Source organism: Salmo trutta, chromosome 37 (genome assembly GCF_901001165.1).
Source record: "Salmo trutta chromosome 37, fSalTru1.1, whole genome shotgun sequence".
Taxonomy (NCBI): domain Eukaryota; kingdom Metazoa; phylum Chordata; class Actinopteri; order Salmoniformes; family Salmonidae; genus Salmo; species Salmo trutta.
The window spans coordinates 18,611,170-18,666,846 of record NC_042993.1 but is presented as its reverse complement, the minus strand read 5'-3'; the positions used below and the strand labels follow the sequence as shown (position 1 = coordinate 18,666,846).

Sequence of the window (55,677 nt, the reverse complement as noted above, 5' to 3'; positions counted from 1 at the left end):
AGAGTGCATGAGAGGAAATTACCGTGACTCACCGGTCATGTGGAATTTTAATACGGTCATGACTCATGACTGCCGGTAATATGGTGACCACAATAGCCCTGCATTGCTCTTCCTTTTTCAAAGGAGCACTGAAGCTCAATATTTAAAGTGGAGCTGACAGCGTTTTAGCAACATGAAATCGTATTAAAATCTATTCATATACACCCACAGGAAGAACATGACACATTTTCTTTTCTGACAATCGAGCGACTTTAGATCTTTAGAATGCATTCGCCAAAAGCCTCAAAATACACCTGAAATTAATTATGCAAATATGTGAATAGCACGTGAGTCCTCTTACATTTGGGAACTTTACAGTTCTATTGATCAAACAACCTTGAAAAGGTAGGCAATCTCTCCCTCACTTGCCTATGCATATCAACAACAACAAGATTAACAACTAATGCTAGCCAGAGCGAGATGAGCTAAAATCTAACGAGGGAACATTAGATAAACCCTCTCAGCTAGTTGGCCGTCAAAATTGCAGTAGTAGCATGCTTGTCCTTCTACAGCTTGCCTGCCAATGCGTGCTTGTCCAAACCCACGTTTTGACAACTGAGTGGGAACTTGTCTGCCTGGCCGCCCATTTGATCGACACCAAATATATTTGATTGACAACTAAGAGATATGCGAACTGTGGATAACAAAACAGTCGTTCAAGTTCAGCATATCTAGCTAGCAAAACTATTCACATTTCTTGCTAATGACACCTTAATCTCTAGCTGTAGCCACTGAAAAACGATGTGAGGGGAAAAAGCCAGTCACTCACCCACTCCACCAATGACATGACATCCTCCCAGCAGCTAGCTAGTTAATGTTAGGCCTCGTGTTTTTAGCGTGCTAAATAAATATCTAGCGACATAAATAGATACTGTTGCTCAGTTAAAGTTCATATAAGGAAATCAGTCAATTGAAATAAATGCATTAGGCCCCAATCTATGGATTTCACATGACTGGGCAATGGCACAGCCATGGGTGGGCCTGGGAGGGCATAGGCCCACCTACATTGGAGCCCACCCACTGGGAGCCAGGCCCAGCCAATCAGAATGAGTTTTCCCCACAGATGGGCTTTATTACAGATAGAAATACTCCTCAGATAGAAATACTCCTTGCACTGCATGGATCACCGGTGCACTCAAAATGTATTGTAGTTGAATAGCCACCATAGGCTACTGCTCAAATGTTGCTATAATAGGCCTACATGTTTCTCCTTTGCATGGTGTTTTGTTGCAGGTTTAGTTTTTTGGTTATTCATTGTCAAGCTTTAAAAACCAAAGCAAGAGTGCAACATTTGAGTAGCCTAGCTAGGACTGTGGCATGTGTCTATACACTTTCCCTCTGCTGCACTGTAAATGGGACACACGAAAGCAATTGAAGTTGAATTCACCGATGCGAGTGCATCAAGCTGTAATTTTATAAAGTAGATAACTCAACTGTTGACTAATTTATACTCATTTGTGTGTCCTATTCGGCCCGCAGGTCTTGTGTTTGACACAAGTGCGCTAGCCTATCAGCCATGTTATGACTGACTTGTGATCATGACTGACTTGTTGACATTCCCAGCCTTAGTTACAGTCATCCATTTTTGTTCAAAATATTGAGTGATTGAAACTGAAACAGTGCATCCCGAATGGGTAGAGGAAGCAAGCAGTATACCAGGCCAGCTGTGATTTACAACTTGATAGCAAGATTTTATGGACTACCAAGAAATGTATTGATGAATTATATTAATCATGCTGCATTGAACTGCTTCCTTTTATTCTGCCAACGGTAGTACTTTACTTTACACCCAGCATCATAATGGTCATAACCATGTCATAATATGGTAATAAAACTGCCATGACCCATATATCTACACCTATTGTGACATAGATTACATTATTTTATGGCTGGTTATGAAACCTAAATAAATGTGTTTTTGCCCTGCCAAGATGTTTCCTTTCATTTGAAAGTCCTTTGAAAGTCTGTTGTTGTTGTTCAATCACATTCACATCATATTTGAAATAACTGGCAGAAAATACACTTTATGACACTGTCATGAAGCATTATGACCATCCAGTGTCACTTTACTTGGACTAAGAAAATACACTGACACTTTCAAGAAGCATTATGACCATCATAATCATATAAGCCAGATAGCCCTATCACATGCATGCCAGTATGTCAGTCACCAGTCAAAAAAAGGGTGTCTTGTCCTGCCCCTGCATTCATACCAATCATCAGCAACAGAGCATTGGGGGTAGGTGCATGTCTGACATCAATGTGTGCGCAATTACAATGATAATTTAATATGGTCAATTTCAGAAAATGTTATTTAACATAAACACACTGTTGGCAAGTAGGCTTAAAAAAGGTAGTGGTGCCATGCAGTGGTTCCCAAACTTTTTATAGTCCTGTACCCCTTTAAACATTCAACCAGCTGCGTACCCCCTCTAGCACCAGGGTCAGCGCACTCTCAAATGCTGTTTTTTGCCATCATTGTAAGCCTGCCACACAGACACTATACGATACATTTATTAAACATAAGAATGAGTGTGAGTTGTTGTCACAACCCGGCTTGTAGGAAGTAGGACAAAGGGCTCTTGTAGGACCAGGACACAAATATTAATATAATAATAATAATATTCAATAATTTTGCTCTTTATTTAGCCAGCTTACATATAAAACCTTATATGTTCATCAAAAATGGTGAATAACTCACCACAGATTAATGAGAAGGGTGTGCTTGACAGGATGCACATAACTCTGCCGAGGATCCACTCTCACATAGGTACGTGGTTGCAAAGGGCATCAGTGTCTTAACAGCGTGATTTGCCAAGGCAGGATACTCTGAGCTCAGCCCAATCCAGAAATCTGGCAGTGGCTTCTGATTAAATGATATTTTCACAGAACCGCTTGATGCAATTTTGATGAGGCTCTCTTGTTCAGATATCAATAAGTGGACTGGAGGCAGGGCATGAAAGGGATAACGAATCCAGTTGTTTGTGTCATTCGTTTCGGGAAAGTACCTGCGTAATTGCGCACCCAACTCACTCAGGTGCTTCGCTATATCACATTTGACATTGTCCGTAAGCTTGAGTTCATTTAAACACAAAAATCATTCAATGATGGAAAGACCTGTGTGTTGTCCTTGTTAATGCAGACAGAGAAGAGCTCCAACTTCTTAATCATAGCCTCAATTTTGTCCTGCACATTGAATATAGTTGCGGAGAGTCCCTGTAATCCTAGATTCAGATCATTCAGGCAAGAAAACACATCGCCCACATAGGCCAGTCATGTGAGAAACTCGTCATCATGCAAGCGATCAGACAAGTGAAAATTATGGTCAGTAAAGAAAACTATAAGTTTGTCTCTCAATTAAAAACAAACGTGCCAATACTTTGCCCCTTGATAACCAACGCACTTCTGGATGTTGTAAAAGCGTTACATGGTCGCTGCCCATATCATTGCATAACGCAGAAAATACACGACAGTTCAGGGGCCTTGCTTTAACAAAGTTAACCATTTTCACTGTAGTGTCCAAAACGTCTTTCAAGCTGTCAGGCATTCCCTTGGCAACAAGAGCCTCTCGGTGGATGCTGCAGTGTACCCAAGTGGCGTCGGGAGCAACTGCTTGCACACGCATGTTACCACTCCACTATGTCTCCCTGTCATGGCTTTTGCGCCATCAGTACAGATATCAAAACGTCTTGACCACCACCATTTCATGTCACAAAGCTGTCCAGTACTTTAAAAATATCCTCTCCTGTTGTCCTGGTTTCCAGTGGTTTGCAGAAGAGGATGTCTTCCTTAATTGACCCCCCATAAATGTAAAGGACATAAACCAGGAGCTGTGCCAGGTCCGCCACGTCTGTTGACTCATCCAGCTGTAACTCACAGAATTCACTGGCTTGTATGCGAAGCAGTAATTGTTTCAAAACGTCTCCTGCCATGTCACTGATGCGTCGTGAAACAGTGTTGTTTGATGAAGTCATTGTCTGTATAATTTTTTGGCCTTTTGCCCCAGCATTGCCCCAGCCATATCCGATGCAGCAGGAAGAATTAAGTCCTCCACAATAGTATAGGGCTTGCCTGTCCTAGCTACTCGGTAGATACTCGGTAGATAGCTACTCATAAGACGCTTCTAGCCCCTTCTTATTAATGGTATCTGTTGCTTTTATACATGTCTTACTACTCGAAAGTCATCTTAATTCTCGCTCAAAAAACTCCTGTAGCTTATTTTTGAAATTGGCATGTTTTGTTTATAAATGTTTGCGCAAGAGTGAAGGTTTCATCGAGTTGTGAGATAGTACTTTTGTGTTGTTAACACAAAAATCAAATCAAACTTTATTTGTCACAAGCGCTGAATACAACAAGAGTAGACCTTACCGTGAAATGCTTACATACAAGCCCTGAAACCAACAGTGCAGTTCAAGAAGAGTTAAGAAAATATTTACCAAATAAACTAAAGTAAAAAATAACACAATAACGAGGCTATATACAGGGGTACCGGTACCAAGTGAGTGTGCGGGGGTAAAAGTTAGAGGTAAATTGTACATGTAGGTAGGGGTGAAGTGACTATGCATAGATAATAAACAGCGAGTAGCAGCAGTGTACAAAACAAATGGAGGGGGGGGTATAAATGGACTGTTTGAAAATGTGAAGATTTTTTACATGTGAATCACATTTTTATTTGGCGGATCCCTGACGGCATTGCGCCTACCCCTGTTTGGGAATGCCTGGTGTAATGGAATGTTTTGCCTTGTGTGGTAGGTTTTGTGGGTTTAGACACATATGTAGATGTCATAACCAGCCATAAATTAATGCAATATATGTCACAACAGGTCTAAATATGTGTCATGACAGTATTATGACCATGTTATGTCAGCTGTTATGGCATATTATGACATGGTTATGACCGTTCAAGCAATGTGTTAACCTGCCATCCTGTACATCATGGAATGTTTTGTCAAATAAAACAAATGTTTAAAACCTCTCATGAATTTGGTTATGAAGCATAAACTGTAAGTTTGATATTTTTGATGTATACTTTATTTATGTACATTACATGTAACAATGAGTAAACTTTCTCCATGTAAAGTCTTACAGTAAAGATTCAGTAAAGTTTCTAACAGTCTCATAGATACAGTCTGTTTGTCTGCTTTTCCCCCTAATTCGTTTTCTGTTTGTGGGACTTTGACATTTCTTCAGGGTTACTGGCATCCCTCCCTCCTTCAGATGGATTTTCTTCACACCCCATCACTTTTTCCCCAAATATGAGAGCCACTTTCATTTGGGGAAAGAAAGCGCACTATTCATTTCACCAATCTCACTTTCTCTCAGTCCCTCTCTCCCCATCACACACACACACACACACACACACACACACACACACACACACACACACACACACACACACACACACACACACACACACACACACACACACACACACACACACACACACACACACGCACACACACCTGCTGTTTCTCACTCCCCAAGACTGTGGTCCTGCATTCTCCTTCTATATTAGACTTTGTTTTGTCTCCCTAGCCTCCCATGATCCATGACTGCAGGAGAAGAGAGGGATAATGCAGAAAAAAAGTTATTCTTTATTAAGTCATTCTGCGTGTATCTCTGGTATGTGTATAAGCCTATATGAGTGAGTGCGTGCATGTGTGTGTTTTCTGTGCATGTTCTGTGTGTGTGTGTGTGTGTGTGTGTGTGTGTGTGTGTGTGTCTAGTTGCGTGTGTATGTGAGTATGCGCAGAAGTGAGCGTGTGTGTGTGTGTTCATTTGTGATGATTAAGTTTCAGCATTGAGCTGCCCAGTGGACACTAGAAAACAAACTCCCATTTCTCCTCTTGTTCCATCTGCTCTCCAGACCTTTTTATTATTACTGTAAACTATAAACTTTGTCTCTGTTCTGAGTTTAAGCCATAATGTGTTTGAGAACGTGGTACAGTGCCGTGAAAAAGTATTTGCCCCCTTTCTGATTTTCTCTATTTTTGATACTGAATGTTATCAGATCTTCAACCAAAACCTGATATTAGATAAAGGGAACCTGAGTTTACAAATAAAATAAGTGTCATTTTTTGGGTTATTTATTTATTTAACAAATTTATGCAACACCCAATTCCCCTGTGTGAAAAAGTAATTGCCCCCTTACACTCAATAACGGTTTGTGCCACCATTAGCTGCAATGACTGCAACCAAATGCTTCCTGTAGTTGTGGATCAGTCTCTCACATCGCTGTGGAGGAATTTTGGCCCACTCTTACATTGCAACTGCTTTAACTCAGCGACATTAGTGGGTTTTCAAGCATGAACTGCTCATTTCAAGTGCTGAAACAACATCTCAATTGGGATTAGGTGTGGACTTTGACTAGGCCCTTTCAAAACTTCAAATGTGTTGCTTTTTAACCATTTTCATGTAGACTTGATTGTGTGTTTTGGATCATTGTCTTGCAGCATTACGCAACTGTGTTTCAGTTTCAGCTCACAGACGGATGGCCTGATACAGAACAGAATTCAACGTTCCCTCTATGAAGGCAAGTCATCCAGGTCCTGAGGCAGCAAAGCATCCTCAAACCATCACACTACCACCACCATGCTTGATTGTTGGTCTGAGGATCTTACTGTGGAATGCAGTGTTTGGTTTTCGCCAGACAAAATTAGACCCATCTCGTCCAATATTAGTTTTGCATTCAGTATGCAAAACTTGAGAAAATTAGAAGGGGGCAAATACTTTTTAACAGCACTGTATATCATGGATAATACATTATTATAAGCAGAGGTGTAATGCGCCCCAAAAATCTGAGGGGGAACAAAGTATGTAAGGATGGCTGGTAGTTGTAGAATTTAGCATTTTTCAAACAATAGCTTTCTCCTGCAATCTAGAGTCATAATCATTATGCTTATTTCCATGTCAAATATATGTCTATTTTTCTGCATATCTAAGCAAACCTCTGGAGCTATCTTTATTCTCCTGCCTGTGCTTATTTTTTAAAGAAACTAAATAATCTTCTCTGCATCTCTGCTAAAATCTGGATAAAAGATTGAAAGGAATGTGAGTCTTATTTAGTACATTTAGTTACTGCCTGCTTTTCTAAAGTCTACCAACCTTGCCAGCAGACATGCCAGCTAAGATAGATAGACAAGCTAGATTATCTAACTTGATCTTTGTAGCTAGTTATGACGTTGGAAGATTGGGAACCGATCTGGACTAGTTAATTCCAACTTCATAAAATTGCTAGGTGGCTAGTAGTATTACAGCGGAACAACATTAACAACAATTTATTTAAAAAAATATACTGCTCAAAAAAATAAAGGGAACACTAAAATAACACATCCTAGATCTGAATGAATGAAATAATCTTATTAAATACTTTTTTCTTTACATAGTTGAATGTGCTGACAACAAAATCAAAAACAAAAATATCAATGGAAATCCAATTTATCAACCCATGGAGGTCTGGATTTGGAGTCACACTCAAAATTAAAGTGGAAAACCACACTACAGGCTGATCCAACTTTGATGTAATGTCCTTAAAACAAGTCAAAATGAGGCTCAGTAGTGTGTGTGGCCTCCACGTGCCTGTATGACCTCCCTACAACGCCTGGGCATGCTCCTGATGAGGTGGCGGATGGTCTCCTGAGGGATCTCCTCCCAGACTTGGACTAAAGCATCCATCCACCAACGCCACATTGCACCACAGACTGTCCAGGAGTTGGCGGATGGAGCGAGACATGATGTCCCAGATGTGCTCAATTGGATTCAGGTCTGGGGAACGGGCGGGCCAGTCCATAGCATCAATGCCTTCCTCTTGCAGGAACTGCTGACACACTCCAGCCACATGAGGTCTAGCATTGTCTTGCATTAGGAGGAACCCAGGGCCAACCGCACCAGCATATGGTCTCACAAGGGGTCTGAGGATCTCATCTCGGTACCTAATGGCAGTCAGGCTACCTCTGGTGAGCACATGGAGGGCTGTGCGGCCCCCAAAGAAATGCCACCCCACACCATGACTGACCCACCGCCAAACCGGTCATGCTGGAGGATGTTGCAGGCAGCAGAACGTTCTCCACGGCGTCTCCAGACTCTGTCACGTCTGTCACATGTGCTCAGTATGAACCTGCTTTCATCTGTGAAGAGCACAGGGCGCCAGTGGCGAATTTGCCAATCTTGGTGTTCTCTGGCAAATGCCAAACGTCCTGCATGGTGTTGGGCTGTAAGCACAACCCCCACCTGTGGACGTCGGGCCCTCATACCACCCTCATGGAGTCTGTTTCTGACCGTTTGAGCAGACACATGCACATTTGTGGCCTGCTGGAGGTCATTTTGCAGGGCTCTGGCAGTGCTCCTCCTGCTCCTCCTTGCACAAAGGTGGAGGTAGCGGTCCTGCTGCTGGGTTGTTGCCCTCCTACGGCCTCCTCCACGTCTCCTGATGTACTGGCCTGTCTCCTGGTAGCGCCTCCATCCTCTGGACACTACGCTGACAGACACAGCAAACCTTCTTGCCACAGCTCGCATTGATGTGCCACCCTGGATGAGCTGCACTACCTGAGCCACTTGTGTGGGTTGTAGACTCCGTCTCATGCTACCACTAGAGTGAAAGCACCGCCAGCATTCAAAAGTGACCAAAACATCAGCCAGGAAGCATAGGAACTGAGAAGTGGTCTGTGGTCCCCACCTGCAGAACCACTCCTTTATTGGGGGTGTCTTGTAATTGCCTATAATTTCCACCTGTTGTCTATTCCATTTGCACAACAGCATGTGAAATTTATTGCCAATCAGTGTTGCTTCCTAAGTGGACAGTTTGATTTCACAGAAGTGTGATTGACTTAGAGTTACATTGTGTTTGAGCAGTGTATATTAAACAGGACAAATCCTGTGCCCCCTATGGGCATGACACCTCTGATTATAAGGCAAGATGTTAGGCTGTGACTACATTCATGATACACCATGGCCATATCACACTCTCCCTTTTATAAAACAGATCAGTCAACGTTTCTCACAAAGAAAGACAATAAGATGTATAGCTGTCTGTCTATGGTAGAGGTTCCTACATAGAGGAGTGGGTGGTATGATCCAAAACCAACACACACCCACTCATCTCTGTAAGGTGGATCTGACACTGACAGCTTAATACAGGAGGACAAAGAGAGAGGGCTGGCTCGAATATGAAATGGGATGGACTCATGAGTAATGTGTGTGTGTGTGTGTGTGTGTGTGTGTGTGTGTGTGTGTGTGTGTGTGTGTGTGTGTGTGTGTGTGTGTGTGTGTGTTGAATGGGAGTTACCTGGCACTGTCTCTCCATTTGTCAGCGCATGACGGCAGCATTGTTTGTGCGTGTTTGTATATATATATATGTGTGTGTGTGTGTGTGTGTGTGTGTGTGTGTGTGTGTTTGTGAATGAGAGCTGCTGACATGCTGCTAACCGCTCTCCCCAGTCCAGCATTTTCCCGGACAGTCTCCTGTCTCGCCACAACAGTGCTCCTCAGCATGGCACACACACAAACACACACACCCTCTGAATCCGGTAGCCTGAATTGACCTCGGGGAGATGCAAAGTAAGAGAGTCTAGACATATTTCATCAGGAAAAGGAAACTGCACTATGGGTTCAAATATGTCCTCTATATTTTAGGTGTGGTTTTGTGTCAATATCCAATTACAATGTTTGCAAGAGAAAGAGCTTGACACCTCCGATACACTGTAGGACACACACTTACACCTGTCCTTAAAATACTGCGTAAACATTCTGGGCTGTTTTCTGCAATTAATTGAATTGAGGCTAAAGAGAAAGAAACAAAGGAAGAAACAAAGAAGGACAGAAAGTCCCACAGATGGGTGACATATTCCATTAAAAAGCCAATCTCTACAAAGAAAATATCAACTCAGGATTCATGTTAGGAGGCATGCAGCGACCAGTGATAGATTGTGCTCTGAACAGGCTATCAAAACATAATACATAATCAATAAGAAACAATCAGTAAATACAGTATATATAGATATTTATTTTATTAGGCAAGTCAGTTAAGAACAAATTCTTATTTGCAATGACATCCTAGGAACAGTGGGTTAACTGCCTTGTTCAGGGGCAGAACGACATATTTTTACCTTGTCAGCTCAGGGATTTGATCTAGCAACCTTTCAGTTACTGGCCCAATTCTCTAACCACTAGGCTACCTGCCGCCCCAATCTATAAACCACTAGCACAGACGCCCACTGTAATCATCTGATTTATCTCCCTTATCCTCCTCCTGACTAATTTCATCCTCTTTTTGAAGAGTGTGTGTGTGTTATAGATGTGTGTGTGAGGGTAATTTAATTACAGCAGGTTACTGCCAGGGGTTAATGTCCTACATGCACTCTGCTCCTCTCCAAAAGCTAAATTGCTTAAAGCACATTAGGAACTTTAAACAGACTTTTAAAACTGTGCTCGTGTGTGTGTGTGTAACTGCACTGGCCTATTAAGACGATACATTCTGCTGCTTAGAGTCAGCCAGCTCTCACCAGACAAACCATCATCTCTCTAGCTCCCTCTTTCTTACTCTCTCGCACTGTCTCTCATGCTCTCTGCCTCACAATCTCAGTCTTTCACACATCTCTCTCGCTTTCTCTGACTGAATCTCTCCATCACTTCCCTCCCTCCCTCTCTCACATAGATACAGATGTAGTATCTTAATTTGAGCCAGTTTGCTACAGCAGGAAAATAATCTGCAGCAACAGGAAATATTAATTATTTTGTGGATTATAATTAAATGCCAATTTTTGTTGGGGTTGACACATTTTTCATAAGGGTAAATCGAGTTGGAAATTTCTAAGTGGAAATTATAAACGTCAGCAACATTTTTAAACCTCAAATACACCCAGTAGCATGTATTCATGAACACCAAGGGAAGCCAGGCTTCCCCCAAAAACGTACCAATACATTTTTTTAATAACATAAAATAATTTATCCTTCGTCTCTCTGTGTTTCAGAATTTTTTCTTCAATTCGCAAGTGGCTGAATGGATCTCACAGGAGAAAGCATCCGAGTGAGCGAAACAGCACCCCTCTGTCTCTCTACATGTAGGCCATCTATCTGATGCTGTCTGGTCCAAACGAGTATAACATTGTTGCCACCCATAGCATTGAAGGCAAGGGAAGCCAGCAAGCATCTGGCCTCCCTTGACAAAAAAAAGTTTAAAAAAATTTGCCAATCAGCGTTGAGCTAAATTGAGCAAGCTCAACTGTGATTCGTCCTGGCGCACCAAAAAAAAAGTGTTAAGGGAAACCAGCTTGGATTTGGCATCACTCCTATCAAATCCCATTGAGAGCATACATCATTGACAGACAACTTGATTTGTTACATCTGGTTGTGTTGTTGTCCTCCAGTGGCTAGCTAGCCAGCTAGCTAAAATTGTCCCTTTCCGAAATTAGCCATGGATGGAGATAAGGATTAGGACTTGTGGTTTTACTTAATTCTCCATACTGGTCAATGATTATAACGGCGATCCGGATCCAACCATTAATTCATACATTGTTGTGCCCCTGGCCTGAGAGGATGGAAGTTCAATATGTAGCTTGATGTAGAAGACTAATGTTAACTAGCTAATGTTGTCCATGAATGGAAGTTAGGCTAGCGAGCAAGCATTTTAGCCAGGTAGCCTAGGACAACAAAAAAATAAAAGCATGTAGTGTACGACAGAGTGATAGACCGTTCTGCCAGCATGAAAGAGAGGAGAATAGCATCGGTGTTTCTCTACAAGTCGGTGAGTCAACATGTTTTTCTACTAGCACGAACGCGCACACACACACACACACACACACACACACACACAAAAATCAGAACCATGGACAGCCACATCATATTTAGTTTACGTTGATTGGACTAAATTGTTTTTGGTATCTTTTAGTTGTCACTGTATTAGACTAATCAAAGGTGATTTGATGATGTTGAAATGGTGCTGGAATAGCGGAGGCAGCTCCTGTTATCTTTACGACTTCCGGTAACTCTCCGTGGTTCTAAATCAATAGTTTTTTAGTGGTCCAAAAATGTCGGAAACATTAACTTGCTTGACCATACTGTAGGTCATGTTACTGTTTGTTACATGCAATATGTTTTGTGGACTTCACTGGACAGAGGTTGCTATCTGGTTTTGTGATAAAACAAAGGTGTGGTTGAATTTATTATTCTTATTGTCTCAGCCTTTAGGCCTATATATCACGGTCGCAAGGCATATGAATTAACAGGTTATAGAGCAAACAAAGCAATTATTGCAACACATAGGTTGCAATGGCATTTTTTGGGGGGGGGGGGGTGTTTGGCTTCCCCAGTGATTTTACCCACACACCACTACTGAATACACTCTAAGTTTTGAATTTGCTGCATTGCATTGACAGGTGCTTACCTCCTATTAACCCTGCTAGATGTACTGACTGAATACTTCCATCCTCTGTGGAACATTATATGTGGTTTTACCTGATGACATCACAAAGGCCAGCTAAATTCTTACTGAACTGTAGAGTTCTGAAACAAAACATTGGGAATTTACTGGGTCAAAATAAACTCCCTCCTCCTTCTGCTGTAAATTTAATTCCTGGTAATAAGGTCTCTTTTATCTTCGTATCCCCCCCCACACACAATACTTTGTAATGAGGATGAGATTGAACTGCAACAGTTATCAAAAAGTCCTCAACTTCTGCTTATAACCGATGGAGAATAACAATAGACACAAGCTATCCAAGTTATTTCACATTTTGAGTACTTTTTAATATCTCCATAGTTAACTCCATAATGTTGCATCAATGTTAACGGCCTGAGAAACACATGACCGGAGAACAGAGTGGAGAGGACAACGTGGTGAACGTGGACAGAGACTGGGAGAGAGAGAAGAAGAGAGGAAAGATAGATCGATAGAGAAGTGGGAGAAAGATAGAGAGAGGAGGGATATAAATGGTTGGAACAGACAGAGGGAGAGAGAGCGAAAGAGAGCCACAACTCACAGGTCGCAGTACCAACCTTTGACAGCAGAGATATATCTGCATGGATAAATGTCTCTGAAACTAAATATTATTTTCTGCTAAAATCTGGGTAAAAGATTGAAAGAAATGTGGGTCTTATTCAGTACATTTCTTTTATTGCCTGCTTTTCTAAAGTCTACCAACCTTGCCAGCAGACATGCCAGCTAAGATAGATAGACAAGCTAGATACTCTAACTTGATCTTGGTAGCTGAGGTTGTGTTGCTATTGTGTTACTATTGTGTTATAGTCTCCTACATTATTTTAACATTTCTACAAACTTCGAAGTGTCTTCTTTCAAATGGTACCAATTATAAGCATGTCCTGGCTACAGGGCCTGAGCAACAGGCAGTTTACTTTGGGCACGTCAGTCAGGCGGAAATTGAGAAAAAAGGACCCTAGCCTGAAGAAGTTTTAAATGTAGGTCCTGAATTAAAGGTTTAAAGACTTCTATTCCGGACATTAAAATCAGGTTCATTTTCGGTTCTGAATGAAAATTGAAACTACGTATTTTCCGGACGTTGAAAATACGTATTTTCTGGATGTTAAAATCAGCTTCATGTATAGTCGCCTATGTTTGGACCAAATCAAGGCCGGTCCAGACTGGACTAAATCTGAACCAAACATATACGATGATTGGACCGGACCAAAAAATCTATTCTCCGTGGATGTTGAAATCAAGGCCGGTCTGGACTGCACCAAAAAAAAGCTGGTCAGGACAGGACCAAAAAAAGACGTCAGTGTCTGTCCGTGCTTACTAGGGTGTAGCCTATCATGTTGGCCTGCAACGTAATTTTTTGAATGCCAATCCATGTGTTATGCCTACCATTTGTAAAACAGGACATTGCATTATTAGTCCTGACTCCTGTGAATTTGGCTATTTAAGCTCTGAATATCAGCTACCCAACTTTATCAGGAGTTACACTCCTGGACAGCAGTTGTGAGTAGCCTGATTATCCATTCCAGAAATTCCATTTTACTTTGACATGTTCTGTTTTTAGGATATGTTTGTTAACACGTCAGCAATTTTCTTGTTGATTGGGCGCCATTTAGGCTAAGCTATTTGATCGGAGAAACCTGCATTGTCATACATTTTATCTCCAGCCTGTAGGCTACAGAAAAGGGCACATACTCTTTCTGCCATATACTATATCTGCTACATGATTTATGTTAGATTATTTTTTGGACTGAACGTTGGTGGAGCGTGGCAGTGATGCGTCTCTTCAACAGAGGCGCGCTGGGAATGTACATGCAAAATATTTTGCGCCCCTGCCTTTGACAAAGTGGGCACTGCTTATCACGGGACGCCATCAGCGCTCACCTAAAAAGTCCATATACTGGTTGAGGGAAATTGTTATTGTTTTTGGGCAGAATTATGTGACGTTTTATGCTGCTCTCTTCAATCTGTCACCATAGGCAGCCGCCTAATCCTGCCTAATGAGTGGGCTGGCCTTGCGACGCACTCACTCCTTATCTCTGTGAGGTGAGGTGGATCTGACACTGACAGCTTAATACAGGTGGACAAAGAGAGGGCTAGTTCAAATGGGATATGAACTCATGAGTAATGTGTGTGTGTGTGTGTGTGTGTGTGTGTGTGTGTGTGTGTGTGTGTGTGTGTGTGTGTGTGTGTGTGTGTGTGTGTGAGTTCGTGCGCGTGTGTGTGTGACGCATCTGTACACACACTCCCATTGATAAAGACCAGCCTTTGTCATATAGACCTCATAAACCATTGTAAGCTCCTAACTGTCTGTGTAAAAGGATTTCCTACTTAACACTGTCTGCGACCATTCATACTTTAGGGTGCATCTCTGCGGTCTAAAGTGGCCTTCCTTTTCTGGTCTCATCTCCTTCATGAATACACACAGAATAAGGTCACCAGTTTCACATGAGTGCATAAGAAGGCTGGAGAAGAGGAGATGCAATCCATCTAAGTGTTGGTATGAGATGTGGTCTAACTCATTTGACAAAGAGCATGTCCTCCCATATTACTTAAACACAGCATCAGTCCAAAATCCCCACATACCTCTTCTTTCAGCTTAAGTTCCAGTTTAGGCTTCATGTCTGTGCCAACAGCTCTATCTAGTGGGGAAGACAAAAAAAACAAGTCTCAACTTTTATTTTACACTAATTACTGTGCTACTATTATTACTGTTAATGTGACACACTGTGTTTAATGCAGTGTGAGCTATGTCAGTTATTTGTATACAGTCTATGTGTAGCTGCAGCCTGTTTTTAATTGTGGCCTATGACTCCCGATGGGCGCAGCGGTCTAAGGCACTGCGTCGCAGTGCTAGTAGGCCTCACTACAGACCCAGGTTCGATCCTGGGCTGTATCACAACCGTCTGGGATCGGCAGTCCCATAGTGCGGCGCACAATTGTCTGGGTTGGCTAGTTAAATAAAGATAAAATAATGGCAGGCTTCGATGTAGCTGAGGAACGGATCCGTTCTCTTATATCGAGACGAAATTGAGTTTTGATCAATGACGTGTATAAACCCTGGATGACTGACAGGGGGCGCTGTATTGAACCCTGCGCGCAGCCATCTTGGCACTCCTCCTCAATTGTAAAATATATTTTGGAAGCTATAGAAATGCATAAATTCGTTTTGACGTGTTTATTTCATTACAGACACCTTAATGCATACTTTTTAAATTGTATTATGTGAGCTAAACATAAAAAAAATTGAAAAACATTTTCCTTAAAGTATTTTTTTGTGACTGTGTCCCCACTACAACAACCAAAAATATTTAAATATATGTCATTTTGTCCTTGAAACATTTATACTGCCACAAAATTAAGGAAATTAGAAGGGGGATTTCAGGCAGAGGCCATTTTCTTGCCGTATCATGACGTCTGACGAGTATACACTTGCAGGGCAAGGGGCGAGGGAGGAAGGAATGATTTTTAAATGGACCACCCTTGGCTGGAAATTCGTCACTCGTTCAAATTAATTAGCTAACTAACGTTAGCCTGCATAGCTGGAACTTCTGAAGAAGGGAAATGTTTTATTTCTACAATTTCCAAAAGATAACCAAACAAAAACATATTTACTTTTTACGTAGTAGCAAAATGTCTAACTTATTTGCATTTGTTTTTACTTACACTTGTATGTTGACTTAACTTAAAAACAACATCAATGGTTTTCGCTGACTTTTCTTAGCGGATGTACAATCGTCACGAATTGAATTATGGGGACTTTCAGGCCCCGGAGTGAACATAATTGTACACTCGCAAAGCCAACTGAAAACGAGGGCTAGGGGGATTCCTCCAAGGGCATAAGGCGAGGGTAAGTGGACGAGGGTGTGTCTTTTCAGTGTTTGGACCACAGTCATTGGCTTGCTAAACTCATGTAATGGAAACATAGCTGAGGTCCAAACACTTTACCTCCCTGGGCAAGGTGGGATGTTTGCGTCCCACCTAGTCAACAGCCAGTGGAATCGTGTGGCGCGAAATACAAATACCTCATAAATGCTATAACTTCAATTTCTCAAACATATGACTATTTTACACCATTTTAAAGATAAGACTCTCGTTAATCTAACTACTCTGTCCGATTTCAAAAAGGCTTTACAGCGAAAACAAAACATTAGATTATGTCAGGAGAGTACCCTGCCAAAAATAATCACACAGCCATTTTCAAAGCATGCATATATGTCACAAAAACCAAAACCACAGCTAAATGCAGCACTAACCTTTGATGATCTTCATCAGATGACACTCCTAGGACATTATGTTATACAATACATGCATGTTTTGTTCAATCAAGTTCATATTTATATCAAAAAACAGCTTTTACATTAGCATGTGATGTTCAGAACTAGCAACTACCATACACACCGCAAACTTCCGGTGAATTTATTTAATTACTCACAATTAATGTTCACAAAATACATAACAATTATTTTAAGAATTATAGATACAGAACTCCTTTATGCAATCGCGGTGTCAGATTTTAAAATAGCTTTTCGGCAAAAGCACATTTTGCAATATTCTGAGTAGATAGCCCGGCCATCACGGCTAGCTAATTTGACACCCACCAAGTTTGGCCCTCACCAAACTCAGATTTACTATTAGAAAAATTTGATTACCTTTGCTGTTCTTCGTCAGAATGCACTCCCAGGACTTCTACTTCAACAACAAATGTTGTTTTGGTTCGAAATAATCCATAGTTATATTGAAATAGCTCCGTTTTGTTCGTGCGTTGAGGTCAGTATCCGAAGGGTGACGCGCGGGCACATTTCGTGACAAAAAAATTCTAAATATTTCATTACCGTACTTCGAAGCATGTCAAACGCTGTTTAAAATAAATTTTTATGCGATTTTTCTCGTAAAATAGCGCTAATATTCCAACCGGGCGACGTTGTATTCGTTCAAAGAGAGAAAGAAAAAAATGGAGTCCTCTCGTGCACGCCCGCTCCAGTGTCAGTGTTCCCTTCCTGACCACTCACAAAAACTTTTGTGCTTTTTGGTCTGAAAAGGTCTAAAAATTTATTTTTTTAAATCGGCGTCCAAAAATACCGATTTTCAATTGTTATGAAAACTTGAAATAGGCCCTAATTAATCGGCCATTCCGATTAATCGGCCGACCTCTAGTACAGACTCAGTGAGCATAGCCTTGCTATTGAGAAAGGCCGCCGTAGGCAGACCTGGCTCTCAAGAGAAGACAGGCTAAGTGTACACTTCCCACAAAATGAGGTGGAAACTGAGCAGCACCTCCTGCAAAATGTATGACCATATTAGAGACACATATTTCCCTCAGATTACACAGATCCACAAAGAATTAGAAAACAAACCCATTTTGATAAACTCCCATATCTACTGTGTGAAATACCAGTGTGCCATCACAGCAGCAAGATTTGTGACCTGTTGCCACAAGAAAAGGACAACCAGTTAAGAACAAATGCCATTGTAAATACAACCCATATTTATGTTTATTTATTTTCCATTTTGTACTTTAACTATTTGCTACAAAACTGTATATAGACATATGACATTTGAAATGCCTTTATTCTTTTGGAACTTCTGGGAATGTAATGTTTACTGTTAATTTGTATTGTTTATTATCTATTTCACTTGCTTTGGCAATGTTAACATATGTTTCCCATGCCACTAAAGCTCTTAAATTGAATTGATATTGGCAATGAATGGATGAACGTATAACGCCACACACAGCAGACTGTCGACCAATGGCGTTCACGTTGTCATGCTGCTTCACGCAATCCCTTCTCAACGTCAGGGTATGCGTCGAGAAACATGCCTATTTTCCTCGAAAGTACGTAATGTCACGATTCCAAAGCTATATAATATTACAGATAGTAAATTACGTATCTCACATCTTGGAAAACATTCGTAATTCTGTACTTCTTGTTGACGAAATTCATGCTAATGTTGAGTTTTTGAGCTAGTTCTCAATTGACTCCCATTCACTCCTTAAAGGAGAGCTCTCCTTAGCCCAGAACCACCCACAATGCACCATGCGGCTCATTGACATGGGATGGGGCAAGTTTTCAATGAGAGTTTCCCATCTCCTCAAAAGTATCTCTGGCTGAGCTAGAGCGAAACAAAAAATAAAAGTGAAACTACAATGTTGAAGCCCAGAGGGGGAGAGGACAGATACAAGAAGATTTCGGCAACAAAGCTCCTTCAAAAACAGGACTGGTGAGCTTAATCTTATTAATGTATATAATACTAGCAAATCCGTTATTATTATGGGACACTTTGAATAGTCTAGATGAGAACAGTTAAATTAGCTGCTGTTTGAAAGTTTTAATACTGTAACGGCGTTGGTAGTCGTGGTGTGAGGAATGAGGCGCAGGAAGCAACAAGCACAGGGAGTGTTGTTTTTTTAATAACACTTTGAGAGAAAAAACTAAGTTCCCAAACACAGGGGAATAAATATAAGGTATGACAATGCCAAGCCGACACGAACTAGACAGTCGAATACAACAATTAATCCCGCACGACAAGGAGCGGGCCAGCTAAACTAAATAGCCCCTCTAATGGCTAATTGACCACAGGTGTCTAAAATAAAAGCAAAAGGGAATCGGTGGCAGCTAATAGGTCGGTGACGACGACCGCCGAGCGCCACCCGAGCAGGAGGGGGCGCCACCGTCGGTGGGAATCGTGACAAATACAATTGTATTGAACGTTTCCAAGATGGCGTAGCAGTCAGACGTCTTTGTCCTGTCGTGTCCCTTGTACATATCTTTTTACATCTTTTTCTTCGCATCTTTTAAAAATATTTTCCTAAACCTCAATTTCTAAATACTCTCCTGCAACCCGCCTCACCCAATGTGGCGTGGATCTGTTTTTTTCTTTTTTCTTTTTTTTTCTAAAGTATTTCTATTTACTTCGGATCTGGAATCCCTCAACTGAAGCTAGTCAGCTAACTACCTACCAGCTATCAGTCAGCAAACCATTGCTAGCGGTCATCAGCTAACCTTTAGCTCGGAAAGCTCTCGCCAGTTCGAACAACGTGACACAAACCAGAGCATAACGGACCTATTATTATTATTATTATTATTATTATTTTATATATATTTTTTCCCCATATCCCGGATTCCTACTGCAAACCAGAGCATAACGGACCTATTATTTTTATTATTATTTTATATATATTTTTTCCCCATATCCCGGATTCCTACTGCAAACTCTCATTTTCATCTGGATCTTCGCAACTAGCTAACCGCAATCCCGGGTGACTACTCCTGGCTAGCATTTCCATACCGGAGCAAGCAGCAATTAGCCTGAAGCTAGCTCGGCCAGGGCTCCTGTGCTACCACCGAAGCCCACTAATGGGCTACAATATCCGGACCCCTTCTACTGCCGGTACGGGGTACGGAACCACGCCAATCCTCTACGACTGGAATACCGACATAATCTGCCCGAGGATTCCAACAGGCCCCTCAGGCGCGATGTCCACTGAAGGCCCATTCTGCTAACCGGCCTGCTAGCTATCTAGAGCTACTTGGAACCCTACTAATTCCACGACTGGTCTATCAACGTCACCGCACGAAGAGGCAAAAACAGACTTACCTCCATCGCGACGTCCCCCAAAGGCTAGCTTGCTAGCCCCGGTCTGCTAACTGCTAGCTTGCCTGCCTCGGTCTGCTAACTGCTAGCTCCGGTCTGCCAACTGCTTGCTTGCCAGCCCCGGTCTGCTAACTGCTAGCTTGCCATCCCGGTCGGCTAATTGCTAGCTTGTTTAGCTCCGGCCTACTAACTGTTAGCATCGGCCTGCTAACTGTCTGAATCGCCGTGTCCCCAGTCAGCCCAACCAATCACTGGATCCATATGTTCACTTGGCTACGCATGCCTCTCTCTAATATCAAAATGCCTCGTCCATTACGGTCCTGGTTAGTGATTACTGTCTTATTTCACTGTAGAGCCTCTAGCCCTGCTCAATATGCCTTAACCAACCATGTTGTTCCACCTCCTACATATGCGATGACATCACCTGGTTTAAACGTCTCTAGAGACGATATCTCTCTCATCATTACTCAATGCCTAGGTTTACCTCCAATGTACTCACATCCTACCTTACCTTTGTCTGTACACTATGCCTTGAATCTATGCTATTGTGCCCAGAAACCTGCTCCTTTTACTCTCTGTTCCGAACGTGCTAGACGGCCAGTTCTGTTCCTCTGGTGATGTGGAGATTAATCCAGGTCCTGCAGTGCCTAGCTCCACTCCCCAGGTGCTCTCATTTGTTGACTTCTGTAAGCCTTGGTTTCATGCATGTTAACATTAGAAGCCTACTCCCTAAGTTTGTTTTACTCACTGCTTTAGCACACACTGCCAACCCAGATGTCTTAGCCGTGTCTGAATCCTGGCTTAGGAAAACCACCAAAAACCCTGAAATCTCCATCGCTAACTAGTAACATTTTCCGCCAAGATAGAACTGCCAAAGCGGGCGGTGTTGCAATCTACTGCAAAGATAGCCTGCAGAGTTCTGTATTACTATCCAAGTCTGTACCCAAACAATTTGAGCTTCTACTTCTAAAAATTCACCTTTCCAGAAACAAGTCTCTCACTGTTACCACTTGCCATAGAGCTCCCTCTGCCCCCAGCTGTGCCCTCGATACCATATGTGAATTGATTGCCCCCATCTATCTTCTGAGCTCGTGCTACTAGGTGACCTAAACTGGGACATGCTTAACACCCCGGCCATCCTACAATCTAAGCTTGATGCCCTCAATCTCATACAAATTATCAGTGAACCTACCAGGTACAACCCCAAATCCGTAAACACGGGTACCCTCATAGATGTCATCCTAACTCACCCTCCAAATACACCTCTGCTGTTTTCAATCAAGATCTCAGCGATCACTGCCTCATTGCTTGCATCTGTAATGGGTCTGTGACCCACCCCTCATCACTGTCAAACGCTCCCTAAAACACTTCTGCGTGCAGGCCTTTCTAATCGACCTGGCCGGGGTATCCTGGAATGACATTGACCTCATCCCGTCAGTAGATGATGTCTGGCTATTCTTTAAAAGTGCCTTCCTCACCATCTTAAATAAGCATGCCCCGCTCAAAAAATGTAGAACTAGGAATAGATATAGTCCTTGGTTCACTCCAGACCTGTCTGCCCTTGACCAGCACAAAAACATCCTGTGGCGTTCTGCCTTAGCATCGAATAGCCCCCGTGATATGCAACTTTTCAGGGAAGTTAGGAACAAATATACACAGGCAGTTAGAAAAGCTAAGGCGAGCTTTTTCAAACAGAAATTTGCATCCTGTAGTACTAACTCTAAAAAGTTCTGGGACACTAAAGTCCATGGAGAATAAGAGCATCTCCTCCCAGCTGCTCACTGCTCTGAGGCTAGGAAACACTGTTCCCACCGATAAATCCACTATAATTGAGAATTTCAATAAGCATTTCTCTACGGCTGGCCATGCTTTCCACCTGGCTACCCTTACCCCGGTCAACTGCCCGGCACCCTCCACAGCAACCCACCAAAGCCCCCACCATTTCTCCTTCACCCAAATCCAGATAGCTGATGTTCTGAAAGAGCTGCAAAATCTGGACCCATACAAATCAGCCGGGCTAGACAATCTGGACCCTCTCTTTCTAAAATGATCTGCTGAAATTTTTGCACCCTATTACTAACCTGTTCAACCTCTCTTTCGTATCGTCTGAGATTCCCAAAGATTGGAAAGCTGCCGCGGTCATCCCCCTCTTCAAAGGGGGTGACACTCTAGACCCAAACTGCTACAGACCTATATCTATCCTACCCTGTCTTTCGAAGGTCTTCGAAAGCCAAGTTAACAAACCGATTACCGGCCATTTTGAATCCCACCGTACCTTCTCCGCTATGTAATCTGGTTTTAGAGCTGGTCATGGGTGCACCTCAGCCACACTCAAGGTCCTAAACGACATCATAACCGCCATCGATAAGAGACATTACTGTGCAGCTGTATTCATCGACCTGGCCAAGGCTTTTGATTTTTCATCAATATTTTTCATAGCTGTCTATTTACTACCACAAACCGATGCTGGCACTAAGATCGCACTCAATGAGCTGTATAAAGCCATAAGAAAACAGGAAAACCATAATCCAGAGGCGGCACTCCTAGTGGCTGGGGACTTTAATGCAGGGAAAATTAAATCAGTTTTACCAGAATGTTAAATGTGCAACCAGAGGCAAAAAAAACTCTAGACCACTTTTACTCCACACTCAAAGACCCGCACAAAGCTCTCCCTCGCCCTCCATTTGGCAAATCTGACCATAATTCTATCCTCCTGATTCCCGCATACAAGCAAAAACTAAAGCAGGAAGCACTAATGACTCGTCAGATGAAACAGATTCTAAGATACAGGACTGTTTTGCTAGGACAAACTGGAATATGTTTAGGAATTCTTCCAATGGCATTGAGGAGTACACCACATCAGTCACTGGCTTCATCAATAAGTGCATCGATGACGTCTTCCCCACAGTGACTGTACGTACATACCCCAACCAGAAGCCATGGATTACAGGCAACATCCACACTGAGCTAAAGGGTAGAGCTGCAAGGAGCGGGACTCTAACCCGGAAGCTTATAAGAAATCCCACTATGCCCTCCAACGAACCATCAAACAGGCAAAGCATCAATACAGGACTAAGATTGAATCGTACTACACCGGCTCCGACATGTGGCAGGGCTCGCAAACTATTACAGACTACAAAGGGAAACACATCCACGAGCTGCCCAGTGACACAAGCCTACTAGACGAGCTAAATTACTTCTATGCTCGCTTCGAGGCAAGCAACACTGAAGCATGCATGAGAGCATCAGCTGTTCCGGACAACTGTGATCACGCTGTCTGTAGCCGATGTAAGACCTTTAAACAGGTCAACATTCACAACGCTGCAGGGCCAGACAGATTACCAGAATGTGTACTCCGAGCTTGAGCTGACCAACTGGTTAGTGTCTTCACTGACATTTTCAATCTGTCCCTGAGTCTGTAATACCAACATGTTTCAAGCAGACCACCATAGTCCCTGTGCCCAGTAACACTAAGGTAACCTGCCTAAATTACTACCGACCCATAGCACTCACGTCTGTAGCCATGAAGTGCTTTGAAAAGCTGGTCATGGCTCACATCAACAACATTATCCCAGAAACCCTAGACCCACTCCAATGTGCATACCGCCCCAACGGATCCACAGATGATGCAATCTCTATTGCACCCCACACTGCCCTTTCCCACCTGGACAAAAGGAACACTTATGTGAGAATGCTATTCATTGATTTTAACTCAGCGTTCAACACCATAGTGCCCTCAAAGCTCATCACTAAGCTAAGGACCCTGGGACTAAACACCTCCCTCTGCAACTGGATCCTGGACTTCCTGACAGGCCATCCCCAGGTGGTAAGGATAGGTAACAACACATCTGCCACGCTGATCCTCAACACGGGGGCCCCTCAGCGGTGCATCTCCAACACCATCATTAAGTTTTCCGACAACACAACAGTGACCACCGACAACCATGAGACAGCCTATAGGGAGGAGGCCAGAGACCTGGTCTTGTGGTGCCAGGATAACAACCTCTCCCTCAATGTGATCAAGACAAAGGAGCTGATTGTGGACTACAGGAAAAGGAGGACCGAGCACGTCCCCATTCTCATCGATGGGGCTGTAGTGGAGCAGGTTGAGTGCTTCCTTGGTGTCCACATCACCAACAAACTATCATGGTCCAAACACACCAAGACAGTCGTGAAGAGGGCACGACAAAGCCTATTCCCCCTCAGGAGACTGAAAAGATTTGGTATGGGTCCTCAGATCCTCAAACTTATACAGCTGCACCATTGAGAGCATCCTGACTGGTTGCATCACTGCCTGGTATAGCAACTGCTCGGCCTCCGACCGCAAGGCACTACAGAGGGTAGTGCTTACGGCCCAGTACATCACTGGGGCCCAGTACATCACTGGGGCCCAGCTTCCTGCTATCCAGGACCTCTATACCAGGCGGTGTCAGAGGAAGGCCCTAAAAATTGTCAAAGACTCCAGCCACCCTAGTCATAGACTGTTTTCTCTGCTACCGCACGCAAGTCGTACCGGAGAGCCAAGTCCAGGTCCAAAAGGCTTCCTGACAACTTCTACCCCCAAGCCATAAGACTCCTGAACAGCAAATCAAATGGCTACCCAGACTATTTGCATTGTCCCCCCACCCCCTTTTTTACACTGCTGCTACTTTCTGTTTGTTATGATCTATGCATAGTCACTTAAACTCAACCTACATTTACATATTACCTCATTTACCTCGACTAACCTGTGCCCCTGCACATTAACTCTGTACCGGTACCACCTGTATATAGCCTCGCTACTGTTATTTTACTCTAGCTCTTAAATTATTTGTTATTTTTATTTTAGTTTTTACTTATCTATTTTTACACTTATTTTTCTTAACTGCATTGTTGGTTAAGGGCTTGTAAGTAAGCATTTCACAGGTCTACACCTGTTGTATTCGGAGCATGTGACAAATACAATTTGATTTGAAATCAACCTAAAAACTGTGATCTAACCCACCATTTGTGAATGCGTTGACTAAATTAAATTGTGAAAGGCTAGAAATCACCAGCAACACACATTATGAGATTGTAAATGATACACTAAGCATGAATTTCCACTTTAATATTCTACCAATTGGATTATGGTATTTTAACATTATGATTCTCATATATTATAGTTGATGGCTCTTTCATTATACTTGTGTCATGACATTGATGATTATAGCACATTTCCTGTAAAATACATAGGACTACATGTAAAATGCACATGAATGGGTACTTTGAGTAAAGGAAATTGTGGCTTTGACTTGCAAACATTGTTGTGCAAATCTCTCTTCACCCACCATCAACACCTACATCTCAGCAATCCTCATCCATGCCATTGACCTTATGATTTTGTCTGTTTTCTATAATCATTCTCAGCAAATAAACGAGGTAAAATTAGAACGCTCCCCCCACCCCATTATTTTCCTTTTTGAAATGTTTAATTAGCCTACAAATTGTCAGTGCCTTATTTTCATGTACAGGACTGTACCTAGAATACAAGGGTTGGATTTGCACTAAACTATTTCATGTCAGAAAAATCATGTTGAAAATCTGGTTTACGGTTAGCCTCATATACATTATCTCCTTGTATAATTTTTTTATTGAGAACATATAGCTAGCTCATCAATATGCAAATTATGTGAGTTTAGCTATTCTCTGCTTCAGATGTACAATGACAAGGAGCACATTGACTGCACATGCCCATTAGACCAGTAATTCCATCATACTGTAGGCCTATGGCTGCATTGGTGATGCATGCCATTATGATAAGCTGCAAAATGGGTTCACTTCAGCTGATATCCTTAGAAAGAGTGACAATCAAATAAAACAGATTGGAGAGCTCACAACTGGACAAAAGGTCATGTTCATTTGAGAAAGCAACACAGAAACACAGACAAATTAGAAACAGATCCCCTGTTTTCAATTGTGATTTGATTAATTAACATTGACACTAGTTGATCTTGAATAATGTTAACACAAATGTTAACACTTAAAACAAGCTTAAACACTTCACATCAATGAATCAACATTGGAGGAATCAACATATAATTTCAAAATGTACTAATAGTCCAACTTGTTACTAAATGTTAGACATCTTCGTAATTAGGCTATTATTAATAAAGCATAATTTCGGGTGAACAAAGTCCATACCAAAGGTGGCCAACCTTGCACCACTCCCTGATCTACTGGGTGAGCATGCTTCCATTCCAGCCCAGCAATAATACACATTATTATCAACTCATTAGGTTTGATAAATTAAATCAGATGTGTTAGTGCTGGGCTAGAACAGAAGCCTGCACCTCCAGGATTAGGATTGCCCTGCTACATTTGTAATATGTTTGTAGCCTACATTGTGTGACTTAACTGTATTGTTATATACAACATTTGCTAACATAAGTACACATACAACCCATGACATACAAGGATGTGCCAGCAGTCTCTTAGGACATTCACTAGGACCTCTTCATCTGCAGACAGCTCTCCATATCTGAGGACAGACAGCACAAAGGAACAGGCTTCATTTTATTACAATTAGACAGCCCTGACTTATCTCTCTGTCTGGCTACATAGTTTTCCTCTCTAGGGACTAGAACTGGAGAATCTTTCCATGTCATCCCATGACCTGCCCTAACTAACAAGCACACAAACTCCCTTTTCTGACAGTGCGCAATTGGCCCAGTGTCGTCCGGGTTAGGATTTGGCCAGAGTAAGTCATCATTGTAAATAAGAATTTGTTCTTAACTGACTTGACCAGTTAAATACCAAAAATGTAAAAACGCTTCTCGAGTTGCACAGTGGTCACTAGAGATCCTGGTTCGAGTCCAGGCTCTGTCGCAGCCGGCCGCGACCGGGAGACCCATGGGGCGGCGGCACAATTGGCCCAGCGTCGTCCGGGTTAGGGGAGGGATTGGCCAGCAGGGATGTTCCTGTCCCATCGCACACTAGCGACTCCTGTGGCGGTCCGGGCGCAATGCATGGTGACACGGTCGCCAGGTGTACGGTGTTTCCCCCAACACATATTGGTGCGGCTGGCTTCCAGGTTAAGCGGGCATTGTGTCAAGAAGCAGTGCGGCTTGGCTGGGTTGTGTTTCGGAGGACGCATGGCTCTCGACCTTCGCCTCTCCCGAGTCCGTACGGGAGTTGCAGTGATGGGACAAGACTGTAACTACCAATTGGGGAGAAAAAGGGGTAAAACAAATGTATAAACAAAAACAGCTGGAGCTGTTATTTACAAATGTATTTTGGTTTTTGATTTAGAATTATAGATAGGCCTAAATCAAGCTGATGATTTTTCACTTAGCTATAGTATGTAAAGTTGGCTAGCTAGCTAGCGGCTCATTAGCCTACACACAGTGGCCTGCTGTAGCTAGCTAGCTAATAATACATCGTATTTACTTACATACTTAAATAGGTTCACGCCAACTCCCATGAAGTGGTCAATCATTTGGAGCAAAGCATTGTCAAGCGGAGGCACCGCCTCTGGTCGAAATGTACCGAGCTTGCCAGATCAGGATCTTGCAAGCTCCGTACGTACGAGGCAAATTCCTATTCAAGCCCACAGTATTTTGTTGTAGACAAAATCCTTTCGCTTTCAGAATTGTCTGAGGTTTTGTCTAGGCAGAACAGCTCAGCATATCACCCAATCAAAACCACCCAAACCTCTTTTGATTCAACAGAAATCTGGAGTCACTACAAGTATTTGGGGGAACTGCCTCTAAAATGAGTCACTCTGTGGGGAGAGAGGAGGGGGCCATGGCCCCTAAAATGAGTCCCTCTGGGGAACTAGACAAGGAAGCTGGGTGAGTGAAATAATGGTTCTTTGTTTCTGTATATCTGTCAGTGTGTCATTCTGCTGATTTAAGAGTGTGTTTGTAAATTCAAAGCTTTATCAGATTTTCCATTCATCAGAGTGCTCCAAGAGCGAAACATTCAGAGCACACACTGCACGATCTGGCCGAGGAGTAGGGTTGATCAGAGCGTTCTGACCTCACAACAGTAGTCAAGCATCCAAGCTAACTGGCTTAAGTTGGCTAGCTACTTCCAGACACAAATGAGAGAACACCTCACTCTGACCATTTTACTCGCCCTAACAGAGCTGGTTAGGCTGTTTTCATGTTATCTAGAGCGTTGGTGACTAACTGTTTAAAGCTAATTTCCTGCAATTCTACATATTTTGACATGGCTTAGGCTTGTGACCACAGGTCAGGTGAATTCAGGTTGCTTTGAACATTAAATTAACCCCAAAAAAGTAAAAAAGTTGGAAGCAGGGATCGATTCCAGTTCTCAGATGGAAAGTTGGATGTGACATGTGCTGGGAGCATTACCACTACACCACGGCTCTGCACAGGAAATACTAATATTAATGGTTGATGGCAGTGGGTAACCAAATCATAGATTGCGGTCTCCTTGTCCATAGGTTGTTTTCAAGGTAAAGACAAAAACATTTTGAAACTCTTTAAAATAGGGCTGGAAGAAATTCCTGCTTGCGCCTCAGGAGGATTGGCCACCCCTGATCTAATGTTTCCCAAGTGCTGGGTGTTTGAAAAAGTTCTTGTTATAACAATTAATTTCTCAAAATCACCCAACCTTCAAGAAAAAAACATTTTTATTTTACTAGGCAAGTCAGTTAAGAATACATTCTTATTTTCAATGATGGCCTAGGAACAGTGGGTTAACTGCCTTGTTCAGAGGCAGAACGACAGATTTTTACCTTGTCAGCTCAGGGATTCGATTTTGCAACCTTTTGGTTACTAGTCCAACGCTCTAACCACTAGGCTACCTGCCGCCCACAAATAACAAATGTCAATATTCTAGCCTGCTAGTTGAAGATTCTTGCCAGTTTCTTACTCTACACAGACAAAATATGATGCGTTTATGAGTTGAGTCCCCCTACTATCTCTGCCTAGCATGTACACAATACTAAAAAGTTATATTTGAGGCCTGGAGCATTCAATGTCCAATGCTTATTTGTATGACTTATTCAAAACTGCCCATAATTCATTTTCAAGGACACAAGTAGGCATATCAGATTTCAAATATGTGATTACGCTGACAAAATTGGTAAGAAATTGAATCATAAAATAAGTGTGGAGAATAACAGCAGTGTTCTTGCCTACAAGAACCCTAATTACAGTATTGTTTAGCCCATTGTTAAGAATGAGAATTATTCCACTGATTAAATTAAGTAAATATACTGAACAAAAATATAAACGCAACATGTAAAGTGTTGGTCCCATGTTTCATGAGCTGAAATAAAAGATCCCAGAAATGTTCCATTTGCACAAAAAGCTTATTTCTCTCAAATGATGTGCACAAATTTGTTCACATCCCTGTTAGTGAGCATTTCTCCATTGCCAAGATAATACATCCACCTGACAGGTGTGGCATATCAAGAAGCTGATTAAACGGCATGATCATTACACAGGTGCACCTTGTGCTGGGGACAATATACATTTTGTTGCCGACGTTTACTGACAACGGTGATATTCAACGGGTGTTGTCCGTTCGTAAATTCATCAGTTATTCTGCACTCTGGCACACTCAGGCAAGAGTGCTCTTAAATCGGACTAGATAGCCAGAGTGAATTTACCAACGCACCCTAAATTAGATTAATTATCATCAGAATAGCTGAGAGAGAAGGTCTGTTTCTGTTATGTTGAAGCCCAATCCAGCAGAAGAGACCAGACTCGAAGAGGGTTGATGGAAAATAAACATATCTGCTGATCTAGGGTGTTTCACATCCTCTTCCTGTTTCTACAGGAAATTTTGTAAAGTGTTGTAAAATGTACAGAGAACCGAGATAGACAGAGGACTCTAGTGCCCAAAAGCCAGTTTTAGCATGGGCAGCGTCCAAGACTTTCAGCATTTTGAAGTAGTCAACAAGGAAGGATCCCATGATTCCATCCACGTCATCAGGAGGGGTTAGGCAATGAATTACACTCGTGAACAAATATTCCATAACTTCAGGTGATAGTAAATCACAAACTTTGGCTTTATATCTGTTCAAACAACACACTCCAGGTGGCAGTATGCACCGTTTCAGTTTGTTTTCCAATTCATAGAAGTTGTAGAAGAAAATTGACTACTTCAAAATGGAGATGGCCTCAATGGCACTGCCCTTGCTCTCACAGACACCATAATGAGACAGATACAATGATCCGATGTCTATGACAGAGAATCAACTCCAACACTGACTGTATGCTTTTGACAGGATCCAGCAAGAGAGACCAGACTCACCTGGACCTAGCTGTGTGTCCCTGAAGTGTGACAAGTCAATGGGTCATCCAATAGACTTCAGGAGGGGAGACTATTCTATTGGAAAAAGGTGAGACAGGTAATAGCTTCTACCAGTGGAGCGGAAGTGGCGGAAGTGGATGTTCTGTTTGAGTCAGTCGTGGAGATGAGTAAGAAGAATTGGACTACAGTGGCGAATACCAAAGGAAATTAGAGCGGTCAAGTGGTAGTGGAATTAGTAAAGGTGGTCTAGAGTTTTTTTCCCCCCTCTGGTAGCACATTTAACATGCTCAAAGAAAAACAGATTCAAGTTTCCCTGCATTAAAGTCCCCGGCCACTAGGAGCGCCGCCTCTGGACGAGCATTTTCCTGTTTGCTTATGGCAGTATACAGCTCATTGAGTGCGGTCTTAGTGCCAGCATCGGTCTGTGGTGGTATATAGACAGCTACGAAAAATACAGATAAACTCTCTGTCTGGATTAAATCCCTCTCGTCCGATTCATTAAAGAGAAATTATTCTTCCAGTTCAAGGTGAGTAATCGCTGTTCTGATTTCTAGAAGCTCTTTTCGGTCATAAGACACGGTGGCAGAAACATTATGTACAAAATAAGTTACAAATAATGGCAAAAAAACATGCATAATTGGTTACGGGATTGTAAAACGGCAGCCATCTCCTTCGGCACCAAGCCTAGTTCTGATTTGTTTTTGGTTGGAGTAAGGTTTTTGGATCGAGGTTGTTACCTGTTTGTAGTCTATTAAAATCAGAGAAAATAAGCATCATTGTGAGTGCCGCTGAGTTTTTCTTGGGATTTTACTGCAGAGGGATTACAAGGAATCCTGTCAATGAAAACTCCATCGTTACAGGTACCTGAGCCTGTTTAGGGACATGATTCTTTATTTAACCTTTATTTAACTAGGCATGTCAGTTAAGAACAAATTCTTATTTACAATGACAGCCTAGGAACTGTTGGTTAACTGCCTTGTTCAGGTGCAGAACAACAGATTTTTACCTTGTCAGCTCAGGGATTTGATCTAGCAATCTTTTGGTTACTGGTCCAACACTAACCACTAGGCTACCTGCCACCACTGAACTGAACTGTGACTGAAGGAGTGGGATAGTATTTTTTGTTATTGTTTTAAAAAAACATATATTATTAATATTGTATTCTGCATTGTTGGGAAGGGCCCATAACCATTTCACTGTTAGTCTACACCTGTTGTTTTACGAAGCATGTGACAATTAAAAACTGATTTCATTTAATAACTCATGAACTCAGTTGAAGCAAATCAGCACTGCATTTCTGTTTTGTAAGCAGCAGGGTAGTTTGAGGGTTCTTTTAGATGGTGGATGGGTGACTCTCTGTGTTGACAAACACTGGATGGAGACCAATTACTCTTTTGCAAATTTCATGATGAACTAACCATTACTCCCCTTCTACCTGTTCTCTCCCAACAATTGACAAACAACTGACCAATTAGAATAGAGCAAAGTAGTTGCTAGGTGATAATCAATTACTATTATAATTCCAAACAACTGATTCACCAAATTTAACAGTGACTTATAAAACAATAAGATCCCACATAAAATATCCTACAGTAGCATAGTAGTAGGGTAGCAGGTATCCCTGTGGTTAGAGAGGCGAGCCTAACTGGGTTGCCAGTTAGAATCTCGGGTCCGACAGGAAAGATCTGGTGGGAAGTGAGCTGGTAACCAGAGGGTTGCTGGTATAAAATCCTAGATGCTATTGCATACCGTTGTGCCCTTGAGCAAGGCACTTAACCCCCCCACAACAACATCTCCCCTAACGCCTACTGTGGCAGCCAAAACCTGTATATGTATACATGTCTTTCAAATTTAGTTTGGACCTTGTGTACGATTGACCAATAAAGAAATCTTAATCATACCCCTTGTCCTGGGACCAAATCCGACCATAGAATGGCTATAACTAAGTACCCACAGGTAGATGCTGATATGTAAGTTACAGACATGTGCACGGGTAGTGGATACAGATTTTACCTAAAGATTGCTATGGCACATTTGGTTGTAAAAGGCCCTTAGTGTGTATACAATAACAAGAGGCCCCACTTAAAAATCATATTTTTTGTCACTTCTTCTGAAAGGGTCCAGCAGGAGAGACCAGACTCACCTGTACCCAGTTGTGTGTCTTTGAAGAGTGACATATCAATGGATCCTCCATACAACTTCAGAAAGGAACCGTTTTCTACTGAACAAATGAGGTGAGAACAAACAGCAGGTCTCCTGTTTCATTCTACACTGAACAAAAATATAAACGCAGCATGCTACAATTTCAAAGATTTTACTGAGTTAGACTTATAAGGAAATCAGTCCATTTGAAATAAATTCATTAGGCCCTAATCTATGGATTTCACATGACTGGGAATACAGAATCCCCCCCCAAAAAGTAGGGGTGTGGATAAAAAAAACCTGTCAGTATCTGGTGTGACCACCATTTGCCCCTTGCAGTGCAACACATCTCCTTTGCATAGTTGATCAGGCTGTTGATTGTGGCCTGTGGAATGTTGTCCCACTCCTCTTCAATGGCTGTGCAAAGTTGCTAGATATTGGTGGGAACTGGTGCACGCTGTCGTACACGTTGATCCAGAGCATCGCAAGCATGCAGGCCATTGTCGTGACGTTGGTACCATTAATGCGATGACGATTATTTTATAAAATTAACTATGTTTAATTATTACGATGATTCAATTACTCATGTAACAATTAACTCATTAGCAATCTTGGGGCACCACGGAAAAAGTTTAACGAGTTACCGTTTCCCGAATTAACTCTAAAGATATAAATATATCGTTTTACCAGTCATCCATTAATTATTATTACCTCATCAGTCTCATTCTGAACGTCATTGACTTCAAATCTGCACCAACCCTAGTCTCCATGATGAATCAGCAATACACACATTGGCTTAATTATTTCTTTACAAAGTAACTAAATAATCACACAGAGTTACATAAACACACACAGGACTAATGCAATGGAAAGTCTTACCCGATATGCCGGCTTGTTACACAATGAAGGGGGGGCGGGAGAAGAAGAGACAAAGGAATTCAGCTATCGTACATACAGTTGAATAATACGCTCATCGTAAATATGGATATTTAGCACCCTAACAATCGCTCATTCGGATTTAGAAATGCAACACATATTTACGCTTGTATGTCTTTGTCGTCTTGCTCTTTTGAAATCGCCCGATCAGTCTATGGAGTCAGTCGACAGAAAATCTCTGGTTGTCCACCAGAGGTCACCATGTCCTTTGTAGTTGTAGTAGGTTGGTCTCAGAGTACCACGCGGTGTTCAGCGGGCCTCGTCCTTCACTCTGTTTGTTTAGAATATATACCCTAGAGATACCTATAGTGGTGAGAGGAAATTGTTCTTTGTCTCTCGTCTTCGGGTCGAGTTTCCTAGGCTTACAGTGCATAAACAGCTGCAGACTGAATGTTCCTGTGTAGTCTTCTTCGAGAGTTTGAGGGTCTCCACGTTTTCTGGTCTGGTAGAGATTTTCGTCTTCTCTGTTGAAAGTTTCAGAGTTTATAACCACTTCGTACCTTTCAGCTCGCGCTGTCAGTCACACTGGTCTAATGTAGAGTCAAACCATTTTACACGTCCGGCTTACCGTCCGTATACTGGTCTGTAGAGATTCCAACCATTTCAACGTGTGGTTGGTCCTCACATTCTCTGGTCTAATGTCAATTTCGTTAGCAGTTCTTTTATGCCCTTGCCTTGGAAGGCGGTTTCATCACGTTGCCACAAGGTCTGTGCTCACATGGGCGAGGTTACTGACTGGGTAAAACTTTATATGAAAAACAATTCTCTCATTTAGAGGCTAAAATCATATTTAATCTTCTCACAAATAGTTTCATATTTAATCACATAAGTTCCACAACATTTAGATGATCTGAAGCCTATGATCCTCACCCAAGAGGAAAAGTCATGACACCATGGAAGAACTGAGACATTTTCAGCTTCCAGGAATTGTGTACAGGTCCTTGTGACATGGGGCCGTGCATTATTATGCTGAAACATGAGGTGATGGCGGAGGATGAATGGCACAACAATGAGCCTCAGGGTCTCGTCATGGTATCTCTGTACATTAAAATTGCCATTGATAAAATGCGATTGTGTTCGTTGTCCATACATGAACCCCTCCACCACCATGGGGCACTCTGTTCACAACGTTGACATCAGCAAACCACTCGCCCACATGGCGCCATACATGTTGTGTGCCATCTGCCCGGTGCAGTTGAAACGGGGATTCGTCCATGAAGGGCACAACTCTCCAGCATGCCAATGGTCATCGAAGATGAGCATTTGCCCACTGAAGTCGGTTATCACTCCGAACTGCAGTCAGGTCAAGACCCTGGTAAGAATGACAAGCACGCAGATAAGCTTCCCTAAGACGGTTTCTGACAGTTTGTGCAGAAATTCTTAGGTTGTGCAGACCCATAGTTTCATCTTCTGTCTGGGTGGCTGGTCTCAGACGATGTGGAGGTCCTGGGCTGGCGTGGTTACACGTGGTCTGCGGATGTGAGGCAATTTCAACGTACTGCCAAATTCTCTAAATCAACATTGGAGGCAGCTTATAGTAGAGAAATGAACATTCAACAGCTCTGGTGGACATTCTTGTAGTCAGCATGCCAATTGCATGCTCCCTCAACTTGAGACATCTGTGTCATTGTGTTCTGACAAAACTGCACATTATAGAGTGGCCTTTTATTGTCCCCAGCACAAGGTGTACCTGTGTAATGATCATGCTGTTTAATCAGCTTCTTGATATGCCACACCTGTCAGGTGGATGGATTATATTGGCAAAGGAGAAATGCTCACTAACAGGAATGTAAACAAATTTGTGCACAGAATTTGAGAGAAATAAGCTTTTTGTGCATATGGAAAATTCCTGTGATCTTTTATTTCAGCTCATGAAACATGGGACCAACACTTTACATGTTACATTTTATATATTTGTCAGTATAGATAGAAAGCACCTAGTGACTAGCCTGTCTGAAAATTTTGAAAATGTTTTTTTCCCCCTGAAGCCACAGAGCACAACAGAGATCAGAGATTCCTAGTGGTCAGTCTTCCCAGAGTCATCCAACAGACCTGTCTTGCATTTTCAAGGTGAGTTGGGCTCATTCTGCCGGTTATGTTGCAAAACCTTTCTTAAACTGAAGCAAACAGAACAAAAACGGGGAGGGACCTACCTGAATTTGTCCAATAGAAACATCTCGCTTTGCTCTGTTTGGGTCCGTTTGTTTCTTAAACAGTTTCAGTAATGAATACACCGCTGGCTCATATGCAAAGTAACAGTAATTTGCATGAAGTGCCAACAAGTGAGTAGTATGATACTAATGGTATCAAAACAAAAAGCAAAAACTAAAGAATAACATTTGTTGTATTTTGATATCCTTTTCATTCTTTCTCTAAGCTACTTGAACACAAAATCATTACCTTTGTGAAGAGTGAATTGAAGACGTTTCAGAGGATTCTTAATCCAGATCTCCCAGAATGCTTTGAGAGCCAGAGGGAGGGTGGGGAGAAAGTGGACGCTGAAGAGAAGAAGCAGGAGAAGAGTGCCAAAGAGGGGGCTCTGAAGATCACACTGCACATCCTGAGAGGCATAAACCAGAAGGGACTTGCTAACACACTTGAGAAAAGTAAAAACTCTCTGCCTTTAGTCATCAATGCCTCATTTATTCAATAAAAGCTATGATATAAAGGCTACTGATTTTAATCTGAATATTTTCTGAATTATCAGGTTATTTAGGCGAGCTTGCTGTGTGCCAAAGCAAACTCAAATCCAATCTGAAGAGGAGATACGAATGTGTTTTTGAGGGGATAGCAAAGCAAGGAAACCGAACACTTCTCAATAAGATCTACACAGAGCTCTACATCACAGAGGGTGGAAGTGGAGAGGTTAATAGAGAACATGAGGTGCGACAGATTGAGACGGCATCCAGAAGACAAGTAACACAAGAGAGATCAATCAAATGCAATGATATCTTTGAGCCCTTACCCCAACAAGACAAACCTATCAGAACTGTGTTGACAAAGGGAATCGCTGGTGTTGGAAAAACAGTCTCTGCTCAGAAGTTCATTCTGGACTGGGCTGAAGGAAAAGCCAATCAGGATATCCAGTTGATATTTTCACTCCCTTTTCGGGAGCTGAATGTGAGGAAGGGGAAAACATACAGCTTGATTGAACTTCTCAATCACTTCTTCATAGAAACAAAAGAGTCAGGAATCTCAGACTTTGGAAAGTACAAAGTTCTGTTTGTCTTAGATGGTCTGGATGAGTGTCGACTTCCTCTAGATTTCCAAAACAACGAGAGCTTGAGTGATGTCACAGTGTCAACTTCAGTGGACATGCTGCTGACAAACCTCATCAAGGGGAATCTCCTTCCCTCTGCTCTCCTCTGGATAACCTCCCGGCCTGCAGCAGCCAATCGCATCTCTCCCGAGTGTGTTGACCAGGTGACAGAGATACGAGGGTTCAATGACCCACAGAAGGAGGACTACTTTAGGAAGAGAATCAGTAATAAGAACCTGGCCAGCAGAATCATTTCACACATTAAGTTGTCAAGGAGCCTTTACATCATGTGCCACATACCAGTCTTCAGTTGGATTTCAGCAACGGTTCTTGAGAGACTGTTGAGTGAAGCAGAGAGTGGAGAGATGCCCAAAACTCTAACTCAAATGTACGAACACTTCCTGATCTTCAACATACTGATAAAAAAACAAAAGTATCCAGGGGAACCACAGAAAGCTGAAAGAGATTCACAGATGAAAATCGAGAAAGAGATAATTTTGAAACTGGGGAAGCTGGCCTTTGAACAGCTGGAAAAAGGCAATCTGATCTTCTATGAGGAAGACCTGGGAGAGTGTGGCATTGGTGTCAAAGAAGCCTCCGTGTACTCAGGAGTGTGTACACAGATCTTCAGAGAGGAGTGTGGGCTGTACCAAGAAAAGGTGTACTGCTTTGTGCATCTGAGCATTCAGGAGTTTCTGGCAGCGTTATATGTGTTTCTCACATTCATTAACAACAGTGTGAATCTAATGGCTGAACAGGAAACCAACACCAGAAAGCATCAGACATCGAAATACACAACTCAAACCATCCTACACAAGAGTGCAGTCGACAAGGCCTTACAGAGTGAGAATGGTCACCTGGACCTGTTCCTCCGCTTCCTTCTGGGCCTCTCACTGGAATCCAACCAGACTCTCCTACGGGGCCTACTGACAAAGACAGAAAGATGTTCACAGACCAATGAGGAAACAGTTGAGTACATCAAGCAAAAGATCAGGGAGAATCCTTCTGCAGAGAGATGTATCAATCTTTTCCACTGTCTGAATGAGCTGAATGACCATTCTCTAGTGGATGAGATCCAAAGCTACTTGAGCTCAGGAAGTCTAGCTAGAGAAGAACTTTCACCTGCACAGTGGTCAGCTCTAGTCTTTGTGTTGCTGACTTCAGATGAGGACCTGGATGTGTTTGAGCTGAATAAATACTCCAGTTCTGAGGAAGGTCTTCTGAGGCTTCTGCCAGTGGTCAAAGCCTCCAGAAGAGCTGTGTGAGTGTACCTAAACCCTCATTAGACACCAAACATTTTAAAAGGGGAAATTTCCTTAAATGAACGTATTATTGATCATTGATTCTTCTTCAGGCTGAAAGGATGTAACCTCACAGAGAAATGCTGTGGAGCATTGGCCTTAGCACTCAGCTCCAACTCATCAGTCCTGAAAGAGCTGGACCTGAGTGACAATGACCTGCAGGATTCAGGAGTGAAGCTGCTCTCTACTGGACTGGAGAGTCCACACTGTAGACTGGAGACACTGAAGTCAGTACTGTCAGGATGTGATGTATAAGATATTCCAAAATTACAATTTAACATTTGTTATTGGTGTCCACCATGGATGTTAAAAGTGTTAAAATGTCTCTCTGCTATAATATAATATAATATAATGTGACTCAGTGTTTGAAATGAAAAACAAAAAGGTACCCATTTCTGAAAGTGAAATTCCTCTTTCTGCAGGTTGTCATTCTGTGGAGTCACAGAGGAAGGCTGTGCTTTTCTGGCTTCAGCTCTGAAGTCAAACCCCTCACACCTGAGAGAGCTGGACTTGAGCTATAATCACCCAGGGGAATCAGGAGCGGAACTGCTCTCTAGTGGACTGGAGGATCCACAAACTAAACTGGAGACACTCAGGTAGAAATACAGATTCAAACAAATTGTGTGGTTTACTGCACTTCTCACACTTAAATTACTGTGTTCTTCTACTTTCCTACAGTGTGGACCATGATGCAGAGTGCTGGTTAAAATCTGGCCTGAAGAAATGTAAGTCTTGATGGCACTCCTGAAGGCTGCTTATCTAATAACCTTAACATTTGAATAAAAAATAAATTGTCTTCTCATACTATAGTTGTTGATTTGCAATTCATTTTGTCCTCCATCAGATGCCTGTCAGGTCACACTGGACCCAAACACAGCACACAAACATCTCTTTCTGTCTGAGGGAAACAAGAAGGTGACATGGGTGGAAGAGGAGCAGCCATATCCTCATCACCCAGCGAGATTTGATCACTGGTCACAGGTGCTGTGTAGAGAGGGCCTGTCTGGGCGCTGCTACTGGGAGGTAGAGTGGAGTGGGCCTGAGACTCATGTAGGTTTGACCTATGGAGGAATCGGCAGGAAAGGAGAGGGTTATGATTGTGGGCTAAGATACAATGACAAGTCCTGGAGTCTGCGCTGCTCTGATAACACTTTTGTTGCCTATCATAATACTAGCAGCACTGCCATACCTGCTCCCTCCTCCGGCTCCCACAGAGTAGGAGTGTATCTGGACTGGCCAGCCGGCACATTGTCCTTCTACAGCGTCTCTTCTGACACCCTGACCCACATTCACACGTTCCAAAACACATTCACTGAGCCCCTCTTCCCAGGGTTTAGACTTTGGAATCATGACACCTCAGTTGCCCTTGGCTTGCTCAATAAGAAATGTGGTGGCCATGACTGAAGCCAAACAAGTTGTCTTGGGGGTGTGGTTTAATGTATGTCTGTGTTCGCACGTGGCAAGCATTTGTACATTCACTCTGCCAAAACAGTACACAGTCACTCGCCCTTCTAGATAACTTGAAGTAGTCTAACCAGGTCTTGTGTCTTGAAGTCACTTAGGCTAGCAAGTACTAGCCAACTTATTTCTCCAATTAGCTTCAGTTGGCCAACTTCTTTCTCCAATTAGCTTCAGCTGGCTGGTGTGCGACCATGGCAAAGTTGGTTTGACTTTGGATAGCCTATCTCTGGAGCTAGTTAGGGACGTCAATATATTACATTACGATTGGGTCACGTGTAGCTGCACTCCGAATTGATGATTACTTGGGTGCTGCCAGCTGTGGGCAGGATTGAAATAAACCCAACATAAGGAAAACTGTTACGGTACCCTTCATAATTATCTCGCAAATCTCTGTTTTGGACGAAACTGACTTCATGACAAATGTTCTTATTTACACTTTGTAGAAAATTTTGAAGCTAAAATAAATGTTTCTGACTAATATTGATGCCACATAGGCTGTTTTATACCAGAGATGTTGTTTAATGCCTTAAATTGCTCTTTAAGCTTAAACTTATGATTGTCTTTCCAGTTCAATAGTCAATATACTGTAATTGTTTTAATCTCAATATCAGAATTGTTACGTTTGTTGTTTAATAAACATTGTTACACTTCTCAGATTAGATCAGTTTATTAGTCACATGCACAGCTTATTTCTCTTGGAAGCTTTTGATCGTCTCCACGGCAGCCCCGTTAATGAGGATGGGGGCGTGCCCAGCCTGGTTCCACCTGAAGTCCACAATCAACTCCTTTGTTTTGCTGATGTTGTGGGAGAGATTGTTTACCTAGGTCTATGCCGTCAGTGCCTACCTCCTCTGTAGGCCATCTTGTCATGGTTGGTAATCAGGCCTACTACTGTCGTATTGTCATCTAACTTGATGATGGTGTTGGAACTGTGTGAGGCTGCGGTGTGTACACAGGGAGTACAGGAGGGGACTGCGGATGCACCCTTGTGGGGACCCAGTGTTGAGGATCAGTTCGTAGGAGGTAATGTTGCATAGCCCATGAGGAAGTCCAGGACCCAGTTGCAGAGGGAGCAGTTCAGTCCATGAGCTTTGTGGTGAGCTTAGAGGGTACTATGTTATTGAAGGCTGAGCTGTAGTCAATGAACAGCATCCTCACATTCCTTTTGTCCAGGTCGGTGAGGGCAGTGTGCAGTGCAATGGCAATTACGCAATTGCCATTGCGTAATTGTCTGGATCTGTCAGGGCAGTAGGTGAATTGGAGATGGTCGAGGGAGGAGCTGATGTGGTCTTTGACTAGCCTCTCGAAGCACTTCATTATGACGAAAGTGAGTTCTACGGGTTGGTAGTCATTCAGTTTAGTTACTTTCCCTTTCTTGGGCACGGGAATGATAGTGGACATCTTGAAGCTGGTGGTGATAACGGCCTGAGCTAGAGGGAGAGATTGAAAATGTCTGAAAACACAACAGCTAGCTGGGCCGGCAGCCTTGCCAGGGTTGACACACTTGAATGACTTACATACGTCCTCCGTGAAGACCGTAAGCACGTAGCCCTTGTTGTCATCAAGGTCTCTCCTCGGCAGCTCAGAGTCATTATGCTTGAATCATGAGAAGCAGGTGTTTAGCTTGTCCGTTGGGGTGGCGTTGGTGTCTGCGACATAACTGGCTTTCTTTTTGTAATCCGTGATCGTTATAAGCCCCTGCCACATACGCCTTGTGTACGACCCGCTGAATTACTCCTCCACTTTGTCCCTTGCCGTATTTATAAGCAGCATATCTCTCCTTCAGTTTCCTGACAAGGCTGCCATCAATCCACGGTTTTTGATTCAGGTAAGTTTTGAAAGACACTATCGGTATCAAATCATCTATGCATTTTTTTATGAATCCGGTTAATGAGTCGGCATATTCATTGATGTTATCCGCAGAGGCACCCCGGAACACATTCCAGTCCACGTGATCAAAACAGTCTTGGAGCATGGATTCAGATTTTTATTTTATTATTTTATTTAACCTTTATTTAACTAGGCAAGTCAGTTAAGAACATATTCTTATTTACAATGACGGCCTACCAAAAGGCAAAAGGCCTCGTGCGGGGATGGGGGCTGGGATTAAAAATAAATTAAATAAAAATATAGGACAAAACACACATCACGACAAGAGAGACAACACTACATAAAGAGAGACCTAGTCAACAAAATAGCAAGGCAGCAACACATTACAACACAGCATGGTAGCAACACAACATGGCAGAAGCACAACATGGTAGCAGCACAAAGCAGGGTACAAACATTATTGGGCACAGACAACAGCACAAAAGGCAAGAAGGTAGAGACGACAATACATCACGCAAAGCAACAGAAACTGTCAGAAAGAGTGTCCATGATTGGGGTGGCTTTACAATTTTATTTTGTAAAGCTGTTTCTTGGATCAAACAACACAACAGCATTTTCAGTCACCTTCTTGTCTGAAGGTCAAGTGGATAAACAGGTTAATGTCAAGCCCTGCATGTTTTTTTCAAAAGTCTAATGGAATCTAGGCCTACATTGAACACCACACATTGGCTTATACTGTAGGCTGAATGGTAGAACAGCTATTTCCTTGTTAAAATGTTATGGGATGCATTTTCTACATTGTTTTTGATGGTAGACCACTCTGGTAGGCCTACATTATGACCAAATAGCCACAGTAGCCTACATGACCACTGTTAAAACTGAAACTTAAAGCAGGTACAGCCTCAGTGTTCACAGTAAACCGGCCCTGGAAGTTGCAGAGAATGTTCACAACATTTAAGTTTGCGCTCAGCAGACCTGAAATTTGCTCAGTTTGAGGGAACATTGATTATGATATGAAGTGTATTTCAGAAGAACATTATATTTTTTGGCCTACTGTAGACATATGTTATCTGGCTATGCTCCATGCCATAGGCTGTAGGCTTGTTCATTTAGCTGACAATATATGCTTAAGTCCAATTATTTTATTTGATCAGATTTTATAGAAAGAATATAATTACATTTAGCTGAATAAAATAGAAAGGATAATTTCCCCATTAGCCTACAGAGTGAGTGCCCAAATGAAGTGGCTATGTTGAGCGTAAAATTATACTTTTAAACAGGTCCTATATGATAGATTTAGAGTTACTTGGCAACTTTAGTTGTGAATGATACAAACCTTAGAATGTCTTAGAAATCAAAACATATATGGGCTGCATGGTGCAACATAAGCTATTGATGATTTGAGAAAGTAGCAACAAAAACAACTTGCACTCTGTTCCTTGCCTCAGGTTGCACAGCTGTTCTTTCTTGACGTGATCATATTGGGCGGAATGCAAATTTCAGTGGGTCTAGGGTTTCTGGGATAATGGTGTTGATGTGAGCCATGACCAGCCTTTCAAAGCACTTCATGGCTACAGACATGAGAGCTATGGGTCGGTAGTCATTTAGGCAGGTTACCTTAGTGTTCTTGGGCACAGGGACTATGGTGGTCTGCTTGAAACATGTTGGTATTACAGACTCAGTCAGGGAGAAGTTGAAAATGTCAGTGAAGACACTTGCCAGTTGGTCAGCGCATGCTTAGAGTACACGTCCTAGTAATCCGTCTGGCACTGCGGCTTTGTGAATGTTGACCTGTTTAAAGGTCTTACTCACATCGGCTGCAGAGAGCGTGATCACACAGTCGTCCGGAACAGCTGATGCTTTCATGCATATTTCAGTGTTACTTGCCTCAAGGCGAGCATAAAAGTAATTTGGCTCGTCTGGTAGGCTCGTGTCACTGGGAAGCACTCAACTGTGTTCCCTTTGTAGTCTGTAATAGTTTTCAAGCCCTGCTACATCCGACAAGCATCGGAGCCAGTGTAGTACGATTCGATCTTACTCCTGTATTGACGCTTTGCCTTTTTGATGGTTCGTCGGCGGGCATAGTGGGATTTTTTTATAAGCTTCCAGGTTAGAGTCCTCTCCTAGAAAGCGGCAGCTCTACCCATTAGCTCAGTGCGTATGTTGCCTGTAATCCATGGCTTCTGGTTGGGGTATGTACGTACAGTCACTATGGGGATGATGTCATCAATGCACTTATTGATGAAGCCAGTGATTGATGTGGTGTACTCCTCAATGCCATCGGAAGAATCCTGGAACATATTCCTGTCTGTGTTAGCAAAACAGTCCTGTAGCTTAGAATCTGCTTCATCTGACCACTTTTTTATTGACTGAGTCACTGGTGCTTCCTGCTTTAATTATTTCTTGTAAGCAGGAACTTTTGTGTTGTCACTTTTCAATGGTTCATTAGAGATAGCGCGTCATTGCTAATACAAAGCTCTTAATTATTAAAGATGTAGTTTAAGTATAACTCTGACTGGTATGTGAAGTTTAACTCTCCTCATTTGGTAATGCAGAAATTAGCCACCACAAGACGCTCGGTGTGTGGGTGCAATAATTGAATAACATAGATTTCTACATTTATTTTTGCGACGCGAGTGGTGTGGTCAGCCTGTTAAAATACCTTGTTTTTGTACAGACATCACCCTTACCTGAACAGCACCCTCACCAGAGAAGTAGAAATCTAAAAGGAGAGAAACTGGGAATTGCAGTTGAGTGCAGGTAACATAGCTAAGTAAATGGAAGAATACTCTTATTGCAATGTGGATGGCTCTTAAAACAGCATTTGGTTGTGCAAAGTGTAGTTTTTATTGACCGAGTCACTGGTGCTTCCTGCTTTAATTATTTCTTGTAAGCAAGAATCAGGAGGATAGAATTATAGTCAGATTTTCATAATGGAGGGCGTCCCCGGTCACTAGGAGCGCCGCCTCTGGATGAGCGTTTCCTGTTTGCTTATGGCGGTAAACAGCTCATTGAGTGTTGTCTTAGTGCCAGCATCGGTCTGTAGTGGTAAATTGACAGCTACAAAAAATACAGATGAAAACTCTCTAGGTAGATAGTGTGGTCTACAGCTTATCAGGAGATACTCTACCTCAGGCGAGCAAAACCTCGAGACTTCCTTAGATGATCCTTAGATGCACCAGCTGTTGTTTACAAATATACATAGACCGCCACCCCTTGTCTTACCAGATGCTGCTGTTCTATCCTGCCGATACAGTGTAGATCTTTGACATTATGGGGTATTGTGTGTAGGCCAGTGAGAGAAAACATAAATGTAATTAATTTTAAATTCAGGCTGTAACTCAACAAAATAGGGAAAAAGGAAAGGGTTTTGAATACTTTCTGAAGGCAGTGTATATAAACTATGTGGACACCCCTTCAAATTAGTGGATTCGGCTATTTCAGCCACACCCGTTGCTGACAGGCGTATAAAATCAGCACACAGCCATGCAATCTCCTTAGACAAACATTGATGGTAGAATGGCCTTAATGAAGAGCTCAGTGACTTTCAAAGTGGGACCGTCATAGGATGCCATCTTTCCAAGAAGTCAGTTCATCAAATTTCTGCCCAGCTAGAGCTGCCCCGGTCAACTGTAAGCGCTGTTATTGTGAAGTGGAAATGTCTAGGAGTAACAATGGCACAGCCGTGACGTGGTAGGCCACACAAGCTTACAGAACGGGACGGCTGAATGTTGAAGTGCGTAGTGCGTAAAAATCATCTATCCTCAGTTGCATCACTCACAGAATTTCAAACTGCTTCTGGAAGCAACATCAGCACAAGAACTGTTCGTCGGAAGATTTATGAAATGGGTTTCCATGGCCAAGCAGCCGCACACCAGCCTTACATCACCACTCTCAATGCCAAGAATCGGCTGGAGTGGTGTAAAGCTCGCCGCCGTTGGACTCTGGAGCAGTGGAAACACATTCTCTGGAGTGATGAATCCCACTTCACCATCTGGCAGTCCGACAGACGAATCTGGGTATGGTGGATGCCAGGAGAACGCTACCTGCCCTAATGCATAGTGCCAACTGTAAAGTTTGGTGGAGGAGGAATAATGGTCTGGGGCTGTTTTTCACGGTTCGGGATAGGCACCTTTGTTCCAGTGAAGGGAAATCTGAAAGCTGGAATCTTGACATTCCAACTTTGTGGCCCTTTCCTGTTTCAGCATGATAATGCCCCTTTGCACAAAGCAAGCTCCATACAGAAATGGTTTGTCAATATCGGTGTGGAAGACCTTGACTGGCCTGCACAGAGCCCTGATCTGAACCCCATTGAACACCTTTGGGGGGAGTTGGAACACTGACAGCGAGCCAGGCCTAATCGGCCAACATCAGTGCCCGACCTCGCTAATGCTCTTGTGGCTGAATGGAAGCAAGTCCCCGCAACAATGTTCCATCGTAGTGGAAAGCCTGCCCAGACCTGCATATACATCATCAACATATTGATACACACATACAGTATATTCACATGTAGTCCTTCAAACATAAAGAAATATATTGAAATACATTTACAACACAGTAAAAATACATCATCAGATCTATTTTACCATGTACCTGTGCTCCATGGAGTAGGAGGCTGCTGCTGGGCCGTCGAACACCACCCCGTACCCCGCCTGCAGCAGACACAGGCCCAGAGAGCGCCCCAGGTCCCCAACACCCTCTCACACTTAGGTGGGGCAGGCACAGCCTCACTCATCGGAGACACACTCACTCTTAAATTTTACATTTTAGTCATTTAGCAGACACTCTCATCCAGCGCGACTTACAGTAGCGAATGCATACATTTCATACATTTTTCTCCCGTACTGGTCCCCCATGGGAATCGAACCCACAACCCTGGTGTTGCAAACACCATGCTCTACCAGCTGAGCCACACGGGACCACCTCTTCTCCTCACTCCTCTCCTGACCCGTCATGCCTGAACAGAGACAGGCAAAGATCTCCTCAAGTCGTAGACTGAATCAACAGAAAGTGTCAGAAAGACCAAAGAGTTTAAAATACCTTCCTGAAGTTGCAATCACAGAAAAAGTACATTCACATAAATGGAGCTGTCAATAAATGCTAGGACAGCTTGCTGTAGTTCAAATCCTGCAATGAACTGGTTTCTGCAGTACATGTCCCAAAACAATAGTCTTCAGAGTTGGAGCAGCTCCTCTGAGTTATCCAGATGAAAGTCTGACTGAGACACTACTGACTGAGTCTCTATTTGATTTGTGTCTGGGCATGCTCCTGGTGTGAGGAGGGAAGGGAGTAGTCTCACTGCCAAGCTGGAAACTCAGTATGAAGAGGATGGTTTTTGCTTGTGCATTTGCGTGTGTGTGTGCTTGTAACTGCCTTGTAAGCTTGTAACTTCAAAAAGCATAGAATGTGAAATACCAGAAGAACTGTGTCACATCACCATGAACAGTATCTTGAAACACTGGTTTCATGAAATCAAGAAAAATCTAAATGCTTGAGGTGGGGTCAGAGTACAGTAGAATTAATGAACCCAAGCTTTAGACTGGGCTTAGTTTACAGTAAACCAGTAGCGGTGCATGGGTAAAATCACTGGGGAAGCTAAGCCAGTAAAGAAATTGCCATTTTACAACCTGTGTGTTGTGATAATTGCGTTTTGCTCTACAACCGGTTAGTTCATATGCCTTGGGACCTTGATATATAGGCCTAAGTCCGAGACAATATGAAGACACAGTGGCAGAATAAATTCAACCAGGCTTTTTTTAATCACAAAACCGAAGAACAACCTCTGTCCGGTGAAGTCCACAAAACATATTGCATGTAACAAACAGTTAGTTCATATGCCTTGGGACCTTGATATATAGGCCTAAGTCCTACAGTATGGTCAAGCAAGTTAATGTTTCCGACATTTTTGGACTACTAAACAATCATTGATTTAGAACCACGGAGAGTTACCGGAAGTCGCAAAGAAAACAGGAGCTGCCTCCGCTATTCCAGCACCATTTCTTTACCCCTTTTTCATGGTATCCAATTGGTAGTAGTTACTGTCTTGTCTCATCGCTGCAACTCCCGTACAGACTCAGGAAAGGCATGCTATCTCCGAAACACAACCCAACCAAGCTGCACTGCTTCTTGACACAACACACATCCAACCCGAAAGCCAGCCACACCAATGTGTCAGAGGAAACACCGTACACCTAGCAATCTGGTCAGCGTGCACTGTGCCCAGCCCGCCACAGGAGTCACTAGTGCATGATGAGACAAGGATATCCCTGCCAGCCAAACCCTCCCTAACCCAGATGACGCTGGGCCAATTGTGCGTCGCCCCATGAACCTCCCGGTCGCGGCTGGTTACGGCAGAGCCTGGGCTCGAACCCAGAATCAGCTAGCACAGCTAGCACTGCGATGCAGTGCCTTAGACCACTGCGCCACCCGGGAGGCCCCCAACTTCATCATCAAATCACCCATGCTTCGTCTAAAACAGTGACAACTAAAAGATAACAAAAACAACTTAGTCCAATCAATACAAGCTAAATATGATGCGGCTGTCAATGGTTCTGATTTGTGTGTGTGTGTGTGTGTGTGTGTATGTGTGTGTATAGTGCATGACTGAATGCTGATCTACAAAATTAGATATCAGTGCATATCTTCAGGACGGTATTAAGTTGTAACGACACCAGCACTGGCTTACATCCTGCTTTTGCATTAATGTTTAATTTCACACCGAAGAGCAGCTCTGACATCCGTAACAAGGTTATATTTATCCTAGCATGATAGAACCACGGACAGCTAAATCACGCAACCGACACAGTACGTACTGTAAGCTCACCGTTTATTTACATTGTCAGTTTCTTATGGTATATTGTCAGCTGAAAGACATATCGTGATATGGCCTTTTCAATTTACACAATTATAGAAAGTTACCAGATAGCATAATAGACACTTGATTATTATTTGTTTGAGTGATAATGGTTACAGTCTGATTGCCTGTTCTGCCTTTAGTCTGGAAGTCCATACCCTTCCAGTTGAGCATGTCAAGTTCATCTGGTCAAGTACATCTCGTTGGTGCTCCTCTGGATCTCAGGGAGACAAATGTGGACGTCTGTCAGCAGGCCAACAAATGACTAATGCTGGTTGAAACGCCTGCTGAACAAATCCTGAAACAACAACATGTTGTGTTCTGTAATGGAATGCTTTCTTGTTCTTTTCAATGTTGGATGCTTTATTTTTCATTCGACTTGGAAAATAAACAGGTGCAAATTATGCACTCTAGCAAAAGTTTAAAACTTCAACTGTAAATATATAAAAAATCTAATGTATGTCAAGTTCCATTACCGTATTACCGTATGTATTTTTAAATGTAAGGTTGTCTAACTATACAAATAATTTTTGAGATCAACTGACACTAACCAAAGAGTTTATGAAATTGAACAACTCCTGTTTAATTTACAGTGAGTAAACACAAAACCGCTAAACATGTGTAACAGCCCTCTGAAAGAGTAGACCAAGGTGCAGCGTGGTTAGCACTCATCATAATATTTTAATGGAACACTTTAAAAAAAAACAAGAACCCGAACGACAGCCAAAACAGTTATGTCAGGTAACAACACTAAACAGAAATTAACCACCCACAAAACCCAAAGGAAAACAGGCTACCTAAGTATGGCTCCCAATCAGCGACAACGAAGTACAGCTGTCCCTGATTGAGAGCCATACCAGGCCAAAACAAAGAAATACAAAACATAGAAAAAAGGACATAGAATATAACCCCAAAACACACAGAAAAACACCCCCTGCCACGCCCTGACCAAACTACAATAACAAATAACCCCTTTTACTGGTCAGGACGTTACATGTCAAAACAGAATAAGTTTTACTTTCTACTATTTACTGTCATATTTCATTATAGTAATCACAGTGACTATTTTACCTTGAGTTACAGGACAGCATGTTGTAATCACCACAAGGATAAATTCCTACTAATACTTGTGGTAAGAATAAAAAACAATCAATTAACTTTTTTAATGCATATGAAAATCATCTGCCCTGTATGCTAATAAGCAGACCATTTTATTTAGATTCAAGGTGATATTATTAGCACTGCAACAGGTTTAACATGCATGTATTTTACAAATGTATTTACCTTGTGGGTTGTCAAAGTGCCTTGGTGTGTGTGAGGGAGAGAGCTGAATACTTATCTTCTACTTGTTTCCTCATTCATTTCTATCATCAGCAGTTATGACACAAAAAGGAAACAGGTATATTATCCAAACATGACAGGCATTATTGACCTAAACAGGTATTATTATTCACCAGTTCCCTTACTTATAGAAATATTGACTCAGTCACACAAGAGGAAACATCAGCATAATAGACAACTTAAACTTGAATAGATCTTACATTTTTTGGAGTTCGTCAAGAAATGATTCCTAAACCGGGAATTTTACATCAGGGTTTTCATTAATACTGTAGATATGTATTGAAGAACATAACAATATAAACATTTATATGATCCAGGTGAACTATAGCAGTCACAATATAAAATTGAAAAACTTGCAGCCCTAAGTACTTTACAAGCACTAACTGCCCTGATCTGTTTCACCTGTTCCTGTGATTGTCTCCACCCCCTCCAGGTGTCGCTTATTTTCCCCAGTGTATTTATCCCTGTGTTTCCCGTCTCTCTGTGCCAGTTCATCTTGTATGTTTAGTCAAGTCAACCAGTGTGTTTTTTCCGTACGCCTTTTGCTATTGTCCTTTTTCTAGTCCTCCCGGTTTTGACCATTGCCTGTTTCTGTACCTGCCTGCCTGACCATTCTGCCTGCCTTGACGAGCCAGCCTGTCTGCCACTCTGTACCTCCTGGACTGTTTCCTGTTTCCGGTCAGAACTTGCAGACTTGTTTACGCTGTTGTGCGTTTTTGTTGCCGTTTTTACTTTGCTACCTGACAGTTTTTACTTTTTCATTACCGTATATTTTTACTTTTTCCCTCACTCAACTTTTTTTTTTTTTCATTCAACTCTCCTACCCCGGAGGTTTTATCTGGACATGGTTCGTCAGGACTTCAAACAGCCGAAGCTAAGTAACATTAACATGATGCCTTCTAATTGCAGTCGTTGTACTCATAATATACAGGAGAACGATCGCCTTACGGCAAGGATAGCTGTGCTGCAAGCCCAGCTTCAGACGCAATCGTTAGGCAAGGGTCATTTCAGTGTAGGAAAGGATGAAACAGCGTCTGTGCCACCAGCAAGTACAGATAGTAACGTTAGTATAAACCCCCTCGCACGGTCCCCGCAGCTGGACATCTTTCTCATGGCTTCTGGAGGGAAACGCTGTAGGAATGCTCAACCGGTGTCGCTTATTCAGCCGACAGAAACTTTCAACCGGTTCTCCCCGTTAAGCGAGTCGGAGTCGGAGGCCGAGACTTCTCTGGTCTCTGCTCCTCCCGTTGTGGGGTCTGAGACGCCGACGGCTCCCACCATTAGCTCTGACAAATTGAAAACCCTAGTCATTGGCGACTCCATTACCCGCAGTATTAGACTTAAAACTAATCATCCAGCGATCATACACTGTTTACCAGGGGGCAGGGCTACCGACGTTAAGGCTAATCTAAAGACGGTGCTGGCTAAAGCTAAAACTGGCGAGTGTAGAGAGTATAGAGATATTGTTATCCACGTCGGCACCAACGATGTTAGGATGAAACAGTCAGAGGTCACCAAGCGCAATATAGCTTCAGCGTGTAAATCAGCTAGAAAGATGTGTCGGCATCGAGTAATTGTCTCTGGCCCCCTCCCAGTTAGGGGGAGTTATGAGCTCTACAGCAGAGTCTCACAACTCAATCGCTGGATGAAAACTGTTTTCTGCCCCTCCCAAAAGATAGAATTTGTAGATAACTGGCCCTCTTTCTGGGATTCACCCACAAACAGGACCAAGCCTGGCCTGCTGAGGAGTGACGGACTCCATCCTAGCTGGAGGGGTGCTCTCATCTTATCTACGAACATAGACAGGGCTCTAACTCCTCTAGCTCCACAATGAAATAGGGTGCAGGCCAGGCAACAGGCTGTTAGCCAGCCTGCCAGCTTAGTGGAGTCTGCCACTAGCACAGTTAGCGTAGTCAGCTCAGCTTTCCCCATTGAGACCGTGTCTGTGCCTCGATCTTGGTTGGGCAAAATTAAAAATGGCGGTGTTCGCTTCAGTAATCTTACTAGTATAAGACCTCCTCCATTCCTGCCATTATTGAAAGAGATTGTGATACTTCACATCTCAAAATTGGGTTACTTAATGTTAGATCCCTCACTTCCAAGGCAGTTATAGTCAATGAACTAATCACTGATCATAATCTTGATGTGATTGGCCTGACTGAAACATGGCTTAAGCCTGATGAATTTACTGTGTTAAATGAGGCCTCACCCCCTGGTTACACTAGTGACCAAACCCCCCCGTGCATCCGGCAAAGGCGGAGGTGTTGTTAACATTTACGATAGCAAATTTCAATTTACAAAAAAAAACAATGACGTTTTCGTCTTTTGAGCTTCTAGTCATGAAATCTATGCAGCCTACTCAATCACTTTTTATAGCTACTGTTTACAGGCCTCCTGGGCCATATGCAGTGTTCCTTACTGAGTTCCCTGAATTCCTATCGGATCTTGTAGTCATAGCAGATAATATTCTAATTTTTGGTGACTTTAACATTCACATGGAAAAGTCCACAGACCCACTCCAAAAGGCTTTCGGAGCCATCATCGACTCAGTGGGTTTTGTCCAACATGTCTCTGGACCTACTCACTGCCACAGTCATACTCTGGACCTAGTTTTGTCCCATGGAATAAATGTTGTGGATCTTAATGTTTTTCCTCATAATCCTGGATTATCGGACCACCATTTTATTGCGTTTACAATTGCAACAAATAATCTGCTCAGACCCCAACCAAGGAAGATTAAAAGTCGTGCTATAAATTCTCAGACAACCCAAAGATTCCTTGATGCCCTTCCAGACTCCCTCTGCCTACCCAAGGACGTCAGAGGACAAGAATCAGTTAACCACCTAACCGAGGAACTCAATTCAACCTTGCGCAATACCCTAGATGCAGTTGCACCCCTAAAAATTAAAAACATCTGTCATAAGAAACTAGCTCCCTGGTATACAGAAAATACACGAGCTCTGAAGCAAGCTTCCAGAAAATTGGAACGGAAATGGCGCCACACTAAACTGGAAGTCTTCCGACTAGCTTGGAAAGACAGTACCGTGCAGTATCGAAGAGCCCTCACTGCTGCACGATCATCCTATTTTTCCAACTTAATTGAGGAAAATAAGAACAATCCGAAATTTCTTTTTGACACTGTCGCAAAGCTAACTAAAAAGCAGCATTCGCAAATGGAGGATGGCTTTCACTTCAGCAGTAATAAATTTATGAACTTTTTTGAGGAAAAGATCATGATCATTAGAAAGCAAATTACGGACTCATCTTTAAATCTGGGTATTCCTCCAGGGCTTCATTGTCCAGAGTCTGCACAACTCTGCCAGGACCTTGGCTCAAGGGAGATACTAAAGTGTTTTAGTACTATATCTCTTGACACAATGATGAAAATAATCATGGCCTCCAAACCCTCGAGCTGCATACTGGACCCTGTTCCGACTAAACTACTGAAAGAGCTGCTTCCTGTGCTTGGCCCTCCTATGTTGAACATAATAAACGGCTCTCTATCCACCGGATGTGTACCAAGCTCACTAAAAGTGGCAGTAATAAAGCCTCTCTTGAAAAAGCCGAATCTTGACCCAGAAATTATAAAAAACTATCGGCCTATATCGAATCTTCCATTCCTCTCAAAAATTTTAGAAAAAGTTGTTGCGCAGCAACTCACTGCCTTCCTGAAGACAAACAATGTATACGAAACGCTTCAGTCTGGTTTTAGACCCCATCATAGCACTGAGACTGCACTTGTGAAGGTGGTAAATGACCTTTTAATGACGTCAGACCGAGGCTCTGCATCTGTCCTCGTGCTCCTAGATCTTAGTGCCGCTTTTGATACCATCGATCACCACATTCTTTTGGAGAGATTGGAAACCCAAATTGGTCTACATGGACAAGTTCTGGCCTGGTTTAGATCTTATCTGTCGGAAAGATATCAGTTTGTCTCTGTGAATGGTTCGTCCTCTGACAAATCAATTGTAAATTTCGGTGTTCCTCAAGGTTCCGTTCTAGGACCACTATTGTTTTCACTATATATTTTACCTCTTGGGGATGTCATTCGAAAACATAATGTTAAATTTCACTGCTATGCGGACGACACACAGCTGTACATTTCAATGAAACATGGTGAAGCCCCAAAATTGCCCTCGCTAGAAGCCTGTGTTTCAGACATAAGGAAGTGGATGGCTGCAAATTTTCTACTTTTAAACTCGGACAAAACAGATGCTTGTCCTAGGTCCCAAGAAACAGAGATCTTCTGTTGAATCTGACAATTAATCTGGATGGTTGTACAGTCGTCTCAAATAAAACTGTGAAGGACCTCGGCGTTACTCTGGACCCTGATCTCTCTTTTGAAGAACATATCAAGACTGCTTCAAGGACAGCTTTTTTCCATCTACGTAACATTGCAAAAATCAGAAACTTTCTGTCCAAAAATGACGCAGAAAAATTAATCCATGCTTTTGTTACTTCTAGGCTCGACTACTGCAATGCTCTACTTTCCGGCTACCCGGATAAAGCACTAAACAAACTTCAGTTAGTGCTAAATACGGCTGCTAGAATCCTGACTAGAACCAAAAAATTTGATCATATTACTCCAGTGCTAGCTTCCCTACACTGGCTTCCTGTTAAGGCAAGGGCTGATTTCAAGGTTTTACTGCTAACCTACAGAGCATTACATGGGCTTGCTCCTACCTATCTTTCCGATTTGGTCCTGCCGTACATACCTACACGTACGCTACGGTCACAAGACGCAGGCCTCCTAATTGTCCCTAGAATTTCTAAGCAAACGGCTGGAGGTAGGGCTTTCTCCTATAGAGCTCCATTTTTATGGAATGGTCTGCCTACCCATGTGAGAGACGCAGACTCAGTCTCAACCTTTAAGTCTTTACTGAAGACTTATCTCTTCAGTAGGTCCTATGATTAAGTATAGTCTGGCCCAGGAGTGTGAAGGTGAACGGAAAGGCTGGAGCAACGAACCGCCCTTGCTGTCTCTGCCTTGTCGGTTCCCCTCTTCCCACTGGGATTCTCTGCCTCTAACCCTTTTACAGGGGCTGAGTCACTGACTTACTGGTGTTCTTCCATGCCGTCCATGGGAGGGGTGCGTCACTTGAGTAGGTTGAGCCACTGACGTGGTCTTCCGGTCTGGGTTGGCGCCCCCCCCTTGGGTTGTGCCGTGGCGGACATCTTTGTGGGCTATACTCGGCCTTGTCTTCAGACGGTAAGTTGGTGGTTGTAGATATCCCTCTAGTGGTGTGGGGGCTGTGCTTTGGCAAAGTGGGTGGGGTTATATCCTGCCTGTTTGGCCCTGTCCGGGGGTATCATCGGATGGGGCCACAGTGTCTTCTGATCCCTCCTGTCTCAGCCTCCAGTATTTATGCTGCAGTAGTTTATGTGTCGGGGGGCTAGGGTCAGTCTGTTACATCTGGAGTATTCTCTTATCCAGTGTCCTGTGTGAATGTAAATATGCTCTCTAATTCTCTTTCTTTCTTTCTCTCGGAGGACCTGAGCCCTAGGACTACCTGGCATGATGACTCCTTGCTGTCCCCAGTCCACCTGGCCATGCTGCTGCTCCAGTTTCAACTGTTCTGCCTGCGGCTACGGAACCCAGACCTGTTCACCGGACGTGCTTGTTGCACCCTCGACAATTACTATGATTATTATTATTTGACCATGCTGGTCATTTACGAACATTTTAACATCTTGACCATGTTCTGTTATAATATCCACCCGGCACAGCCAGAAGAGGACTGGCCACCCCTCATAGCCTGGTTCCTCTCTAGGTTTCTTCCTAGGTTTTTGGCCTTTCTCAGGAGTTTTTCCTAGGGAGTTTTTCCCAGCCACCGTGCTTCTTTCACATGCATTGCTTGCTGTTTGGGGTTTTAGGCTGGGTTTCTGTACAGCACTTTGAGATTTCAGCTGATGTACGAAGGGCTATATAAATAAATTTGATTTGACTGATCTGGTTTTGACCTTTTGCCTGTCCACAACCATTCTCTTGCCTACCCCTTTGTTAAACATTGTAAGACTCCAACCATCTGCCTCCTGTGTCTGCATCTGGGTCTCGCCTTGTGCCTTAATAGTGTGAACTGGCCATGACAGACCCAGCAGACGTGGACCAGCTCTGTCATGCTGTCTCCCTGCAGGGAGCCACCATTAGGAGAAATGAGGAGTTGGTGCAGGTACTTTTGGAAGGGCTCGGGTCCTTGACGAAACGCCATGACCATGGGTTAAAGGCTATTATGGAGCAAATCAG

General features: G+C 42.8%; 1 protein-coding gene and 1 long non-coding RNA gene across 2 annotated transcripts; one reads left to right on the top strand and one right to left on the bottom strand.

Moving 5' to 3' along the window:
* Nucleotides 1-18,592: 18,592 nt before the first annotated feature.
* Nucleotides 18,593-40,063, top strand: LOC115176654 (NLR family CARD domain-containing protein 3). Its single transcript, XM_029736799.1, has 11 exons — nucleotides 18,593-18,688; nucleotides 27,751-27,873; nucleotides 30,285-30,398; nucleotides 32,428-32,544; nucleotides 35,377-35,458; nucleotides 35,766-35,994; nucleotides 36,096-37,908; nucleotides 38,002-38,175; nucleotides 38,371-38,544; nucleotides 38,627-38,673; nucleotides 38,793-40,063. The coding sequence occupies exons 2-11, from the start codon at nucleotides 27,794-27,796 to the stop codon at nucleotides 39,350-39,352; spliced, it is 3,390 nt and encodes a 1,129-aa protein (XP_029592659.1). The 5' UTR covers nucleotides 18,593-18,688; nucleotides 27,751-27,793; the 3' UTR covers nucleotides 39,353-40,063.
* An 8,254-nt stretch (nucleotides 40,064-48,317) lies between these two features.
* On the bottom strand, nucleotides 48,318-49,791 carry LOC115176585 (uncharacterized). Its single transcript, XR_003872247.1, has 4 exons — nucleotides 49,634-49,791; nucleotides 49,377-49,456; nucleotides 49,164-49,218; nucleotides 48,318-48,390 (listed from the first exon to the last, which is right to left on the bottom strand). It is a non-coding gene; the product is annotated as an uncharacterized LOC115176585 (long non-coding RNA).
* Nucleotides 49,792-55,677: the final 5,886 nt, after the last annotated feature.

What these genes read in the sequence shown, in the direction of transcription:
- LOC115176654 (XM_029736799.1), top strand. Translation starts at nt 27,794, where the DNA reads ATGAGTCACTCTGTGGGGAGAGAGGAGGGGGCCATGGCCCCTAAAATG. An exon ending in GACTATTCTATTGGAAAAAG is followed by an intron (nt 30,399 to 32,427) that starts GTGAGACAGGTA and finishes TTCTTCTGAAAG; the next exon opens with GGTCCAGCAGGAGAGACCAG. An exon ending in TTTTCTACTGAACAAATGAG is followed by an intron (nt 32,545 to 35,376) that starts GTGAGAACAAAC and finishes TTCCCCCTGAAG; the next exon opens with CCACAGAGCACAACAGAGAT.